Below are 72,089 nucleotides of genomic sequence, written 5' to 3'. Positions count from 1 at the left end.
TGAAAGGATGTTAACGCGATGATAAATCTTGTTAAAAATTATAAAGATCAGAGCAAAATATTGTGAAGGTAAAAAAATGATCTTTAAGCTCATCATCTCTTTGTTTTTTGTATTCAATGAAGTAGTGGACGGAGGTTTGATCCTCAGATCAAAAGACGGATTGGAATCGAAAGAGACATTGTATAAAAAAACAGCTGAAAATGTTTGTGAAGCTAAAAATGGTTTAAACTTTAATGGCGACTTTCTTTACTTATGCGTTAATGGCAACATTATCAAGCTTATTGATACAAGTATGAAAAATGATTTTTTGAAAATCTAGATTTTCCATTATATATGTCTTTATTGTGATACGAAACGACAATATGTCATATTAACTGCATACCAACCCAGTAGGCACAGGACTATAAAAAGATGCCTTTTGAACGTTTAAGACGTTGACGATTTGACGTTGACGATTTGACGATTTGACGTTTGACGAATAAGACGTTGTTTTTAAACGTTTTAATTGTCGGAATCATAATATGCATAATTGGTATGCAATTAATTAATGTATGTACTAAAGCCCCAAGAAGGCTATTCCAGTATGATGTTAGAGTGAACATCTAAACACGCACTCATAGTTATATATATAAATATATATATATATATATATATATATATATATATATATATATATATATATATATATATATATATATATATATATATATAAGAGAGAGGGAGAGAGAGAGAGAGAGAGAGAGAGAGAGAGAGAGAGAGAGAGAGAGAGAGAGAGAGAGAGAGAGAGAGAGAGAGAAAGAGAGAGTCATATCTTACATATTTTGGGGTGAAAAAGTAACCGAATCTTTTTTAACTTACTCTAAGATTTTAGTTTTATAAAATATTTATTATATATATAAATAAATTATATATATTCTATTAAAGTTTTTTATCTTTATACCACTTCCAGATTTTAGATGTTTACCGGTGTCTTCCGATATGTTGCTTGCCTTAAGTATTTTTGTTCTAAAAAAGAATATTTAATGATTCATTGTTATTTTGGTTATGACCATAAATTAAATAATTTTCATTGCTTAAATCTTCATAACTTGGCTTGATTTTTCTAACAACTGATATCGATAAACCAGAACCAGGTCTGTATGTTGAAGCACGGGTTTCTTTGTCACAGTTGGCATGCTGGTCTTCTCTTTAAGCTTTCTTATTACAATGTATCAGGTAATATCTTTAAGATTATTGAGTTTTTCTTTTCCAATCGTAGTATAAAAGTTGTCCTCGAAGAACAACTCGAAGGACAACTCGAAGGACAACTCGAAGGACACTCTTCTTCATTGAGCTAGTGCCTCTTGTGCTATCAACTAAAATTCATTCTTGTGTTCTTCGTCACTCAATAAAGTCTCATCCTTTTTCTGTGATTGTTCCTAAGTGCTCCAAAAACTCCTCAAATATCAGTTGATTAGAATTCGCTTCCTTTTTATTGCTTTCCTGATTCATATAATTTGCATTATTTTAAGTTGTCTGACAATTGCTATCTTTCTCTATAAACTTCATCTTTTCTCTTCCAATAACCTTTAACTCTAATAGTGGTTGCTTGCAGCTTTGTTGGAAGCAAAGATGTTAAAATTTTTTTTTATCAAGATTTCATACTTTTAATTTATGTTTGTTTAGTCGGATTGAAAAGAAATAAATTTTTTATAGGCAATAAGATAATAGTTGCACCAATCAACTTTTCACGATCAGCTAGACCTTTTTCCTATTTTCTTTAGATTACGCAAACGTATTCCAACTTTTTTATACAAAGCATTCATGTTTTTTGCCTTGATTTTTTAATAAATATTATTCACATCATTATAATCTAATTACCATAAAAGTTAGTGTTTTGTAGAATAGATCTTCAAAAACTTTTCAATAGATCGACTCCACAACATGTTGTCTCCATCAGTCTCTATACCACCTGGTATTTCTTGGTAACTAAAGTTGCATTTGTGTTTTTTATTCCATTCTTTTGAATAATGACTAACAAAGCAGCTAACATGAAGACAAAAGCGAAACCTAGAAATTTTTTTTTGTTTTTATTTGAGAAAGAAACAACTCTGATACATTATAGGTAACTAGAAGTAAAAACTATAGAATAAGGTTTTTTAATAAAATGGTCTTTAAGTAGATCAATTTCATTTTGATCAATAAACAGTTTTTACTTATCCGCAGAAAATTGGTATTATCAGTCATTTTATAATTAAAACAGGCGAAATTTATTACTATTCGTAACGCTTATTTGTTTTATTTTTTTTGTTTTTGTTTCTTAGTGAAACACAACACCAAAAATTGTCATTTCGTAAATTGTCATTTTGGAAATATTTTATTGTCATTTTCGTAAATAAAATACTTAAGAATTGTAATTTTCGTAAATACTTTAGATATGGAATAATAAACTTTTTTATATTGGGCTCGGTGATGAAGCTACTTTACGCCTTTTTCTTGCTCAAGGCATTTATTTTCTTATACTTGTACATTGTATATACTTTTAAACGAAAAAATAAACTTAACTAAACCATCGATAAAAAAAACCTATCCCAATTTATAATTATACCTGCAGCACTTGAAACATTTATGTTTATATCTACTAGAGTTAATTCTCTACTTACATTATTTATGTTTATATTCATAACAACATTATTTGCAAACACCTTCACATAAAATAAGAATAGCTTTTTATGCTACTTAATACTTAGTTTTTTGTGATGTTGCATACAGTGAAATTACATACAGTGAAATTACATACAGTGAAATTGCATACAGTGAAATTGCACATAATGAAATTGCATATAGTGAAGTTGCTTATAGTGAAAAACCGTTTTTGTACTGTATAGTGTATGCATTTATTGCTAGAAAATGTTTTAGTTTACAATAAAACACACATGTACATTAGAATTTTGAAAAAAAATTTTTTTTTGGCCTGTCGTAGGAATAAATGAACATTTTAATACCGAATAAGAAAATCACATTTACTTTGTTCAATTCATAAAAAGCATCCGCACCGTTCAAAACATATTTTAGTATTTTGTTTTATTTTCTAAAAGTTTTAAATCAATCTTAATTTATTGCGGCATTAAGAGACTAGCAATACTAGGGCGTTATTTAATTACCCGCCCTAATGACCTGCAAAAACATTATTGCAATTTTTTGGAAAAGTTTAAATTGGATCCTCTTGTTCACAAGGTGGCACTATGGTTTTTTTTATTAAACATTTCTGTCCTCCAATTTTACTGTTTCGAAGCCTCCGTTATCTTCTAAAACACCAAATTAATTGTTTTCTTCCTTTTGAATAATTCTTTTATAATAATAACTTCTAGGATTCCAATTTTTGCCTCTTTAATGAGTTATTTTGTGATTATTAAGCATCATGATGCAAATTTAATGTTTAATTTTTTTACCACACTAAAAAAATATACAGCAACATGTACTAACTTGATCTTGCAATAACAGCAATTCATTCTTGATTTTTTTTTATTACTGCTTTAGTAAAGGTTTCTGAATTTAATGTGGCTATAAATTCTGAGTTTGTTTCAATGTTAACAATCACTACGTTGGAAAACAGCTAATCATCTAAATGTTATCCGCTAGTTTTGCGAGTCAAAATTAATTATGAAAGCTGGCGTAAAAGTGGGGCTAATTTTTATCTGGATTGAACGCCAATTATTATTTGGTGCATTGGTCATTTTAAAAATAATGACTTTAATCAGAAGCTAATTTTAAAAATATTATTATTTGGTGCATTGGTCATGATTATTAAAGATTACGATGAAAAAATGAGAGTATTATGAATGGCCATTTCAACTGTTTTGTGATAAATGGGTTTTTTGTTTTTGTCCTCTTTTAGTAACCATTTTAACAATTAGTTTTGGGTAATTATTTAAATCTAGAAATAACTTTGCATAGTCTCTTGCATCAGAATAAGGACTTTGAATCTTTTGCAAATCTGACTCAAATATAGGTAGAACTCGAGTAATGCCAAATCTATCTTTATCAACTTTCAGAATAGCATCGACTGGTGGAGTAAGTTTATTGTATGGATCAATGATTGCGATTAGATAATGTTATTTCATATGCGAGAGCAAGAGAGCTTGTAAAGTAGCTGTTGGAAGATCAATTAGCACCTTTCCTTTGAAATCTTGGCTCATTAAAGCATCTTTCCTTTGACATATTGGCTCATTAAAGCACCTTTCCTTTGACATATTGGCTCATTAAAGCACCTTTCTTTTGACATATTGGCTCATTAAAGGAACTTCTGAAGTAAAAAAAAATACATTCCTAAAAATTACTTTATTATATACTATTCTCTAGCTTAAACATTCAACTTTTATAAAATGTATATATTTTTCTATAATTATCATGACGTATGCTTCTTAGCTGTTGAATAAAAAACTTTTTTCTTGTTTTTTTAATTTTTTCTTCAATTTTTTTTTCAGTTTAAAAATAATTTTTGTGTTACTGAAAGCATAAAATAGTTGTTATGTTTAGAACCTTTCTTTTTATTGCAAACTTAATAGAATTAAGTATTATCTTTCAAATGAGCATTTGCAACACTATTTTTCACGTACGATGTGTCTAGTTCAACACTATTTTGTCACTATTCAACACTATTTTGTTTGTGTTCAACACTATTTTGTATGATATGTTACTATTCAACACTATTTTGCACGTAAGATACATCAAATAAAATTTCAAACACGACATATTTTAAATTTTATATAGATAATATAAATATTGAAAAAAAACTTTTTTCAATATTTATATTATCTTTATAAATTTGGTCTATAATCTGCATGGTCTCTAATAATAATTTTTAAAAGTTAAAATGATGAATCCGACTTTATGTGGTGAAAACATGTGTATTTTATTCTAATAGGCTATTTAGTAATTGTTTTTTAGTGTGACTAAATTAATGTTACAAACTTGTTTAAATATAAATACATCTTCAAATACCTATTTATAAAATTTTGTAAATGTAAATCATAGTTTTATATAGTAAATACATGAAAAACAGGGCCGCCGAGAGGAGGGAAGGGGGTGGGTGGGTAAGGGGGAGAGCAAAAGGACAGTTTGTCCCGGCGGCAGATATCCAAGGGGCGCCAAATAAAAAGAAGGGATCTGAAACAAAACATAAACAAAAAAAAAGTCGTTTGTCTATAATATAGGAAAATTTTGATAAATACGAGTGCCAATTAGGGTTGCTGTCCCAGGCGGCAATATTTATATTTATTTATGTATAATACATAAAAACTTAAACTAATCCTAACTTTTTACTAATCCTAACTTTTTCTTATCCTAATTTTAAAGTAAACTAATCCTAATTTTTTCGATGCAGTTGTAAATGGCATGTACTTAACTGCAGTTATTAACTTATCTAATTTCATGAAGCATTTTTGACAAGGGGACTTTTGTGAAAAAGCTCTAAATTTCGTTTAAAAGTGTTTTTAAATAAAACGATTTTAAACAACCATTTAAGTTCTTTTTTTTAGATGGTTTATTTGATTTTATGTGGCGAGGACATTCTAAATGGCTATGTAATAATTAGGTCTTAGCGAAACTAGACTAGTGTTACAAACTTTTTAATATTAATACATTTTAAATTTTACAAATTTTAGTATTAATACATCTTAAATTTTTATAAAATTTTATAAATGAAACTTATATTTTTATATAGTTAAAACATGGAAAATATTGATATTTTTTTATGATCCTAACGTATGTGATGCGGTTGTAAATAGCATGAACTTAAATTAACTGCAAATTTAACTTAATTTGCAGTTAAACTTAATTTGAAAATAATTAAACAAATGAACTTAAAGTAACTGCAAATAAAAAATTGTCTAATTTCATAACCCATCTTTTACAAAGGTGGCGTTATATACAAAAGCTCTAAAATGTGTTTCAAAGAGAATAACAAACAATGGCTACAAAAAAAACCGATATCAGTTCAATTTGTAGTTGATAAAAAGATTATTCTGGTAAATGGTTTTATTTATGGGAGTTATCTGATAAAGTAATTATTTTTGTCCAGCTTTTATTTATTATGGTAATAAAATATGTGGTTGCTTAGCAATTTAGATCTTCATAAAAAACCCAAAATTGAAACTAATGTAACTATTAAAACCGTAATCCTAAAATTAGTAAACAGTTCAAAAACGGCCTTTAAACCTTTCTTTCATGATGAATAATTAGTTTAGTAAAAGTAAATTCTGCCGCACTGTGGGGCGTAGTAAGTTTTGATACCAAAATTGACGGCTTTTAAAAAAATTATATTAAATTACATTGTGTTGAATAATTAAAAAAATTTAATAAAGTTCAGAAAGGAAGAGAACATGCATGGTTGATTTGGAACCACATTGTTTATTTAGAAATTAAACTAAGATTTAACCAACTATTGTTTAGAGTATAAACGTTTATTTAAAGTTCCATTAAGATATTTAATATTCAATATTTTTTTCTTGTCTTATGTCATTGGAAAAGCACCATTAAAATATGGGCCACGGTGACAGGGAAGCCGAGGGGATAATGACCCCTTTTGCTCCCACAAGAAATTTGCTAAGTAATGTTGATTTTTTTGTTGATAAAAAAATTGAATCCAATTATATAAATAGAAACACATAGAACAGACAGAACATAGAAATTTATTAGTGTTATAAAGGTAACACCAAACATTTTTAATATATTTTTAATTTATGTATTATATATTTATCTATTAAATTATTTTATATTATAGTATACTATATTATAAGATTATATCTCATATACGCCCGTGATATTATTAAAATAAGTTTTTGTCAAACACTTTCTTACTATTCAACAAATCAAACAACGTGATTAAGATAATTGCATATTTTTTCAAGCGAAAACCATACGTACCATATGCGACTAGTGAAGAAACATTTAATGAACTATTTGAAAAGCCTCCGCAGATAAATGCGTCCAGTGAAGCAACAGTTAGTGAACTACCTCAAAAGCCTCCTCATATAAATGCGTCAAGTGAAGCGACTATTACTAAACTACATGAAAAGTTTTCTTTTTTAAATAAATTTCATCAAGAAGAAACTATCAACAGCATGTTTTCGCTAAAACAAAAACTAGAGTTTGAGATCATTCAGCAAAACTGGTTCAAAGATTTTTTATGGTTGCATTATGGTGAAAGATAAGATACATACATTTTTGATTTGTCTGTCAAGTTAAAAAAGTTCAAATTAAATAAAAACTACTATCTTTAGGGTTTTTTCCCTGATTTTTCTTTAAAATGATCGCATTTTATTTAAAACTGACATTGTCTTCTGCTACTCTTTTGTTATTCAAGAAAGAAAAAGAAACCTGAAGTATCAGAGAAATAAAGAAGATGCTTAAATTACATATTCCCAAAGTTTTCTTTTTATAGAAAAAAAGCTCTAAAATGTTTTCAGACTCACCAAGATTTGGTATATCACAAAAGTACTTTTTCATTATTTTCGATAAAGATACAAACGTAAGCAAGCTATCGTTTTGTCTTCAAAAGATACTGACGTAAGCAAGCTATTGTTTTGTCTTCGAAAGATGCTGACGTAAGCAAACTATTGTTTTGTCTTCAAAAGATACTGACGTAAGCAAGCTATTGTTTTGTCTTCGAAAGATACTGACGTAAGCAAGCTATTGTTTTGTCTTCGAAAGATACTGACGTAAGCAAGCTATCGTTTTGTCTTCGAAAGATACTGACGTAAGCAAGCTATCGTTTTGAATTTGAATGGTTAATAAAGATTTGAATCTTTTTGAAGAATTTATAGGATTTTACGAGTTGAAAAATATTAATAGCAATACTATTTGACTTGTTATCAAAAATATTCTCATTAGAATTAACTTAAGCTTCAATAATTGCCGGGGTCAAACCTATGATGGGACATCTAATATAATTGGGACGAAATATTTGGGTGTCAGCTCAAATTCTTGCTGAACAGCTAAAAGCTGTTGCCATTCACTTTCAAGGGCATTCTCTTAGTTTAGCCGTAAAATTGCTAACTACAAAATGTAAAATTTTGTGAGATACCTTGAGTGTTGTCGGAGAAATATGCGTACTTGTAAAGTTTCACCAAAACAAGAACATTTGCTTGGAAACATTAATAAGATTGAAGACTGGGAGCAACAAAAACCCCAAAGCGTTAGCCCCCCAACCCCATTCCAAATAGGAGGGCGATAAGTCAAATTTTTTTCAATCTTAAAATTAAGATATATTCATTTTCGAATTTTAAATTTGATTTATTAATCTTATGCTGTTCGGCTTTTATGACCTTATAAAGTTTACCTTATAAAGTTTACACCCCCTCAAATTGAGGAGGCCGTAAACTACTTTAATTGAACAAATTAAAAAACACTTTTTGTTCAAAACAATATGTTTGTTTAATTTTTAAGTAAATTGATTTTCTTTTTACTGCATTAAAACGCAATTCATATCATGAAATAACTGATGAGATTTAAAGTCCCTGCATAATTTATTACCATGGTATCGCATGTTTTTAGATTTTTCATTCACTAAACAAATCAATTGCAAATATTTTATGTTTGTATGATTTACTTTATTGTATTTTTATTTAGAAATAAACATTCCTGGCTGGTGTTCGTACGGGTGGTACTCAAAAAGTGAACAAGATGGCAACTTTTATTTTATCTGCAAAGACGGATTACGAAAAGTTTATGAAATGCGGAAAGGCCCTGAAAAATTAAATAATATACTTGCATTCAAGCCAGAGTATTTGCGCTACATAAAATGGTATTAATAAATTTTGCAGCAAATAAAAGTAAATGTAGTAATATTTTACCCATTTATTTTGAATGGCACATTGATGTAATAGTTTATAAGCATTTTTAAAAGTTGGGATAATTGATTCAGTTAAATTTAATATTATAAAAACTTATCAATAACTTATACATAAACTTCATTTTTCAAGTTAAAATGTTTGATAAGATGTTAAACTACCCCACCTCGCTGCCTACGCCATGCTTTAACATTCCTTAAGTAAGATATAATGTAAAAGGTTTTAGTTAATTGTAATTAAAGTCATAAAGAACTGCTATCTAAAACTTAAAATATAGTATACCAGAAGATTGTATTGTTTGAATAATGTTTAACTTGCAATCAATGACTCTGTTTTGAAATTTTTCTGATTTTACTAATTTTGATCTCTTCAGTGTTTTAACTTGATGTCTAGTATATTTTTATTTCGATCGGTAACTACATATAATAAAGAAACTATAATGTGATGAAAACTGCTTTATATAGCCGTCTGTTGACTTACAGTGAATAAGACTTGTCAAAATAAAATGTCTTTTTCAAAAAAATTATTTTTTTATATATATATTTAGTATGTATCCTGTGTTATCCAAACTTGAATTTTTTGTCTCATAACTTAAAATTTTTTTTTACATAACAAAATTAAAAACGAAGTGCCAGCATGCACAGCGACCTGGTTGTAAAAACCAACAGCCGAATTCACATCCCTTCGTTTATTTAACTTTTAACGCAATACTTGCGTAAAAAGTTAAATAAACACAAAAATGAAACGCAAAAGATCTGGAACATAACTAATGAAGTAATTTGAAAATAAATCTTGATCGTAATAGCTTTCCAATCAATTCTAAACCAAATAATAAACTAATTACAAATAAATCTTTAATTGCAGAAAAATTTATTCAGTATTTTGTTAATGAAGGTTCTAATTTAGCATCAAGAATAGAAACCACAAGTAAAATTCGAATCTTTTTTAAATTCTAATAATACCAATGAAATGGACAATGATGAACTTATGGAAAGAGAACTGTTGGATGCAATGTTTTTGTTAAAATCTAAAAAAAGTTCTGAATATGATGATATCAGTAGTCGCGTCATTATAAAATCAATAAAATATGCAACTATTCCACTATTGCACATTTTTAATCTATCATTAAAACAAAGCGTTTTTCCTGAAAAATTTAAAATTGTGCTGTGCGGCCGTGGCGCAGTGGTTAGAGCGCTTGCTTTATAAGCAGGAGATCCAGGATCGAAATGAGCTCTGGACAAATTTTCGCTTCACGGTAAGGAAGTAGGCGTGAACTTCCCGGTTAAATGCACTTCCGCGGTGCTCTGTGACAAACCATTTAGGACTTCTTGAGGCACCTAAAAAAAAAAAAAAAAATAAAAATAAAAATAAAAAAAAGATTGCAAAAGTTATATCAATTTTCATATCTGGTGATGTTTCAAACGTTGTAAACTAAAGACCGAACTCAATTCTTCCTTGTTTCTCAAAAATACTAGAAAGAATTATGTACTTTGTTTATAGATTTTATTCTATTATTAGAATTATGTATTTTATTTATAGACTTTATTCTTTTCTAAATAGTAATAATATTCTTGACAACAAACAATTCGGATTTAAGTCAAGACATTCCACTGACCATGCCATTATTCACCTTATTCCTGACATACTTAAAGCGTTTGATGAAAAAATATACACAGTTCGAGTTTTCATAGATCTCAGCAAAGCGTTTGACACAGTTAATCATATTCTTTTAGCTAAGCTAAAAAATTAATCACATTCTTTTAGCTAAGCTAAAAAATTATGGCATAAAAACTCAAATATTGATTGGTTTAAAAGTTACTTAACAAATAGAAAACAATATATATCGTATAGCGAAGGAAAGTCATGATATATGACAGTCACATGTGGTGTTCCTCAAGGATAAATACTTGGACCACTACTCTTTCTTGTTTATATAAACGACTTACATAGGTTTTCTAATATTTAAATTTCAATTTTATTCGCCGATGACACAAACTTGTTTAACTCTAATAGAAACATCGACTTCTTATTTGAAACAGTCAATAAGGAACTCACAAATTTAACTGAATGGTTCAAGTCGAATAAACTATCCTTAAATATAATTAAAACCAAATACACTCTTTTTCATAGACTCCACGAAAAAAAAGGTTATTCTATTAAAACTTCCCCATCTTTTTATTGATAATTCTATTATAAAAAGAGAGCACTGTTTGGCGTTCATTTGAGTATTTCAATACGAAAATCTTTCACGGCGTGAACATATAAGTATAATAGAAAACAAAATTTCAAAAAACTTATTATATAAAACTTATATAGCTTATATGGCTTATTATATAAAGCTAAAAGGTTTTTAAACCAAAACTGTCTTAAAAACATATACTTGTCTTTTATTCACAGGTACCTTAATTATGGGAACATTGCTTGGTGCAGCACAAACGCAACCATGATAAAAAAACTATTCAGTAGACAAAAACATGCTTAACGAATTATTTCAAACGTAAACAGTTTACCCCCCTTAAAAGATTTATTTAATAAACAAAATAAACTCAATGTTTGTACACGAAATAAATGTGAAAGAACAAGCACGTCATTTTTTTCAGTGGTTGCATTAAAATCTTTTAAATTGTTTTGTATTTTGTTTACAACGAGTAAAAAATATATTAGTTTTTGTATTTAACTTGAAATTAGTTTTAAAGATGACAAAAGAAGAAGACGTTAGAGAAAAAATTATGCACAAATATTTACAAAATCCTAATAGTAGCTACAATTCGATAACAAAATCGTTGCAAATACATTCATACACCGTTACTCGTGTTATTCAACGTTTTTCTCAAACAAAATCGATCAAACGCAAATCTAGTGGTGGAAGAAAGGAAGGTTTTAAAGATATAAAACTAGTTAGAAAACTGTTTATAGTTTTAAGAATAACCCAAGCCTTTCACTAGGGGAACGCCCAAAAATATATGGATTTTCTCATAGTTTTGTTGCAAAAATTAGAAACAAACATGGTTTTCATTCTTTCAAAGCACATAAAGTGCCCAACCGTTCTGAAACTCAAAAAAAAAGTGCAAGAACCCGCGGCAGAAAGTTGTATGACAATTTTATTTCTAAAAATTTCTGTATTATTGAAGACGATGAAACTTACATCAAGTACGATCATCAACAAATTCCTGGTGCTGTTTATTATATTGCCAAATATAGAGGAAAAGCAGATAAGAAATTTAAATACACAAAACATGACAAGTTTGCTAAAAAAAGCTTTAGTTTGGCAAGCTATTTGCAGTTGTGGCAAATAATCTGCACCTTATATTTCTCAGTCCACACTTTCTCGTCAAATATATGTTACAGAATGTTTACAAAAACGCCTTTTACCTCTCTTTAAATTAAACAATAACAGGCCTGTGTTCTGGCCTGATTTATCTTCAATTCATTATTGTAAACTAGCTGGAATGGTATAAAAAGAATAATGTGAAATTTGTGCCTAAAACAGTAAATCCTCCAAACTGCCCAGAATTGAGAGTTATTTAAAAGTATTGGGTTATTTTTAATAGAAAAATGAAATAAATAAAAAAGCTTTGCATAAACATTAAAGATATTAAAATATTTAAAAAAGCATCAAATAGTTTTGATTCTTATTCTGTGCGCAAACTTATGGGAACCGCTAAAGCAAAAGCTCGAAATTTTATTAGATTCCCACAGGAATAATTAATTTTTTCTTAATGTTTGATTTTCTTCTATTATTGAATTAAAATTATTACTTGATTCGAAATAAAAATTGAGGAGTACTTTTTTTTAGTTGTTTTTTCATTCACATTTATTTCGTGTAAACGCATTATCAACTAAACATTTATGAGATACTTGCTTTTATCTACAAAATTGATAATAAAATGACACCTCTAATATTTAATACCTTTTTTAACAAAATAAATCATGTTTACTCTACTAGATAGTCAAATCAAAAATACATTTAACCCAAAACCTATTATACGGCCACCAAATTCTCTATTACAAATAGAGGACCCAAATTATAAAATTCTAAGTTTAATAACCACATCAAAACTACTGCTTCTTTTCACAAGTTTAGAAAACTTAAATAAAAACTTCTTACTATTGACAATGAATTAAGTTATTTCTAAATTTTTTTTCTTTCCTTTTTTCTTTTAACTTTATTTTTATCTTCTTTTTCATTATTTCCTGGTTTTTATTTTTTATTTATCTTTTTAATTTTCCTTAGGGATCGTCCATAAAATAAGTACGCTCGGAGGGAAAGAGGGGGTCTGCAAATATTGTAAATGAGATGGGAGGGCAGTGGGTTTATTGTAAAAGAAAAGAGACACTAAATTAAAAAAGTATCATAAAATGTTAGATAAATAGGTTAAAGGCATAGGTAATTTTAGGGAGGTGGCGGGTACTCAAAAAATGCGTTTTACAATAAAAAAGAGTTTTTTTTTAAACTTTATTTCAAATCAGCTCTTATATTTAATTTTGTTTTGTTTTTTGTACAACTCGAGGTTTTTATTGTCTTTATTTAAATAGTGTCATAATTTGTTTTGTTTTTTTTGTTTTTTGGCTTTTGTTAATTAAATAAATATATATTTCAATTAATTTTTAATGGTATTATAAAATATTTATCTTATAAAACTACTGCTTATAATGTAAAAATACAATGTAAACTACGAGGGTTAGTGAAAAGACTACTTTTGTCTTCTTTTAGCCCCGGCCATGCAAATATTTAATTATACATTTTGGTAATGTAGCATTGTTTAAACGGCGAAATATATACATATAAATATATATATATATATATATATATATATATATATATATATATATATATATACATATAAAAATATATATATATATATATATATATATATATATATATATATATATATATATATATATTGTTGAACCGTAAGCCACCAAATGTTGCGAGGAGTACAACGTTGAGTGTCGATGCCGACTACACAAACACTAAAACACTAATTACGGCTCTAAAAGCCACAATAAGTGTTTCATTTGTAACATAAAATGTAGATTGTAAAGCTACACTCAATGCGACTCTTTTGTTGAAACTTTTGCTGCATATTTGTTGCATTTAATATATATATATATATATATATATATATATATATATATATATATATATATATATATATATATATATATATATATATATAATATATATATATATATATATATATATATATATATATATATATATATATATATATATATATATATATATATATATATATAAACATATATATACATACATTTACGCCTTTTTAGCGTAGCAAAACTGCTGCGACAAATCACAACATTAGTGTTAAGCAAAACGCCATACTATATACTTTATACACTAATCTGTATGTTTCTGGGTGTTACAATAGTTAGATCAAATTAATCTGTTATTTTTTATATTTAATCTGAATGTTTCTAGGTGTTTCGATATTTCTGGTGTTACAATATTTAGAGGCATTTTGATGTTAATAAAGCATACTTATGCGTGATTTATTTCGTCAATTTAAATCTTCACATAGTACATATATAACAAGTTATAGTACAAAGGCGCAGTTAAATAATTCCAATAAACCATGTTGTTTATATTGAATAAATAAATTATATTTTAAAATACACATAAATCTAAAAAGAAGCGTCATATTGGCTTATAAGAAATAACGAATATCGCAATAAAATAAAAACAAAAAAGCTGAAAGATAAATTTCCCCATGGTTTTTTTTAAATACTAACTCACTCTTAACAAATTTGCAAGCAACCATTAATTAATTAGGAGTTACTAGAAAACACAGAATATAAAAACAAAGAAAGGAAATTTTTAACAGAAGACAGTTAGCATTGATGATCGAGGTAAAAAAGTTAGATGAGCAAAAGTTTTGAGCATGAAGAGAAAGGCAAAGTAAAAGGATTCAACTTTGCTCAATGACGATGACGATGACGATGACGATGCAAGCAAAGGAAAAAATACGACATTGCGATGATGAGAGAATGACTCAAGCTTGGCAAATAGAGAAATTCCAAATTCCACTTTTATTACTTCAATTTTAATGTTATTTTGTCTTAAAATAAAAATGGCGCACGCCTTTAACAAATACTGCAAAAAAAAAATACCTACGAAACATTTACTATAAAAAAAAAAGATATAAACCAATTTATATTTTAGTTTACATGTTTGTTTAATTTGTATTTTATTATAATGCGGCACGCTTTCTATATGTAATTAAGACGTCTTTTGAACGTTCCTTGCTAGTCTGAAAAAATTATATTAATTCTAAAAAGACCTAGGACGTTTAGGACGCAAAATGAACATACAATGTACGTTTTCTGTACGTGCCTGGGCCGGCTGGGAAGCGAATAATTACTTTAGGAAATTAGAAAGTTTTTCCCCAATAATGAAATCTACGTCAGGTCAGGTTATACTGTTACCGGTAACATGTAACCCAGAACAAAATGTTTCATGCCCTGCTGTTATTTAGGATACCTTTTTTTTAAAAAAGGGCTAGGAGATGCCAACTCTAACTTAACACACTCTTTAACGTCTTTAAACGTTTTATGTTTTAATTTAACGTCTGCTCAAGATGAGTATTTTTTGTGAAGACACTATCTCTTGCCTTTACTTAACCAAGAGCTCCTGCCTTGGGGCTCTTGGTTTATCTGTTGATCAGCTTCGCAACCCTTTTTCATCCATTAGGTTTACGTAGATGTGTTTATAATACACTGTTTTCAGGTTATGCTGTTGAATGCTGGATCTTCTTGCTTGTGTCTCTAATAAGGGAACAGCTTTAAAACAAAGTTTTATGGCTCTCAGGCTGGCTGGTAGTCAGGTTTCCTAAACAACAGCAGTAAAGTATACACTGTTAGAATACTAACAGTGCCATGTTGCGCAGGAACGGTGTCCCTGTTCATACTTTTAGCGTGAATTGTCGAGGCCACATTTGAAACCCTTTATTACGGCTTAGGGTTTATTAATATTAATGAGGCAGTTCGTATGCAATTAACAGCTTAAACTGTTAGTTAATGTCTTAAGTATCTGTTCCTTTAGTCAAGTTCTCTAAGCAGTTTAAAAAATGATTAAAGTATCAAAAACTATAAAACACAAATAAGATTCTTCATCACCAAGTTCTCTAAATCTATCATTCCTAATATTCGTGGTCTTCGAAGTTAATTTTTAACTGCTAAAGCTTATCTCTTTCAAAGTTCACCAGACCTACTTGTTATTTGTGAAACTAATTTAAGTTCGGCTGTCTCATTTTGTGATCTTAGTGTTGATGGTTATCTTCCGTCAATTTCTAAAGACATCAATACTCACATGCTTGGATTCAAACTACGTTTGAATCCACAGAACTTTCGTTTTGTACCACCTTGATTAATCATTTTTCTCTTTCTTCTATATCGCTCTTCTTCATCTCAAGACTGCACTCTTTTTGATATTATTTCTAATCAAATTGACAAACCCCTTTTTCTTTGTCTTTCAGCCAATATTTAAACAATAACAAATATTGTTGTTGTTGGTGACTTTTATGCTCACTAATTTTAAAGGCCCACAACCTTTTGTTTGTTGTTGTTGTTATGACAACCTTTGCCTTTATTAATCTATAACACAAGTAGTCAACTTTCCAATTCGCTTTCCAGAAAATCCGAATCATTTACCCTTTCTATTTGATTTTTGTCTTGTTTTTGATCCTAGTCAGTACTTAGTTTCTCCACATTCACCCTTCGGTGCAATGTAGAGAAACTTAGTACTGACTAGGATCAAAAACACGGTTAATTGACTAGGATCAAACGTATCACAGTTTGATCTCTCTGAAACTAGTATCTCATTCATCATCAGAACCCACCTATCATCTTAGCTCTTACAACTACATTAAAGCTAACTGGAACTCTTTCCGTGATTTTCTTCGTGATGGCCCTTGGGTAGAGGTTTTTCATTTTCCTGCTGACAAATTTGCTTCTAATGTAACTTTGTGGATTCAGGCTGGCAAGGAGTCTTTTATTTTTTTCGACAATTCTAAGTCAATCCTATGGTTTAAAGCCAACAAACTCTGAACACAAAAAGAAAATATACTTTCTTTTCTAAATTTTCTAAACCTAACACCTTGCGTGGTCATATGATAAACTCATCATACGCGATAGGGGTGTTATGAAAAGTGTAAAATCCTAATATTTAAACATCTTTATTTTCATGATTAATATATTTTACTTTATTTAAAAATAGATGAAACCTTCTAAAGAGATACAATCTTAGCAGATGGTAAAGATCAAAAGTAAGATTTAATCCTAGAAGACGAAGGGTAGATGAATCATTGAGTACGTTACTGTTCATAAATATAAGATGATCAAGATTTTTGTGATAAAGATTGGCTGAAAATTTTTTTCGTAGAATTAAAAAGAAATGTCATTAAAAATAAGTAAATGTAAACAAAGCTTACACATTTCAGCGGTTTATTTATTTTTTCTGCATTAAGTTAAAGTTTTTGAGCTAAAAAGATGAATGTTTTTTTCTATATTTAATTTATAAAAATATTGTAACTTCCATCATGTTTTTTTTTAGTTTTTTTTAACAGTGTATTAAATTATTAATTATCATTATCAAAGTTTCAAGACGATATTATAACAACTTCCTAATATGATATAAAATAAATAACCTTTACAGCAACCTGCAAGTTCCCAAAAGCCTTTTAAAACCTTAAAACTATCTTTAAAAACCATCTATAATGAAATTCTTGAAAATGCTCCGCGTCATGTCCAAATGTCTCTCACTAATTTAAAGGTTGTCCAGGTAAATGAATCTTATAAAAACTTTTTTTAACAAACATCAGAGGTTGCTCGTTATGAAAGTTTTTCTTGTTAAGAAAAACTTATAACAAGAATTAGAGGTTGTTCACTATTATTTTAACCAAACATGTATATATATATTATTTGGTTATATATATATGTATATTATAAAAATTGGTTCTAAATATGTACTTGCATGAATCTTTTTTGTTTGCAAAGCAGAGTAACCAACAACAACTTTGAATAAATAATAAGTGTTAAGATTAAATCTCATGTTTTTTTAGTTCTGTATCTACCCTTCATCTTCTTAACTCTTTTTAACTCTTACTTCAGATTTTTCTTGGAAATCATTTATCAAAATGATTGTAAAATCACTTTGATATATGATTACCCGGTAGGACAACCAGACAGTTTGTTACTTATTAAAGTGTGTTTATTAATGAAACTATATATTGATCTATAAAGGCTTTATTCCTTGCAATTATTTAAAAGAAAATATATTACAGTGTAATAACCTTTTTAAACCGCGTTTACTAAAAAAGTTTTTACTTCTCTTTCTTTATAATTAAGCTGAAATTTTACATGATACTGATTTTAATAGAATTAAAAACTTATCAATGGCAACAATGATCATTAATTCTTTGTAATCTATTTTCTAATTTCTATATATATATATATATATATAAAGATATAAAAATTGTATGTATCTTGTTTTTCTCGCACTATCTCATTCAAGCCAAGTAGAGGACTTAATGACCAAAACAAACCATAAATCTAGCAAAAGGTAATACAAAAACATGCACTCCCATTCGATTTTGTGAGAAATGCCTGTAGTTTTAGTGGGTGTACAATAGTTAAATATCGATGAGATAATAGTTTTAGAGAGATCAAACTGTGATCACCTAAGGGTAAATGCGGAGAAACTGAGCACTGACTAGGATCAGAAACAAGACATAAGTCGAGTATAGAAGGTAAATGATTCGGGTTGTCTGGAAAGCAAGTTGGAGAGTTGGCAATTTGAGTTAGGTATTGAGAAAGGCAAAAACTGTGGGCTTTAATGCCTGCTGAGTCACTGACACAAGAGCCAAACCATTCAGTGTGATGAGCATTAAAGTCATCGACAACAACAAGTAATTGACCGATTTGCAATGAAAAAAATAGTCCGAATTTTATTTTTTATGTTTGAAACTTTTTCTCTCCTTATTTATCATTTAAAATGCAAGTTATTAAAATGATACGCAATCTAGTTTAATAAAATTGCATCATAGTTTATGATTGGGAGGTTAACATTTCGGGTTAAATTTTTATGTGTTTTAATCGATAAGCAAATAAATTGGAAAGCATTAATCTAATAGAAAATAAAAGTATTTTTTTTTAATGTTCTTATTACATAATAAAATTTTTACATAATAAATTTTTTCAATTACATAATAATTTTGTTTTGTTTATATTAAAGGTTAATTTGTTAGATTTGAACCAACTTGAAACTTTTTGCAGATTGATATTCATAGTTGAGTAGAGTTGATAAATATCATTATTAGAGAGATATAGGTTGGTACCATCTGCAAACACTATACTTAAAAGATTTGAGGCTTTGTATAAGTAATTTATGTACACCAGAAACAAAAAAGGCTCTAAGATAGGACCTTGCGGAACACCACAGGAAATATCTAAGAAATTATTTTGACATTTATCATTACAATGGACAAATTGTTTTTGATTTGTTAAAAAGCTTTGAAGCATAGTAAAGTTTTGTTATTTATTCCGTATGGCTTAAATTTGTGGAGCAAAATTCTGTGATCTACAGTATCAAATGCTTTGAATAGATCAATAAAAATGCCCAGTGTAAAATAAGAATTTCAAATGAATTTGAGATTTTGTGTACAAACTCGATAATTACATGTTGAGTTATTTTTTTCAAAGCCGAATTGTTTTTTTATATAAGTTATTTATATTGAAATAACCGTACACTCTATAGTTCATAATTCTTTCTAGAATCTTTAAAAATGCAGATAAGACGGAAATAGGGTGGTAATTACTAATATCAGTTTCGTCACCTTCTTTAAAAATTGGTGAAATTTTAGCAATCTTTAATCAACTGGGAAAAACTTCTTGATCTATTGATGCTTAAAAACTTTAAATAAAAAATGTTTTAACTGCTTCTTGCAATCTGTGATTATGTTACCATTTAATTCATCAGCCCTTCTGCTTTCATTAGCCCCTACTGCTTTTTTTCTTTTAAGAGATTCGCATGCTTTCTCAAACTCTTTAAAGGACTATTCAGAATACAACTCATCAGAGCAAATGCAATTTTCTGTTGGTATGCAGCAAAATCCATGATTCTAGGTTAAGAATTTTTGTTCTTATTTTAAGAACTTGATTCTTATTTAAAGAAATATATTCTAATTTAAAAATATTTCAATAAAAAAAATTATTCCTAATTTTATAATCACTCCCTTCCTTTTTACAGGTGTACCTAAATAAAATTATTAAATTTGGAATGGACCCCTAAATTCAGAGAAATTAAAACCACTAATTTACCCATGTCTAACCCATTTGATCGCTATTAAGACTAAAATACCAACCAAAAGGAGTTGTACGAGAATTCAATAGAATTCGCATTTAATAAGTGCAATTTTTTACTAGCAAATCGGCATAAATTTCAACAGCATAAATGTGAATCTTATGTAAGGGCGAAGTGGTTGTAAAATAATATAAGTGTAAAGTTCGTGCATAAGTGCAAGCATGCATAAGTGCAATTTGGTTTGAAATGCTCCAAAGTTGGGCACTTCTTTATAATAAATGAATAACACAAAAAAAAATATACTGTCTAGCGACGGATCAAGGAGATTTTTCAGGCCAGTGCCGTGGCTAAGGGGTCTGCCTCCACCCCCCTTCCCCAATCTGTCAATAGGACACCAAAATCTTAAAAACTTTTAATTATGCTCGGTCGATTACGAACGTAATGTTTAGTTACGCATGTGCAAGAAGTTTTTGGTATATGCAGAGGTTTAAAATGGCTGCGGTTCATTCTTCAATTTTAAAATTGCTGCGGTTCATTGCACATGCGGTTGCATGTTCAAGAAGTTTTTAGAAATTGCAGAGATTTTAAAATAGCCAAATAATTTTTTTTATATGGCATTTGTTATTATTTAGCTTATTTTAACTTAATAAATAAATGTCTTTTTATTTATTAGCTAGAGTTTTTTTATTATTATATCATTTTTTCATTAGTAAAAAAATAAATAAGCTAAAAAATGTTTTAAAATGTTTTAATTTGTATTTTGGCTAAAAAATTTATTTGAAAATGACACAAACCTCCTTTCTTTTAATAAGTCTATTAAAAAATCAACAAATATGTTAACTACAATCTTAAAAAACTATGCAACTGGCTAAATGCCAAAAAAATTTCCCTTAACTTTACAAAAACTGACTTGATATTATTTAAAAGTTGTTACAAAAAATTAGACCAGCAGCTCAAAATTGAGTTAAATGGAAAAAAATTTTCGTGAAAAAAATTTGTGAACTACTTCGGTATAAAGCTAGACAAAATTATAGCTTGGAATTACCATTATAACGATATCTCTAATAAGTTGAATAGATCCTTTGCCATTCTTTCAAAGCTAAGATGTTTCATATAACAAAAATATTTAAAATCTATTTACTATGCTTTATTTCACTCTCACATATTCCCCTATATCATGGAGTCAAAACATATGTATTGTGAATTATCATGCAATGCAATTGTTTATCATGCAAATAAAAAACAATGAGGATTATTGAATTTCTACCAAATACTTTCCATACACAGAGCCAATGACACGGCGGGGGAGGGGGTAGAGATTTTTTTCTTAAGGACCTTTTTTTTTATGTTAAATATAGAGGATTTTTTTTCAAATATATAGATGAACGTGCGCCTCCACTTTAAAAGCCGTGTCGTCGACCCTGATACATTCACATCTTTTAACGCATTACAATTTTTTAATGTACATCATACAATTAAAATTGAAAATTGTTTATTTATTCACAACTGTCTAAACAAAGCTACCTTCCTTATTTAATAAATGGTTCACTCTACACAGTGCAATTAGCTGTCAACTTACAAGAAATTCTTGTAGAAGTTCACTGAGTGAGCAAACATATAATACAAAATTCTATAGAAGATATCATAGAAGTATGATCAATATCAAGAAATATGAGGATATCATAGAAGTATGATCAATATCAAGAAATATTAGGTATGATATAATTATGAATGTTGACTAAATGCAACCTTCTGTGTGTGTATTATTCATTTTATTTGTTTTATTTTTGTATTGTACATGGTTGCTCTCCTTGATTTAGCCACGCTGTATGAGAGTGAACCATCCAAAATCTAGACTGTACATATGTTTTTTGTAATATATAACATGCTTATGTAAAACATATATATTTCTAGTCATTATGATGCTTTTTGTTGTTGTTTTTGCTGTTGTAATATTAAGTAGTTCATTTATTTTTTTGAAATAAACTTTGAGAATTTTTAACTGTACAACTTAAAATCATTTTTTATTATTATTGTTATCGTTATTATTTTTATTATTATTTTATTTATACTTGACTATATTTTGGTCGTTGCTTGAATTTAATTTTGCTGTAAAAATGTATTTTAACTAATTTGGCTTTATTCTCTTGCATTTTAATTAACTATGTTGTAAAATTAGTTGTATAAAAATATAATAAAACTCAAAAGAATTTTGTTGTAAATTTAGAAAAGTACTGTTTTCTTAAATACAGTTACTTTATATTGCACGTATTTAGAAACATGCAATTGCTAAAATGAATTTCCAATGTTATAATATATATATATATATATATATATATATATATATATATATATATATATATATATATATATATATATATATATATATATATATATATATATATATGTGTATATATATATAAATATATATATGTATATATATATATATATATAAATATATATATATATATATATATATATATATATATATATATATAATTATATATATGTATGTATATATATATATTTATATATATATATATATACACATATATTTATATATATATATATATATATATATATATATATATATATATATATATATATATATATATATATATATATATATATATATATATGTATATATACATATATATATATATATATATTAGGGATATGACTTTTTAATTTTTTTTCAAATAAAATGTTTCCTGTATCATAAATCGATGAACTTTTACCTAAAATCATGAAAAAAGGCCCAAATAGCTTTCTGCAACAAAAAAAGGTCACCCCCAAAATAAAAATTTGATTTACCATTTTTATACATTCATTTTTGACCGATGTTTTAATCTTAAGCTTAATTCTCAGCTTAATTCTATTTATTTCATTATTTTTTTATGAATTTATAAATATAACGCCACACGTTACCATGGCAACGAAACGGCCGTGTGCCGGCAAATACTTGGAATTGTTATGTGATGACGTCATTGTGTTACCACGGTGATATAGACGACTGTAACAGACTGTAGAAGATTATAGAACTTAGTAGAACATTCTGGAAGCTCTAAATAATTATATAAGCGAGCTGCTGTCAGAGCTCAGTGTTGATAATGTGAATAGTTCTATGAAGTACTCTGCGTGTAACTGAGCTAATAAGGAACTACTGTAGCGAACTAAAGACGCTGTAAGTGTACGAAGTATAAGTAGTTGTAGCATTATCGTTAGGATACGGACTGGATTATCGAACTGTTATCAACATTGACTGGATTATCGAACTATAATTGGATTACTATACAGTTAAAGTATTTTATTAATTAAACGACTTTATTAAACGGATATTTACGCTCAGCTATTTGTAAAGTCGTAACAATATTATATGATGTCTCACAAGAAAAGTCATATCACAGTAACAAAGAACAAGAAGACTTGGACTAAAAATTTGGTGAGATTTCAAGAGTCACACAGAAGAAGAGGAAGCGTGGCTGTAGAAGAACATTCACTCGATGAAAAATCCAGAATACCACTTCAATTGCAGATCGTAGGAAGATACCAGTTTCTCGGAGCATATGTTAAAGGAAGAAAAGAACGAATAGACCAAATTTCTCAGGAAATTACAAAATTGTGGGACAATAAACTGAATTTTCCACGTGTGTCTGATCAAGTGATAAGAGCAAAGCTTATGAAGGTGCTGAAGGTCTATGATGAATGTGTCAAGCGTGGAAAATATGATGTTCTCAATGCATTATTTGACATCACGAAAGTGAATGGCCAGTGGTTATCTTCGGAAGATAAACGTCTATACCACCTACAAAAAGAAAGTAAAGGACAGGTGGGGTACTCAACAGGACAAGTGGCAAGTAAAGAAACCATTCACCCTTCCAAGAGAAGGAAAGTCCAGTCTGGAACAGCAATACCTTCCACATCACAAGTCCTGTCTACCACAGACAGTGGTACTGAATCTGAAAACTGCAAAAGTAAGAGTGAAGATGATGAAGACGACGACGGTGATAAAGACGATGATGAGGACACTCAGAAAAAAACTAGAAAGCACTACAAAAGTAAATTTGCTGTAAGTATGGTTACATCAAGTGGAGTTTCCACAAAGAAAGCTGCTAAAATATGCAATGTATTATCACAACAAGGTATTGATATTCCAACTCCAAGTCAATCAGCAATATACAAGTCCATATTCAAAGAGGCAGGTAAATTAAAAAAAGAAATGATACAACAACTTAAAATGGAACAGTGGTCCTTACACTTTGACGGCAAACGAATAGATGATAAGGAATATCAGGTAGTTGTACTTCAGAATGAAAGAACTGACGTGAAACTTGATGCACTGCGTTTAAAAGATGGCAAAGCTGAAACTGTTGCTGAAAAAATTGCCAAACTTATTGATGAATACAATTTGTGGAATTCAATTAAGATGATCATTACTGATACAACAAACGTCAATACTGGGAAGAGAAATGGAGTTGTTGTGAAGTTGCAACGTATGTTTAAATTAAAGGGTGTCACAATACCACAATTTATCGGTTTTCAGCATCACGTACTAGACAGGATTCTCCGTCTGGTGATGGACGAAGAGCTTGGGGGTGATACCAAATCTCCAAACATTGAATACCCATTTGTGTCTGAACTGTTGAATAAGTATGATGAACTGAAGGATAAGTTTGTGAATGGAACTGTAGAAATTCTTGATAAATCAGGGTGGAGAGACGATATGAAGTTTTTGTACCATTTAACAAGAGTGTTTAGGTTCTATGAAGAACAAAGAAACTTCCCTCTGATTCACTTTCAGAACATTCCTAATATGAGCAATGCCAGATGGAACTCAAGAGCCATTCTCGCCATTCTGGCGTTCATTCTTATGCCTGAAGCGAGAAAGAATTTGGAGAAGATTTGCAGGTTCATTTCATATGAGTGGGCAGAACATTGGTTTAGTAGTCAAAAGTACAATGACAATGACTTCAAGAATTTATCTGATGTATTGAAGCCTTACAAAAAGGCATTGCAGTCATTCAAAAATCACTGGAAGAAAGAGCCATCCGTCATCGACATACCACGAAGTAATCAGATAGCTGAACGTGCAATCAAGGTGATGCAAGACCTGTATGCTTCCTGCAGAAAGGAAGACAAACTGCAACTTCGATTCATTCTAAGTAATAAGCGCTAGACTCTTTATGAGACGTGAGCATCATGTGACCCATGTACTAAACACAGTAGGCCTATAGACACAGACAGTTATGTATATTGTTGTACTAGACGCTTTGATACTGTTAATTTTGTAATACTTGTATAATTATATATCACATAATGTTTTTTGTTATATCACAGTACATGTTGCATAAATAAATAAAATAACAACAGGAGTATGACTCTTACAACATCTTCAGCCTTTAATATTCATTTACTGTACAAAAGTGTACCTATTGAAAATTCGATTTTTTGGTTTTGGGGTGACCTTTTTTCAAAATATGTCAAAATGAAACATCTATTCGTTCTTTTTACATAAAAGTTCATTGAATTACGATACAGGCCTAGTAGGTTGCAAAAAAGTCATATCCCTAATATATATACATATTTGATAAGTAAATTTATTATTTACTACCATAATACATGGGAGAGCAAAGTTTTAACTGCAAAAGCACTAGCAGGAAACTGGAACACCACTTAGACATATGCAAATCCGGAACGAGAACAGATTATTTGATAGTGACTTACACCAAGATCATAAGATTCAAATGACGAACTTCTATTTAATGTTTTTTATCCTATTTTTTTCATTTTTGCATCCTCATTATTTCAAGAATTCGTCTCATACTGAAATGGAACTTGCTAAAACTAAATTTGTAAAATAATGCCCTAATGATGCAAAAAGTGATCTTTGACAAGAAGTTTGCTTATACCAGCAAGAATTTTATGAGGACTTGGGCAAAACGTTCGTGATATTTTACAACTTCTAATAAAAGCAAAAAGAAAAACAATTAGTTTCACTAAAAGAGAAACTTGTTTAAATGTTAGAATTAGCAACTGCATGTTTCTTTAAGACACTTCCGGTGACTTTTCGTATCTCTTTGAGACACCTCCGGTGACGGTTGCATTGTGCAAACGCTCCTTAATAAAACTTAAAATCATCAAACCCTTTTCAAAACTTAAGATCATCAAAATCAGTTTTACTAGCAATAGAAAATAAGTAAGATAATTAAGTAAGATTCACATTTGGACAAAGAAAAAGTCATTAAAGGTTTTGCTAGTAAAAAATCACACTTGCTGTATGAAAAGTTTATTATATTTTGAAGCAAAAATTTTAAAACAAAACTTTGCTTAATTTATTGAGTTTTATGTGAGATTTTAAAAATAATTTGGGTCATAAATGCTTTTTTCCAGGGGCCCCCAAGACTATTGTTTGCCACTACATATAGCGTTTAATATTATTGTTAACGGGCTCTATAAAATGGTTGTGTTGAGACTAGTCATCCGTATTTTATTTTAGTCTCCTTTTGTTTTTAAATACACTCTTTTTACAGCGTATAAAAAAACAAAAAAAGTTACAAAGAAACTTCTTTGCAATTTATACTATTTTTTTATTACATGAACAGCGAAATATATATTCAAAAAAAAAAAAAAAATCAGATCACAAAAATTGATCAGACTTTCTAAACTTTTCTTTAACCGCCACAACCTAATGACAATTTTATCAAAAAAATTTTATTCAAATTTGAGGTCAATATATTATATTATTCCAAAACTATTTTACTTATACTAATTTATTAATATTTAAGAAAATAAATTTTGCAACCACATTTTACACCACTTTTTAAAAAAATAACCCGTTATGACGTAGATCTCTTTTCAAGAAGTTATTTTCCTCAACATGAATGCCAAGTACCGAATGTCGCCAAGTACCGATTACCGTAAAACATTCTCATTTGACACCATCAGAAACATACTAAAAGATTCTTTTTCCAAATGTTCTCATAATACCTATATGATGCTTTTATAAAAGGATTATTTTATTTTTTTTAATGATTGCAATTCGATCTACATTTTATTCTGATTAAACGATAACTTGTAGGGGATTTCTGCACCTACAAGTTATCAACCAAAAAAGTTCTGTATTTCTCGCACACAATCTACCGGAACAAATATCATCTTGCGGCTTTTCTCTGAACTTAAAAACGAACAATGAAATATTGCCTAAATCAAGGGGATTATATTTATTGCTGTTCGAAAAACAAAATGCAGTTTAAGCCAAATTAATAGTTTCCACAATTGCCATAAAATTTGTTCGTTTAGTGTATGCTTTTAACTTTTTTAGTTAATTCATTTTCATTCAATTTTCTAAAAAGTGCTGTAGTATTCCCGTTATTAAAAAATGTGTCGTTAAGATATTAACCCATAAACCATTAAAACAGTTTACAGACGGACATCACTAAAAAGCAATACTATTCAAATTAAATAAAAATTTGAAAGGCCACTTTTCGTCTGTAAAATTTCCTACAATTGATAACAAGTTTAAACACGTTGTGACGCCTAGTTTGGTTTATTTGGTTACTCTTGTCGTGAATTTTCTTATGTCAAAATTCAAATTATTTCTATTTTAGTGGTTTACGGGTTATCTCAACAACTTTTACTAAAACCGACAGTATTAGCTAATTTAAAGGTAATTTATGATAACTTATTTAACAAGCCAAACAAATCAAATTTTTATTCGAATTTTTACATGGTAAATTCTTTTACGTTATCCCAAGCAAAATTTTTCTTGTAAGAGGTTTTTGGTAAAAGACTTCTTACTAGAAAAAAACTAGAAAGAAGATGTCATTTAAAATAAATCTGATTGCAAATGCATATTAATTATCCTTTTTTTTTTTTTTTTTGCCATGGCAATAATATTTTTGCAATTATACTTTTAACATCGTTTTACAATAATCTACTTTTAAATAGATATGTACTTAAGAATTATGTTTTCATAAAAACCTGTTGCAAAATTAAAGTTAAAAAGTTTTATCAACAAAAAATTAATTTAATTTTGCAGTACTCAATCGTGTGACTTTCACGGTTATACTCGATAGTCTATAATTAAAAACTTAAATGAATATTAACCACGTGATAAAACTTAAAAGGATATTACCCGCATGATAAAACTTGTTAAAAAGTATATAAATCAGCGTAAATTTAAGTAAAGCCAAAAAAAAAAAAAATGATCTGTAAACTTGTTATCTCTTTGTTTTTTGTATTCAATGAAGTAGTAAAAGGAGGTTTTATTCCAAGATCATTGTATGAATTGAAACCAAAAGAAACATTGTATAAAAGGGCAGCAGAAAATTTTTGTGTAGATAAAAACATGATGAATTTCAATGGTGACTATCTTCAGTTGTGCGTTAACGGTTACATTATCACACTTATTGATACAAGTATGAAATATTTTTATTATAAATTCTATATTATCTTTTTTAAAAGAGTTTTTTTTACAAAGATCAAATTCTAAATCTAAACTTTGATCTTAAACTCCATAAATTTGGTCTTCGGGGATTTCCATAAGTTTTGGTCTTCTACGGGCATTTACATAAATTTGTTTTTCTACGGGCATTTACATAAATTTGGTCTTCTAGAGCATTTCCAAAAAGTCACGCACGGAAACTCAAATATGTATTACCTATTGTGTTCATAATAATAAAACTGGCAATTTCCAACGTACTCTAATTTTATTCTAATCTATATAGTTATTTTGTAAACAAAGATAACATTAGTAATGTTGTCAAAGTAATAAATTAAGTTTGAAGCGAAATCACGCACGTAACAGAAAAACGCAGATTTTAGTTACTAAATAAGTTGCTATAATAATAATAAAATAAAACTTTAATTCCTCAGAAAATACAAGTTTCAGCAGTATTATAATTTTTTTTAAACTATTCTTTATTAAAGATTTATTATTAAAGATTTCCTGAAAGTTACAGGATTGCAATATCTATCATAGAGTCACAACAATTGTTTAAATTCAGTTCGTTTATGGTCGCGCACAGAAGTTGCGAGTTTGTCGATTTTATGTAGTTAATTTTATGAAAATAAATTGCTTGTAATGATTAAATAGGAACTTCTACTATGGTAACTATGGTAACTTTTGACTTTTAAATTGATTTTTATTAGAATATTTCAAGGAAGTATTGGTACATTCATTTAACAAGGGTATCTATACTTCCCTAAAATATTGTACTAAAAATCTAATTAAAAATCAAAAGTTACATCCATAGCAGAAGTTTTTATTAAATTATATAAATTAATTTCTTTAAAGATGTCTTTTAAAATTAGCATTAATTAATAACTTTTAAAAATTAAATTGCTAATGAGTATTTCAAGTGAAATATTATATCTCTACAACTCATATTTAATGAAATTTTTTTGATATTTCTAGTTAGAGTATAGCGTTTAGAAAATCATTGTATAATTTTTAAACTAGTGCGACGTTAACACACACACGCACACACACACATACACAAAGAACATAAAAATTATACACATAGAAAAATATTTAATCACCGTTTTTTAGCTATCTTTTTTGTAACGATAAATAATAATTCGAAAGTTAAGCAGTGAGAAAAAACTCTTAATTTATAATTATCAAAAAAATAATTAGGTTTCAACTTTTTGATTTTCTTAGTTATTTTTTTCATATAACGTTGATATATTGAATATAATATTATACTTTATTAATACATTGAATATAATATTATTCTAAACTAAATATTTTATTGATATATTGAATGTAATATTGACTAAATTCTATTTAACGTTCATTTATGTAATATTACTTTTTGATATGCTATAATATTCATAATATTACTGACAAACATTGAAAACAAAGTTGGTAACAGCTGCATTTTAACGAAACATAACAACCTACTTTGAAATACCAATAATTATTGTAAAAAAAACAAACAACAACAACAAATATTTAATAAATATAACAGTTGCAATATATACAACCATAATAAATATAAAAAAAACAAAACAAACAACAACAACAAATATTTAATAAATATAATAGTTGCAATATACACAACCATAATAAATATAAAAAAACAACAACCAATAATTGAATAAAAAATAAACAAAATACTAATAGTTTTACAAATTACTTAACAGAAAAACTTTAAATAAACATTTGCATACAAGAATAACGAAAATAAAAAAAATAAAATAAAAGAATGACGTGTTTAAAGTTAATTTGCAATATTGAAAAAATGAAATAAAATACAAAGAAGTTGAATCATAGAAGGGAAAGTTGAAATAAAAACATTATGGAAAAAAAGATAAGAAATAAATAACAAAGAAAAGAACAAATGACAATTATTACTTATAAAATTTTTACTTTTGTTGAGTAGCTAATAAAGCTTAAGGAGTTTAACGTTTTAAGAAACCAACAAGGGATAATTGCAACGTTACTATTGTTTAACACACCTGGTGCTAACGTTAAACTGACAATAAGTCAGTCATATTCTAATCATAACACTACGTTGGACCTATATAAGGCCTACAATTTAATAATAATAATATCCCAATTTATAGTAAAAAATACCCAATTTTAATGATGGCCCTAATAGCAGTTATCTATTTTCAAATGCATCAACGCAAGCCCACCTATAATAGTTAGTTATCCCAACATTAATAAATCCAAAATATAACTAAATTAGGCTGCTCGGAAACCTTCACAATGTTAAAATAATTTTTCTTACCTTTTTTGCCATATAATTTTAATTTCATACATTTTTTGTGATTTTTTTTTGTACAAGTGTCTTTTTACTCTTAAACTTTAGCTTTATTTTGCCTTGAAAAAAAATCACATTTGTCATTTATCACAACTTAAATTGTAAAAAAAAAAAATTTGTAAAAAATACATCTTTAATTGTCTTAATTTACTCATTAATTATAATTTATTAAGCAATTGAATTAATCCAAGAAGACCCCGAATAAGCTGAAGAAAATTTTCTAAAATGTGAAGATAATAAAATGCAGTATTTTTGTTGAGTAAATAAATAATTTTTAAGCAATAGAAGTCAGATCGGAAAATGATACGCTTGGTTGTTTCGGAAACGTTTGGTATTGATTATAAACGTTTTATTAAAATACTCGACATTAAATATATATTTGTTGTTATAAACTTTCTTAGAACCCATTTATTAAAAAAAAATTTTGTTTTCATGATTTATCATAGTTTATATTCTTACTTATTGTTGTTTGTAGTTATTTCGTTAATTTTGTTTTTGTTGTACCATTTTTTTATTTAGAATCGCTGCTAAATTTAAAAACTCTTTATTTACTTACTACTCGTTAATTGTATTTCAAGTTTTTTTCCAACTCAAACAAACAATTTTTTTATGAACTTTTAGGACTTTGACTTTAATCCATCTGATTTGAATCAAAGTTTTTTTGGTTTTCGTTTGCAGTTCCATTTAAAAAATTTATTTTTCATATAAGATAACAAAATTATAAAGAAACATTTAGAAAAACTTCATATTTTTTTAAAAATTTAACAAAATATTTTACAAAGTTTAGACCCACAGTAGCTGTTCTACATACTTGTTATTTATACTTGGCAAGTATATATATTTATACTTGGCAATTTATAAAGAATTTTATTAGTCATTCTTAGAGAACATTTTTTGCACACAGTGTTTATAAATTTATCATTCAAGTTTTTTGGAACCAAGTTGTTTTTGTATTTATAACATAAAAAGTTAATGTTGATAAATAATAATTTAATACATTCTTAGTATTTATATGTCTCTTATTAATGTGTGGACGAAGAAATAATGAAGAAGGCGTGCATTTCCCGCTCTTCTGCGATGGTAAGACGGTATTTCTTCTTAGAAGCTCGGGGAGCACCTTAACAACTACAAAAAAAAAAAGAAAAAAGTCTTGAACTACACAAGCGATTATTTTGTTAGAAACTTATTTTGTTTTTTAAAAGTTATGTTGATGAAGTACTAACTATGAAATTTAGAAAGAGTCATTAAAAAAATGTATTAAATTAAAATAAATAAGTTCCAGACAATATTGTATATAGACATACTTGCTATATTAAACACAATTAATTAAATAAAAGCATAAGAACCTAGCTTATGTTTAATGAAGAACATAATTTATTTGGGAAGAAGAACATAATTTATGCGGAAAGAAGAACTCAGTTTATGTGGAAGGAAGAACATAATTTACGTGGAAAGAAGAAAAAAAATTTATGTTGAAAAAAGAAAATAACTTATGTAATAAGTAGAAAATAATGTGGAAAGAAGAAAATTTCATCTATTTCATTATAATATTAGCCATTTTTTTGCCCGGTTTAAAATTTAAAAAAATTTTCACAATAGCAATAGCATTAAAGATAACATTTTCATCACAAAAATATGAAAACGAATGTTAAAGGTACCATTTTGCGTTAAAATTATCCGTATTAAACATCAAAAACATTTTGCCAAACTCCAAACTTTATCAAAATCATTCGAATGTAAACACATTATGTAATAGATCTTTTAAATTAACGGAAGAAAAGTGAATCACAATCAAGTTTGAGACTAAAGATGAAAAAAATTTCACGTAATAAGAAATATACCGTATTGTATAAATGCATCTTAGCTTTGAAGTAAAACTTCAATGTTTCAAGGTAGACGTGTTTTAGAAAATTAAAAAACAAATATACGACACGCAATTAAGGTGACTGCGTGTGTTGTACCATGATCATAACATTTAAAATTTGTTATGTAGAACCTTACTTGTAATACTTAACACTTGTGTAAACAATCGTATGTAGTCATAACATGCGGAGAATTATCAAAGATGCCTCTGGGTAATTATCAAAAATGCCTCTGGGTAATTTTTGTAAAGGTGTCTCTGGGTATCAAAATCAGTACTCTTGCTTAACTCCTAATTGTTTTGTTTCCATCGAATGAATTGGTATTTGTAAACAAATTGTTTAAAAATACCAACTCTTCTATATAAATTACACAGCCGCGTCATTGGCATTATTTTAGTATAAGCATTATCCGTACCTTAGCGGTATGGAAAACCTGGTTTACAGCACACGCAAAGTCATTGCTTCATGATAAATGCTACTATTTCTCTTGAGATTTAGAAGACATCACAACAAGCAGAACATGCTCAAAAATCATAATAGTCACATAAAAATGGTCAAAGAGTCACAAGGTGATAATCATATCATGATCATCATGGTCAAAGAGTCACAAGGTGGTAGTCACATCATGATCATTACAACTCTAAGCCGTTTCATTTCAAAACTAAAAGAAATAATCAAAATATTGTAAGCATAGAGGACTTCTTCAAGAGCTATTTTATTAAAGGTCATTAAAGTAGTGTTAGGTCCAACATTGTTTTACTATATATCAACGATTTAAAGGCTACTGTTAACAAACTTGATTGCTCTTAAAAGCTTCATACCAATTATATCAAGTTATATAGTTCATTTTGCTCTTGATAACGTTATACTTTGGTCAAAAACATGGCAACCACCTATTTCTAACAGCATATGTTAAATTAATAGGATTGTACATGTTTTATTGAAAAAATATATTAACTTTAACTATAAGTTAGAAGATCATACTTTAGCTTGGTCTTCTAATCTAAAAGATGTTGGTGAAACTCTGTTTTCTCAATTTAACTATAAAAAAATATTTAAAACTTTATCCATGCAGCTAATACCAGAGCATACCTTATTTTAAAATGTATTGTTAACTCATAAAGGGAGTTAAGAATGTTTGATAAAAAAAATCCTGCACCAAGGCAATTTAACCTACTATAGTTTTAGTCGCTTGATTTGGAGTTGCTTGAAGTATTGCGATCAAAACATGATTTATCAACTGGCTTCAAAATTCTGCATAACTTGGTCTTAATTGATAAACCTATGATCTTTTTTATTGACAACAAATAAAGGACATGTCGACTAGATATTTGTAAATATTATGTATGTATGTATGTATATGTAGGTTTCTCTTACCGAAGCTATATGGCGTTGACTGCATCCCAATAGGTACAGCGACGTGACAAAAACGTGAATTTCACGTATTTTTGGCACGTGACATTTAGGTAACTTTTTGGTCCCCATGAAATGACCAATTCACGCGATTTATGGACGTATTTTTCACGTTACTTTTGGCACAATATATAAGTGATTTTATGGTCCCGACGAACTGTCCAAAAGGCGTGCTTTTTACGTTAATTTTGGCAAGTAATATCTAAGCAATAATTTTGCTTTATAATTACAAAGCGTTTGGATTCGTGTAAAGAAAAAAAACTCATCGTCTAGGAAATATTTAATACGTATTTTAATACGTATTAAATATTTCCTAATTTATTACATGGTTTCATTAGTCAGTATATTATTTCTTGACGTAAACATTTTGAATTTGTAATAAAAGCTAAAATATCCTCCTTATGTCCAATAAGTAATAAGTACAAAGCCATAGATCCGCAACTTACGAGGAGCGTGCTTCAATCCACAAAGAGTACACTCCAAACTTAATCTAACGAATCAGTCGATTTATTCTCCCATAAAAGCACACTTCAAACATAATCTAACGAATCAGTCGATATTTTCTCCTATAAGAGCACTCATCAAACTTTATCTAATGAATCAGATTTAGCTAAAAAGAAACAAATAAAATCTTAAACAATAATATGATTATTTAATAACTATCTTAACTCACAAACTTTTAAAACAAATCTTACTTGGTGAGTCGCCAACTATTTTGGCAACAAGACTTTCTAGTGTTGCTATTTGTTTTCTTTTATCTAAATCATTAAATAAGTTTAAGAAAACAATACTACATACAATGTAAAAAAATAAAAGTCATTTGCGTTCTAATTTTATATTCTGATTGCTAAAAAATAAATGAGGATTTAATAAAAAAAGATATAACAAAAAAGTTGAGAGACAATAAAAAAAAAAAGTACAAAATAAAAAACGCAAGTTTAAAAATGTTTTGTTTATTTATATATATCTATATCTAATATCTATCTATAGATATATCTATATCTCTCTCTATATAAAGTTAATAAATGATGCGCGTGATTAGAAAAAGACCCTGTACTCACCTTATTTGATAACATCAGATTAAATAATTTGTTTTCTTTGTTTTCCATCTTCTTATATGTGCATCTGTTTCTGCATTACCTTGTTCATACATAAACTCACTAGATGCAAAGTTGACAGCCCACAAAGTTATTTTAAATGAGCTATCTACAAAGTTTTGAACAACATTAAATGTCATTTTAGAATGCACACAGTAAAATTGAAACAATTTATAAAAATGTAATAGTTACCACATAACCACACAACATTGTAGTAGGGATTTTATATCATGTTTTTCCTTACCCATCGTGAGATTTTCACCTTGAGGCTCCTTTTGCTGCGGAAACATTCACCACGGCTTAGGAGCCTCATATACCCCCCAGCAAACATGACAACGTTGAATCAACATTGAAAACCGGTCGCAAAAGATGTTGCGGAAACGTTGACAATGTAATCGATTTTGCAAAGATATGTAACGTTGTTTAATAGACGTTGATTAAACGTTATTGCGTAACGTTGAAAAAACGTTACTAAATGAAGTTACAAAAGCATCGCAACTAAACGTTGAAAAAGCGTTAAATAAAAAGCGTTAAATAAACGTCGCAACTTAGCGTTGAAAAAACGTTACCTAAATAGCGTTGCATATACGCTGTTAAAGTAGTCTATTTTGCAAGAATTTGCAACGTTGTTAGTAAAACTTCGATTTAACGTGACTCAAAGACGTCAAGTAAAGGTTGAAATATAACGTTGAATCGACGCTTAAATGCGCTGTATGAAATATCGCAAAATAATATTAAACGTGACTATAATATATATTGAATTGGCAAATAAAACTAAATTGTAAGTTGAACTCTGCCCTTGCAATATTTCCAAAATCAATTTTTAATACAAACAGTAATATACAATGATAAATATGAAAAAGATTAACATATACAATTTATAGATATATATATATATATATAAATATAAATATTTTCTTTAAAATTTATGTGTGTGAGTGTTTGCATATATATTTATGCAATATATAAAAATTTAATTAACAGGTTATCGTATCGATAGGCCAGGATATCATTGAGATACAGAATCTAAATCAAAAAACAAAACTTGTACCATTAGTAGTCTGAAAGCAAATGTAAAAAAATTTTTTTATTAAATTAGAATAATTATTATTAGATTTAAAAAGTAAATATATATACAAATATATATATACATATATATATATATATATATACATATATATATATATATATATACATATATATATATATATATATATATATATATATAACTTATTTACATATATAACTTATAATTATAGGTTCAGGTATCACTCCATTGACTAGTTTTTAACTATATGAGTGACACCTAACCTTATTTATGTGAGTTTATAAATATTATTGTAAATATTCATATTTTATAGTTAAATAAATGGATTATTATTATTATATATAAAATATATAGATAAATAAATTACACAAGTATATATATATATAAATTATATATATATATATATATATATATATATATATATATATATATATATATATAGAAATTATATATATATATATATAAAATATATATATATATATATATATATATATATATATATATATTTATATATATATATATACATATTTATTTAATTATTATGCAGTAAACTCCCGGTTATTCAAAATGGCACTTATTAAAATTGTCTGCTTATTCAAAGCAATTTTTATTTCCTGTGAATTTTCTTTAACAAACTCATGCAAATGCTGTTATGCAGAAATGCAGTTATTCGAACCTGCAGTTGTTCAAAATTTCGGTTATTCGAAACAATTTTTGCTCCCCTTGAAGATAAAAAAACACATTTAAGGAACAAAAAATAAATAATAAATGGACTATATTTTCAATGAACTGTAAAATATTTATTATTTTACAAGGATAATACTGAAGTAGCACCAAATTCCAAGGGTCTTTTTCTTTTTTACTTTCTACTTTTATTAAAATTTTAAAGAAACTTAAAGTAGGTCATTTTAAAGAGCATATTCAGTTATTCGAGTTTCAGGTTATTCAAAATAAATTCTTATACCCCTTGGAGGTTCGAATAACCGGGAGTTTACTGCGTATATATATATATATATATGTATATATATATATATATATATATATATATATATATTTATATATATGTATATATATATATATATTTTTATACAAAAATTTATTTATATATATATATATATATATACAAAATTATATAATTTTGTATAAGTATATATATATATATATATATATATATATATATATATATATATATATATATATATATATATGTATATATATATATATATATATATAATATATATATATATATATATATATATATATATGTATGTATATATATATATATATTTATATACAAAAATAATTTTGTATATATATGTATATATATATATATAAAATTATATAATTTTGTGTATATATATATATATATATATATATATATATATATATATATATATATTTATATATATATATTTATATACAAAATTATATAATTTTGTATATACATATATATATACAAAATTATATAATTTTGTATATATATATATATGTATATATATATATATATATATATATATATATATATATATATATATATATATATATATATATATATATATATATATATATATATATATATATATATATATATATACAAAAATATTTACGTCAGAATCTATATAACTGCAAAAGTTTTAATTTTTTTTCTAAATTTGATTCCAGAGAGAACTCTATTAAATGAACTTTGCTAACTTACAGTTTTTCTGTCTAAAATAAATTTGACAAAAGTAAGAAACATCTACATTTTTATTATGAAATATAATGCTTTGTCAATAACTATTTACTTAAAAGTATTAACATCAAAAATATTTTGTTAAAGTTATTAACAATAAGCATTTTAAACTATATCTTTTCGAATTTATTTTTAGAAAAAGTTAAAATAATAATAATGGTTTATCATCAAAGTTATTCATTGGACATCAGATCTCGGTCACTTTTGATCGAAAAAAGCGCCTAACCTACAAGCAATGTGATAAAAAATATCAAATATCAGTAAGTTGTGTTAGGAAGATGTGTATAAAGTATGAAACAACTGGTTCTGCTGAAAATCAGAAAAGACTTTAACAATAACCAATATCCTAATTGCACTGACAAAAAAAAAATTCAACAATAACCTAAAAGCAGATTGTTGAAAATCTTTGGGAAGATTTTCAACAATCTGCCTTCAATCTATTTAAAGATTTTTTTATTAATTATGTAAATGACAGGGAAGTTGTATAATGATTGGCTTTCAAAAAATTTATGTCAATCCGTTTAAAAATTGATCGCAAATTTTTTTTTCACCATGACAACGACCCTAAATACACATGCAAAGCGACACAACAGTTCCTCAAAAAAAAGTAAAGCTAACATCCTTAAATGGCCGCCACAAAGTCCAGACCTTAACCCTGTTAAAAACATATATGGGCAATTTTGAAATCTAAAATAATTGTAAAATAGCTCATTTCATTTAAAAGAGTTACTTTCACAATGATTTAAAAAAAATTATAAATATTTTTTTTCTTGATTACAATCAAATTTAAAAAAAACATACAATTTTTGAAGTTATGTAGATTCCAACGTAAATAATTTTGTTTTTATTATTAGAGTTCTGAATTTATTAAAAATATTAATGCTATACATGTATATATATATATATATATATATACATATATATATATATATATATATATATATATATATATATATATATATATATATATATATATATATATATATATATATATATATATATATATATATATATATATATATGTATATATATATATATATATACATATATATATATATACATATATATATATATACATATATATATATATATATATATATTTATATATATGTATATACATATATATATATATATTTATATATACATTTATATAAGTATAGACATATATATTTTATGGAAGTCAAATTTTACTATTAAAAATAGTCACAATTCCATACATAAATTAACTAAATTAAACTTACTTGAATAGTTGTAACTATAAACCATCAATTTAAATCATATAATGTACTTTGTTCATAAGATGGAAACCAGTTAAAATCATATCATTCCTCTATCTTTGATCCACCAGAACTTTACTAAATAAACTTACACCTAAAATCAAATTATCACATGTCAAAAAAATTTAAACAGTATTATTAAAATCAGATATGACTAATAATTAATATTAAGTTTTATTTATTCTTCACCATATAAAAAGTTAAATGCAAAGAGAAACACAATCATTCACTAACATAATTACTTTCATTCTTTTTGGAGTCCTCTGTAGTTGTAAAATTAAATCCTTCGCCTACTCTTTATCTAATAATAGATACTTATAAGTAATTATTTAGTAAAACAAATATAAACAAAAATGTAAAAATTAAAATGTAGACCCAGTGCAAACAGATTACGATATATATCTTAGCAATCATAATACAATAAACAGATTCAAAATTTTACTTATCCCAAAATAAAAATAAGACTTATTAGATGTTTATTTGATATAGTACTTCACCATTAATATAAAACTATAACAGTTTTTTTATTCATATAAAACAATTAAAATAGCAATGAGTACTGTAAAATTTAATGACCTCCAGTAACTTTAAATTTTTTAACTCTAAGCTTGTTCCATGAATAATCAATTGGAAAACTATTATAGGCAGCTTTCATTGCATGAACACCAGTTGATAAAAATAACCAACCATCTTCTACCCAACAACATAGAGCAACTGCCTCTGCTTCGATCTGTTTTTAAAATAAACAACTTAAGCCAAAGATTGTGAAGTCATTGAAATAGATCATCTAAAAAAAGGCATCATTTGTTTTATTTACATATATATATAAATATATATAATTTTATATATATATATATATATATATATATATATATATATATATATATATATATTATATATATATATATATATATATATATATATATATATATATACTTATTTTTTTTTATATATATATATATATATATAAAATATATATATATATATATATATATATATATATATATATACATTTATAAACAAAAATATATGTTTATATGTATATATATATATATATATATATATATATATATATATATATATATATATATACATATACACACATATATAAACTTATATATATATATATAATGTATGTATATATATGTATATATACATATATATATATTCAAATATATATATATATACATTTATAAACAAATATATACATTTATATGTATATATATATATATATATATATATATATATATATATATATATAATGTATGTATATATATGTATATATTTACATATATATATATAAATATATATATATATATATATATATATATATATATATATATATATATGTATATATATATGTATATATAAAATATATATATTTCTGATATATATATATATATATATATATATATATATATATATATATATATATATATATATATATATGTATTCATAATTACATGCATTAATACATTATATTAAAATAAATAAAAATACATATCAAAGGTATGTGATAAATAATAAATATTAGAAATATATATACAACATTAACTCTAAAATTAGGACTAGAAATATAAACATAATATATACATATATAATATGTATATATTTCTTTTATATATATTCATAAATTTACCCATATATATATGCATAAATACATATTATTAAAATAAATAAAAATATATGATAAAGAATAAATGTTAGAAATAAATATAAAACACCAACTCTATAATTAGGACTTAATCCTTTTCCTATTAAAATTAAAAGTTTTTCAAAAAAATGGAAATAAAGTTTCTTATCCAAACTTGTTTTTATATAAAAAAAACTTAATAATGCATACTTTTATTATTGGTCGAAGATTTTATACTGACTATTTGCTTAATAATTAGGGTAAGGTGTTTAAAGTTTTTCAAATAAATAAAAAAATTAGTCTGTGAACAGACTAAATTTTGTCTGACTTATTATATTTTATTAATTTTGATATTACTTAAAACATCTGAATCTTATTAAAATTAAGTGCTATTTGTAACTTAGAAATAACATATTTATTACAACTTTGCAATTCATTAAAATGGTCATTTTAAAATAAATAAATCATCAACAAAAATAACCTGAATAAACCAAATATACTCTGAGATTAATGTATATTATATACAATTTGATGCAAAATCTAAAAGTTTTAAATTAGCCGCAATAAAAAGAAGTTATAAAACATAACTTTATCAAAATATTTTTTTTATACCATCTGCATGCATTCTATCAAGTTTTCATTGCCTTTTCTTTACGGCAAATTATTTTTGTAATGGCTAGTTAATGAGACAATATTTCTCAATGTGTCACTTCCTCAACGTTGTCAAAACAACGTTTAATTAACGTTGGCAAAATAACACTTTTTCAACGTTTTTTAACTACCACATTTTCAACGTTGGTATATGTAACGTTGAATAAGCGTTGTTTTATAAATAGCTTAAGGGGTCGTCCATAAAGTACGTACGCCAAAAATTTTGAAATTTGACCCCCCCCCTCCCCCTGTTGCCATGCGTACTTTTATGTCCCCACCCCCCCTTAAAAGTACGTACGTTTCACAAATACCCCCCCCACCACAAATATCCCCCCCCACCCCTTTTTTTTTTTTTTTCCTAATTAAAAAGTTTAATTAAAAAAAAAAAAGACGGAGGGTACCTTAGATACTTTATACTACCCCAAAGCTTTTTGCTTACGCATTTTAAATACGTCTTTAAGTATAAATGCAAATAATAATTTAAATAAATTTAAAATTTTCAATTGAAAGTGGGTATTTGGGCGAAAGGTTTATGCGGCGGCAACAGTCCGCGGAGATCCAGGTTCGATTTTCGGTGAAATCTAGGAAAACTTTTATTGTTTTTTTAACGAATCAAATGTAAATAAACGATACTTAAGGTGGACGTTTTTTTCAGGCACCCCTCTTTAGTAAGTAAAAAACGAGTCTAAGGTGAGATCAGTAATATTGAAAACAAAGGGTAAAACTCAGTGGGAGGGAGCAACAGCAAATTTTGTGCCCTTTTGCTATTTTAAGAAGCTTTTTATTTTAGCAAAACCTAGCGGTTTTTGAGACGACATTGACACGTTTTTTTTGGGGTGTCTCCGTCCCATCAACCACGGCCCTCAGGTCTTACTCAGGGCCAGTATATAAGGGCGGGCATGTGTGCATGGGCCCCCTCAGGATTTTTTGATGTTTTGATTTTTGATGATAGAACACTTTCACACAACGTGCAAACTTAAGTTTGTTAATATGCCAAATGAGGTGGCCTTGCAAAAAATTTGGATGGCGGAGGCCATCCAAATTTTTTTCCAAATCTAAAAGTTATAACCATGCAAAATTTACACCCCTCTCATTTTGGGGGTCGGGAGGGTAAGCGTTTTAAGGCTTTTTGTTCACAGGCCTCCGCCATCCCGATATTTTGCAAGGCCTCCTCATTTGGCATAGGTATAAACAAACTTAAGTTATGAGTTTGCACGATGTGTGAAAGTGTCCTATCTGGAACATCAAAAAATTCTGAGGGCGCCCATACATGTGTGTGCATAGAGGAAAACTATACCCTCTACTTCATATACCATACATCTTTTTATGTTGGCAAACTAGAATCTTTAGTCAGAATGTAACTTTTCTATTGATTAGCTGGTTAATTGTGATAAATTAGAAAATCGAAGTACGTACTTTTAAATTGAACCCCCCCCCCCCCCCCTCCCATACGCTTTCGTACGCTTTTTGAAGACCCCCCCCTCCCCCTATGAGCGTACGTACTTTATGGACGACCCCTAAATACGTTGAAAAAGCAGCTAATGTCTAACGTTGATAAACGTTCAACTTTGCGACGTTTTTACAGTGATTATTTGCGTACTTTTATTCAACGTCGAATAAACGCGGTTTTTTGAGAAGATAATATAAAATGATATTTATACGCTTATTCAACGTTGAAAATGTGACGTTTAAAAAGCGGTTTATTTTTAACGTTGATGAAGCATAGATTTTGAATCGTCTTTAAAATGGCTTTTTGCGTAAGTTGATTCCACGTTGAATAAACGTCTTTTTTTGAGAAGCTAAATTACGTTGCAATTTCAACGCTTATTCAACGTTTAAATTTACCGCGATTTAGTATACAATAACAAACATTGATTCAACGTTGAAAGCGCGTTGCTTTTGTGACTGTAACGCTTTTTCTACGCTGCGACCGGTTTTCAACGTTGATTCAACGCTGACATGTTTGCTGGGCCACTAATTATATATAATATATTAAGTATAAAACTAAAAATATGTATAATAAAGTATTGACAAATTAGGTCACCAATAAATACCGAGTGCTGAAAATTCAACTCAGAATCAAGTTGCATTTTCCGACAAGATATGAACTAAATTAAATTAAGAGAGGGAAAAGTGAATTTTCTCAAACTTTAAAAGTTAAAAGGTTATTGGGTCTTACTACAGAATGATATTCCTAGACAATAACATAACAATACCATTGGGTCTTCCTAGTCAATAATATTCTATGCAGAACTTATCATTTTTCATGTAGCTTAATAAATTTAATATTAAATAAGTTATAATAACTTATTTATTATTTAATTGTTTACATTCACAAATTTGACAGTCTAAAATAATATATAATAGGGTAGAAAAAAAGAGTATACCTTGTACTAGGGTTTATCTTTTGCATGTTTCAATATGAGAATTATCTATCATAACGTTACACGATTTTGAACTAAGTTTTGTACTATATTTATTAAAACTAAAATGATAAAACTTAGATATAAGATAATTTATGTTTAGATAAAATATTATATATGTGACATTTTATTTTTGTCAAAAATGCATTGTGACGATATAAGATATCTTATACCCTGATGAACCACAATGCAAAATAATTATATTACTATAAAAGTAAAATAAAAAGTAATTACATTAATGAATATATAAACTACATATTTCATATAATCATTATATTTAAAAAATCCGGAAAATTGTTTGCGGAAAATATCCTGAAAAAATTCAGAATATTTTTCCCTTCATTTTTCTCTTAATTTTGCATTCAGCCAAGTTGTTTCTCAATTTTTTAAAAACTTTTCTTAATTTTTGTAAGAATGATGACTAAAACGACAAAAAAACAAATAGATGACAATAATGTATACTTTAACTTGTATATATGGAAAACTTTTCGGATATTTAGAAAAAAATAAATTTCAGAAAAATTTTCGGTATTCTGGGAAAATCCTAAATAAGATAATCCCTGAAACTAAATTATAAAAAAATAGAAAACAAAAAAAAGAATATCTTTCCAAGTTTCTAATCATAGGTTTTCATTGTGAATAAAAAAAGTTTCAAATTATACGATGTTTTGGCAACGTAACTTTCATGTTAGGTTCAAACTTAAATAATAATATGATTGTTAAATAATTATCTTAAATCCCAAATTTTTAACACAAATCTTACATGGTGAGTTGCCAACTGTTTTGGCAACAAGATTTTATGGTATTGCTTTTTCTTATATTTAAATCATGAAACAATTTTTAAAATAGCAATGCTATATAGAATACGAACAAATAAACAAATAAAATATTGCAATTAGCCAAACTTGAGAGAAACTTCCTTTACATATTGGAAAGTCGTTAACATTGAAAGATAAGTATAATGCAGTTTTAAATACAATAGCATCATAATCATCTTTTTGTGGGGAAAACATTGAACAAATCCGTGTTAATAACTTGTTTTATATTGTACATAATAACAATAGTAATAAAAGTCATGTAACATATATATATATATATATATATATATATATATATATATATATATATATATATATATATATAATAATAACTTCATAAATATAATTCAAATATATATATAAATCATATAATATTTAAATAATATAAAAAAATGAAATAAATATGTATTAAACTTTTTTAACAAGTAAAGTAAGAGATCAAGATTTCATATACAAAAAGATAATGTATTTAATAATAATATATACATATATCAATAATAAATAACATAACACATTTATTGATTGATATTATTTGGATAAATTCTTTAACCTTGTTGATAAAAGCTAAATAAAGGAAGAAAATCTATTTTTGGTTTTTTTCTAAACGACTCTTGAGCAATAATAACATTTTTGCTCACAAATTTAATATCAATAAATAATGATATTATTGCTGACAAATTTAATATCATAATAAGTAAGCTACATGGACAAAATATAAGTTCTAGCAGAACTTATTCTTGATTCTTGAGCAATAATAATGTCTGTAGAACTTCTGCATACATTATTAATGTATGCAGAAGTTCTACAGACATTATTATTGCTCAATTTTTTAAATTTAAAATAAAAAGTATTTTAAAAAATTTCAAAATCATATAAAAAATATTTTTTAATTATATTATATATGTGTATTTCTTTTCTATATGTGAATACATATTATTTACGGAATGTTAGTAGCTCGGTGAACTATTTATCGTATATATAAGAAAAAGACAATTATATTTATTAATAATTATTATTATATGTCTTTTTCTTGTATATATAATAAATAGTTTTTTTTATAAATATACAAATAATTACCGAGTCACAGCATGGAATTATACTTTCAAAGCACAAGATTTGTGAGCTTGTAAAGTTTAAATATTTTTTTGAATTTATAGATTTTAATTTTAGTTGTCTTGTTTTATTGATGCATATCGACAGCCTAAAGCAAAAGTGACCTGAGCCTACACCCTGAGATAATCGCAAATTTCTACACTTTGAGATAATCAAAAATTTCTACACTTTGAGATAACTACAAATTTTTACACTTAGAGATAATAACGAATTTATCTTATAAAATACTATTGAAGTTTAAATCATTCACTAACATTTTGCTGATAAAATAGTGGTAGTGACAAATACTATCAATTGGGAAAAATAACCGGGCTGCAGCAACAGAGGTATTTTCCTGCGTTTGTCACTATGACTTAATTTCATTTATCTCCATTCATCTTAATTTATGGCAATATTAGATCAATATCTACGTGAACTCAATGTATGCTAACTTTTAGAATATTTTGATACAATTTATGTTGCTTATAAGGTTGCTTAATAATGTGAGATTGCTTTATAAATAACTGCCGAAAATATTAAAAAATGATAGCTTAACTGCTTATTTAGCTGTTTAGGATTGTTAGGATTTAGCTGTCTAATAAAAGATAAAGAAAAGATAAGTTTAAACTGAAATTTAATAATGTTAAAAATTTCATTTAAGATCTATTAAGTACATTAAAAATTTTTTAATTAAGTTTATTATAAAAAAACAATACTGTGAAAATAATTTCAGATCTTTTTTGTTTGTCCAGATATATTTTTTTTGAAACTGTATTTAACATTTTCCGGTGTCTTATCCAAGTCGTCGGTATAAAAAGCGTCATTGCCTGGCTGATCAGCATGGCTCAATGTAAAGTACGATTCATAATCGAATAAAAGTCACAATTTCCATAATGCTGTAAAACTTGACTGCATCTGGATCCAGCTAGCTTTTTTTGTTGTTTTATGGTTTTTTAATTAGTTAATTGATGTTAGTACGCATTTTTAACAATTTTTTAACATACAGTTAAGAGCATCTAAAGTTTCTAGTGGCTGCTCTTTGAAAACGTCCTGATTTATGATTGAACATATTTTTTAGTTTTCTAATTTTACTTTTTGTTACAATTTTTCAGGACGACCAGTGGCAATTTTTCTTTTTAATGTACCAGTTTCTTAAACTTGCATGATCCAACGATATATACTCCATTTTGAGGCTAAAGGTCCAATGAAACCTTTGTAACTTCATTTAATTCTATATCAGGATTCTGAACAATGAATTTGTACAATTTGTTTTTTACAGTCTTGTACTTTTCCATTTCCTGTAATTTGGAAAAATAGAAAAGTAGTAAAATATTTTATTAAACTTATAAAATACAAAGAGCTTTATTTTAAATAATTTACAATAAATATAGAGTGTGCAATAATAAAACTATATGCACTTTTGTATTTGTGCATAAAATTAGTTATCACACGTTATTTTATCATTTAATAAATATGATAGCGATGCTTAGTTACCTTAAGGTAACTAAGCATCGCTATCATATTTATTAATTAACAATGCAATTGCATTGTTTATATTGAACTCGTTTGTGGCTTGATAGCTCATTTGGTTAGAGTGCTAAACAAACTGTTAAAACCCGGCAGTTATGCAATGTCAGTTCAAATCCAGTGACCATCAACTCAGCGCTTGAGTAGTAATTCAGAACGCAAATATGTTGTTTATAAGAGAGCTAATTTAAATTAGTCTTTATGACTATTTGTGGCTACTCCAATCCTACGCCAACAATATCTCCGGATGTAAGAGAATTGTATAACAAAATATAACATATTTTGTATTACAAAATATAACATCATATTCAATAATATAAGATAAAGCTACTTATTATTAACATTTGTTATAATGGATAAACGCAGATTTAATTAGCTCATATATTCTTAAATTTATATTTGTATTTAAGGAGAAGCTCACCAAAAAATCTTATGAATCTTAAATAAAATTTATATATTTATATATATATATATATATATATATATATATATATATATATATATATATATATATATATATATATATATATATATATATATATAAATATATAAATTCAACATTCACCAGTAACGGGTGATGCGGAAGTTATCAGATAAAATAAAAACGTCTATAACTTATTTATAAATAAAAAAACAAACTACTATTATATTTTTTTTAAATAAAGCATTTATCTTTTAATAAAAATATATTATTTTTTATATGAAAAAACACCACCATCTGCAATTGATCTCAATTTCGCTCTGACTCCTTTCATATGCGACTGTAAAAAGTTTAAATCAATTTCTTGTAGTTTTAGTTTAATGCGATCATTCAAAACTTGCTCTGTTGAAGCTTGCCAATCTCCCTCGTAAACCTTCTGTTACGTAATGTCCCCAAAAATTTTCAATTGGTCGAGCTTGAGGCACATTTGGGGGATTGGATTCTTTATCATCGTAATAGACATATTGGTCCATCCAATTTAGAGAATCTTTAGAATAATGAAAACTTGCTAAGTCTGGTTAAAATAAACAGTTTAAGTCTCCATGATACTTGTGAATAAATGGAAGAAGTCTTTTTTCTAAACATTCATTAATATAGATTGATTAATTGATCGCTACACCCTTGGAAGTGCGAAACAATGGCTCGGACATACCACGGTCAGATATGGCTATCCACATTAACAATTTTTTTGAAAATTTCCTTTTCCTATAAAACGAACACTTTCTGGGCATGTCTTTTTGTTGTTTGTGTAGTATCCAGAATTTCCAGGCATGTTGTCCCCTGGAAAACAAAAGTATTTTTCGTCATCGATGACTAGAAGCGATTTTGTGTTATAGAGTTGGCTAACTAGTTTCCTGCTTCTTTTATTTGCCTTTATTTGTTGTTCTATAGTGTATTTTGAAGTCTTTTCACGTTTTCTATATTTAATATTCCTTTTTTTTAACTGACGACCAATTGTCGATTGATTTACACCGAATTTAATACCTGTTTTTCTCTGACTGACCCCTTTTCGATTGTTGACAAGTCTCGTTAATTCGGCTTTCTATTCTCTTGTCCAGAATGTCGGACGACCAGGGTGCTTTCTATCAGAAAACGATTGAACAGTTTCAAGTCTTTATAGGTTATCATATATTGTACTTCGAGCAAATACTTCTTTTTCAAAATGATTTATGATTTTTTTTTTTTATATTAGGTTTATTTACAAAAACCATTTTTAGTCGCTTTCGAAAAGATTCTCGTTCAGTTGCATTTAACCTCATTTTAAATAATTGTGCTTCAAACAATAAAGTTTATATTATATTGAACGTTTATGCCTACGCATAAAACCACAAAAACTAATTATTATGCTCAAATAATGAAATTAGGATTTGTCCGATAACTTCCGCATCACCCGTTATTCTCACACCATTTGAAGCAAAGCATCCCTAAACCATGATTAAGCCACCTCCTTGCTTGACAGTTTTTTTAAGATTTCTCTCTAAGAGTGCATCAAAAGGTCCGCGCCAAACTCTTTGTCGTTTTTTAAAGCCAATTTTTGAAATTTACTCTCATCGGACCATGACACTGAGTTCCAAAATGCCTCACCCTTGTTGATATGCAGTTTTGCAAACGCTAAACGTTTTTTTTATTTATAACACTAATGAGGGGTCTACTTTTCTGAAGACGTTTTATTAAACCACTTGAATTAAGTCTTCTCTGTACAGTTCGACTTGAAACATTTAATTTACGATTTTCAACAATCTGTCTTGTGATTATTTTTGAAATTTTTTTTGCTATCCGTGCAATTAGCTTATCAGTTCTTGTTGAAGTCATAGCTGGGCAACCACATCTTTTCTGATTTTCAACAGGACCAGTTGTTTCATACTTTATACACATCTTTCTAACACCACTTATTGATATTTGATATTTTTCAGCACATTGCTTGTAGGTTAGGCCTTTTTTTCGATCAGAAATGGCTCGAGATCTGATGTCGAAAGAATAATTGTGACAAACCATTATTATTAGTTTTACTTTTTCCAAAATGAAATTCCGAAAATTATAGTTTAAAATGCTTATTTTTAATAACTTTAACAAAATATTTTTAATAATAATCATTTTTAATAAATAGTTATTGACAAAACATTATATTTCATAATAAAAACTCAGATGTTTCTTACTTTTGTCACATTTATTTTGGGCAAAAAAATTTTAAGATTGCTAATTTCATTTAATAGAGTTACTTTTGCAATGAGTTAAAAAGAGTTATAAATATATTTGTTTTTCTTTGAAATTAAATTAAAAAAAAACAACATAAAATTATTTCAGTTATGTAGATCCTGACGTAAATAATTTTGTTTTTATTGTTTGATTGTCGATTATATCAACAATGTAACTTAATTTTGTCCGCGATATATATATATATATATATATATATATATATATATATATATATATATAGACAGGGCTAGCGCGACTTGGTGTCACGTGTAAGGAAGGGGGTGGAAGGGATGCCATATGACTTTTGCCGACTAAAAACCTTCTTCATAAAGCTTACTCCATCTGTAGTAAACCTCAATTGAATAACGAAATAAATTTTATAACTGATATAAAAACTGGGTACTATAAAAAATTGAGGAACATTAGACACCAATTTCATCAAAAAATAAAAAATAAAAACAATTCCATCAGAATGCAATAATTTTCCTGTAGTGTTTCTACCATGGGCACCATGCCTTTCACCAAAACTTCAAAAAATATTCCGATGGGCAGGATACAGAGCTATCTTTAAATCAAACCAAAGTTTAAGATCTTTATTAACATTAAAAAACAAAATTAAAACTACTTAGTAACAGTCAGCCTGTAACCTATATAATAAAGTGCAACTGTTCCAAAGTTTAAGTAGCTAAAACAAAAGTGCAGGTAAATACACGAATGTATCAACATCAGAGGTGCATTGACGAAAAGAAACCTTATCAATCTGCATTAGCATTTCATAAAACCTTTGAAGAGAAGATATTATTTGGGAAAAAAACAAGATTATTAAGGGTGGAAAATAAAAAGTTTAAAAGAAAAATAAGCTTATGATGCATATATAGTCATCTTCATAGTATTTATTTACAGAACTTTTTCGTATTAAGATATGACCTGAGAAGGTATAAGACCAAAGTTTTATCATCTACCCCGTTAATGACATTTACATATATAAAAAAATCAATCAAAAATAATAAAAATTGTAGCCTCAGATAAGTATTTACAAATACTTATATTAAAAAATATTTTGAATTTAAAAATTAAAATTAAAAAAAAAAACTAAACTTATCCTTTGTTATCATGTTATCATTGGTAAATAGGTTTCTTATGCACTAAATAAATTAAAAATTTTAATGTTTGTATTATTTAGTTTATTATATTGTTGTTTAGAAATAAACGTTCCTGGCTGGTGTTCATCTGGATGGTATTCAAAATGCGAACAAAACGGCAACTTTTATTTTGTCTGCAAAGATGGACAAAGGAAAGTTTATGAAACAACGTCTCAAGGCCTTATTAGATTAAATAACATATATGCGTTCAACCCAGAATTTCTGTCTTATATAAAGTGGTATTAATAAACATATTGTAGTTACATGTTTTATGGTAAAATATATATTAAATGGTAAAATTTGTTCTACCAATATATGTTAAACTTTTGCAAAACGATGTAACAATTTTTAATAAGCCTATTTTTAGTGGTTGGGTTAATTAACTTAGTTAAATATCGTATTATAATTAACTTATATATAAACCTTACTTTCAACGTGTAAAGGTGTCGATAAAACCCCGTGAGCATCCTAAAATTTGGAAAATTTAAACTTTTAATTTAAAATTGTAAACTTGTAAACTTATAACAAATGTCCAATGCCGACTGAGACGTTAAACCACCCCACCACGCTGCCAACGTCATGCTATATTTTTTCAGGCAAAATATATACCATGTGTATAAGTTAAGTTAAGGCAAATAATACCATGTGTTTAAGTTATAGAAAAATGCACTTTCGACTGTTTTACACTTGAATGTTAGAAACGCATAACTCAATAAACAACAAAAATAAAGTGGGTCGTTGTTGTAATCAAAAAGAGCAACAGTGATAAAATAGAAAAAAGTGAGTGAGATAAGTGATTTAACAGTAAAATTAAACAATGAATCAAAAAAGTGAAAATTAACAGTGAAAAAAGATATAAACTAACGTAAAATAAGGCGCCAACTTACTCCAATTATTTATGTCTGTTCGGCTTTCTCTCTTGATTCTATTTAAAATCTGGAGACTAATTAATTCAAAAAAAAATGATAAGGATACCATACCAAGAAAATGAGGTAAACATAAAAACCACTAAAGAAAATAATGCTGCCTTCTGCTCCAAGTAAACATTTCAGCAAACATTGAAACATAACATAGTGAAAATTAATTAACGTTGTAGTTTGCAGACTGCTACGTAAAGTAACTTGTCTTATTTTAAATTTGGTAGCTCCGAACACTTAATGAAATAATAGATTTCAAATAAAGTTAATCATAAATTTCTAAATGCTATTTTTATATAACTATAGTTCATTATATTTAAAGGTATTAAACAAATATTAAAGCACACACTTTAATAAAATTCTTGCTTTGCTATATCTTTCAAGACCCAACTTTAAAATATATACCAAACATAAAAATCAGTGCAAATTTCGGTATAAGTGAGCTTAAAGTAGCATTATCTTAAGGTAGCATTATCACGGTTTCTTTCTGGAGCCCATATAGGTTTGCCCGCAAGTATCCCATACGGGTCCCAACTATATCCAGTGCAAAAAAACCGTATGGAACCAATATAGGTTTTCTACTGGGAACCATATGGGAAGCCATCCAGAATCCCACCGCGTTTTGGCCGCGATTTTCATCCGGGAAGCATAAATTCTAACCCGCTAGGTAACCCGTGTGAGTTCCTGAGTTCCAGCAACGTTGTTGTAACAACAACATTGTAGGAACTTAAATGAGACACTGCAACAGTGTTGCAGTAACTCATTTAAGAAACTCTTGGAGTTTCTAAAAATACTTTTTAATTACACATAAAATCCAAATCGTATGATATCATTATTTTATTTCAAATACAAAAACCATTAAAACTGTTTAGTAAAATAAAAATGAGTAACTTTTCAAACTTTACTCATGTATCGTTATTATCGCAATCATCTTTAGGGTTTCTAACTAATCAAAAGTTTTTTCCATTCTCGTTAAAACTTTTTCTTTGAGCATCTCTTGGCGTGATACAACATCTTGTTTCAATCTGAGCAGCAAAAAAAAAAAGAAAAAAAAAAAATACTGAGCTGTAAAATAAAATTTCTGAAAAAAACATTAACTTAGCTCAATAAAACTGTTAGCTCAATAAAACTTGAACTTTATAGCAGGGATTGTGGCTGATTAATTTTTAGTGGTCAGTTTCAGCTCGAAACTTAAGCTGATTCAGCTTAATTAGTCTATGACAGACAATTTTGACAGTGGAAATTAAAAAATATTTTTCTAATTAAAAAATCTCTCAATATATATAATTAGTTTAAATAAAGTATTACAAGTCATACCTTATTATATATGCAACCAGTGGCGTTGCAAAGGGGTACCCAACGAGGCTTTGACCTCGGGTGCTAGTGGTTTGAAGAGCGTTAAAAAGAAATACAAGAAAAAAAAAGAAGACATTCTTTAATATGAAAGATGTAATTGTTATAAAAATTTTAAAAAGGGCCTTTTAGTCCTTGCTGCGTCACTGCATGCAGCACCATATTCTATATGTATTATTAATAAATATAAAACAAAAACGAATATAAAACAAGTGCTTAAAATTATAACCTAGTTTAAATACTTACTTACATATTTTTGGTCATGCTTTATGTAAAAAATTTAAATCTTCAGCTCTTTTAGGTTATAATCTTGTATGATCATTTGCAATAATAATACCGGGTGTGGAAAAAAAGCGTTTAACTGAAGCTGATGTTGCTTAAATACATAATATATTCTTTGTTGAGAAAATGCATTTCTTCAGCAAAATTTGCTAAAACAAATGCATTTTCGCTTTCTTTAATCAAATTTTGTTTGATAGATAATATTACTACGATATTGAGCTAACATACTTTTCACCTTCCAATTAGATATTTTTCACCTTCCAAAAACTTTTGTGCTAGCTTCAAGTATATTTTTAGTAAGCTTCAATATTTCCCACTCTTTTTCGGTTAGATTGGTTTTTATCCTTTCATGACAATTTTGAATTGTTGCAATACACATTCTTAATTTAAGAAGTTGTTCGACCATAGAATAAGTCAAACATACATTAGATATAATTATATAAAAATGATCGATTAATAATAAATTGGCAATTTATACCTATAAAAATATTTGCTTGTTATTCGTTATCAACTGCAGCATGACAGTGAATACATATCACTGTATGTGAATCTTTGGACCTGATCTTAAAATTTTTCTATTCTAAAGATCTTACTTAAGATGGATCAATTAGCATTCCTCTATTTTTTACTTTCTTTTCTATTACTTCCATACTCCACTTTATCATCATCCTCCACATCTTTAGTAATACTCATCAACATATATTACAGAAAAAATTCACCTTTTATTTAATAATTATCACTAGTTGTCATTAAGATTATTTTTTATAATGATATTTTTTACCCTTGATACTAAAAAGTTATTAGTTGATTATAGTTTATAAAATTAGGCTTCGTATTAATTAAATGTTAAATTAGTTGTAACTCAATTACCTAAAAGCTAGTCAATGGAGTGAGACCTTAACAAAATAAAAAATAAAACAAACAGCCTTATTTTTATAACTATAAGGGTGTAATATATATATATATATATATATATATATATATATATATATATATATATATATATATATATATATATATATATATATATATATATATATATATATAAATATATATATATATATATATATATATATATATATATATATATATATTTATATATACATATATATACTATATATATGTATAGTATTATTAATTATATATATGTATATAATAATACTATACATATATACAGAACAGTTACTAAAACATTTAACACTATTAGTTTAGCGCTTCAGCTATTAATTACATTCATTTGAGAATTCCTCCGTGCAGAATTAATCCCCAAGGTAACCAATAGTTTTGCAACCATTAATGATTATGTAAATAGAACTTTAGAAAAAATTTTCCAATAGTTAATAATTATTTTTAAGATTTGGAATTGTTGTCTTTACAATCTTTACAAACATGAAAGTATTTTTAAACAAATCTCTAAAAACCCTAGTTAAAGAAAATTGAAATCCATTTCGGGTCCCTCAAAATTGTGAGTCCTAGCCGCGGCCTATTATTATAATATTGTAACCTAGCAGCAACATATTTGAAGAACTACAACTACTGGAAAACTAATTTTAAAATTTTTACATATGTATTTAATTGTGTCACTAGGTAATTCATCCACGACCACTACCGCCCTCTCTTCTTATCAGCTATCAAACTGATTGTATTGACTCAATCAGCTTAAGATTTAATCGCCCAGTGGGCATGCATCGTTAAGGAAACGCCCGTCAGACTTTCTCTAGACGAATAGTTATACTGATAGTAAATAATAGTTATACAATGTTTGGTAAAGTTTGGTTATAAGGCAACTAAGAAAAAGTATTTGATGATGATTTTATAACTTTGCTCTTGAAATTATTTACTGTTGATGCTCTAATGGTTGGTTTTCATAGACTATTCCATGCTTTTACTGTTCAACTTGTGAAGAAACGTTCTATAATATGGCATTTAATTTGTTGAATGCATCAATTTTGGCATTAATTCTGTTAAAGGAGTCAACTTTAACATACTTCATGTATCTTTAAATTGAGTCCCTCCTGTATTAGCGGCTGGTGGAGACAATTATAGTTATAGTAAAAACTTGAGGAGGATTGTGCAATAAGATGTCTTCAATATTTTATTTTATTTAGGTGCCCCCAAGAAGTCCTTACCTTCTTATCACAGAGCACCGCGGATGAGCATTACATTGGAAGTTCACGCCTCCTTCTTAATCAATGTTGCAAAGCTTGCTCAGAGGTGGGGTTTCATCCAAGGATCCTTTGTTTCTGAAGCAAGTGCGCTACTACTGCGCCACGGTTCCTCAAACCACTGCGCCACGGCTGCTGTGGTTTGAGCAGCGGTGGAAATATGATTGAAAAAATTATAAAATTGAGTTAAATCATCCAATTGTCGTTTTTTTTTTGTTCCCAGGCTCCAATAAAAACATCCTTATTTTACATAAGTATAGGCATATAAATGTTTGGATTTCTAGCTCTGAAAGCTTGCTATCTCAAAGACCAAAAATTGCAATTTCCGCCCGTGTCTTAAACCAACTTTTTATAGTTTATTTTTATAAATTAAAAAAAATATTTAATACTTTCTTAAGAATTGTTTTATATTTTCTTAAAATTGTTTTATATTTTCTTAAGAATTGTTTTATATTTTCTTAAGAATTGTTTTATATTTTCTTAAGAATTGTTTTATATTTTCTTAAGAATTGTTTTATATTTTCTTATGAATTCTTTTATATTTTCTTAAGAATTCTTTTATGTTTCCTATATATTTGTTTTCTGTATTTTTTAAAAAAAATGTTTTATATTTCGCATAAAACCAATAAATTCTATCCAAATTAATTATTCAAAGAAACTTATCAGCATTTAAGATACAATGCTCTTCAATTTATCACTATATACCAATCGTGTTATATAGTACCAATTATGTCATATAGTACTAATTATGTCGTATAGTACTCATCATGTCATATAGTAAAAGAAGATAAAATAAAAACAGGAAGTTAAAGTACAACATATGGTACAATGAAGGAAGTTAAAGTACCACATATAGTAAATTTAACAATGACAGATGGAAAATTCAAACTATTATTTGCACAGCAACCAACCCTTACCAAGTTATTCAGTGTGTGGTCACACCTTAAATAAAAGGGAACAAACTATCTTTAGTAGTTCAAACAAAAACATTACAAGGCAATATCAGACATTGAGTTTCGACTTGGATAAGGTGTTAAGAATGTATGCTCTATATATTTTACAAGATGTCAATTATAAAGTGGCAGGCTAAGAATAAAAACGAAAAAAGTTGTTTTAAGCTGAGAAAGGTTAAAGACTGAGCTGAACTATAAAAATGATGGGTCTTGTTATTGACCAACCAAGAATAAGTGGAGCAGGTACCTCAAACGATCGTAACACAGCTAGAAAATTGTTTCAGTAGTATAATGTGTAAGCTAATATATTATACTTGGATGTAGATCTTATAAACAGACTTCATCTTATTCTGGACACAATGTCATGTAGTTATGACAATTAACTAATCAAAATAAGGAACATTCTGTCGGGAAACTACTTCGTAGTTTTTCAACAGAATGTCCTAAATTTTAAAAAAACTCTATGTAGACTTATACCCTTGGTATCCTATTGTCCAAGCACTTTATAAAATTTTGGTTCATGGCTATGAAATTTATGAATTATTTACTATTTCATTAGGTATGTTTTCTAAAGAGGCTCAAGCGGCTACCAATAAGGTTCTTAAGATCTTTCGTTAAATTTTACAAGAATCAGAAAAAACCAACGTAAACCATTTTCATCGTCTTTTATGTTCACATGATCATTTAACTTGCACATTAAGAAAAAGGATACATAACAAAAAAAAACCTACCGTCTAGTGTCATTGAATTATTGCAAGAGCCAACAACAGAATACTCTACGGAAAATACAAACTTAAACAAAATCCATGCTGTTAATTTAATTGGGTGATAAAAGAATTTTTTATAAACGGAAAAATTTTTTTTTAATAATGTCTGATAAAGTATTCAAGTTTGAAGTTTTTTTAAAACAAGTTTTATTTTTCCCGCAGATTGTGTTTTTTAATATAATAAACTGTTTCTAATAAAGAAAAATTTATTCAATTTTTTGCTTTGAGGGTATTGGCTAGAAAACGTCACTTTTGGCCCACTGAGGTTTGACAGCTGTGGTTTGGCCACTAAGGTTTGGTCACTGAGGTTTGGCCACTGAGGTTTGACCACTAAGGTTTCGCCACTGAGGTTTGACCACTGAGATTTGGTAGAAAAGCAAAAGTTTCTCAAATGCTCAGAAAATTTTTGTTCAAGTTGTGTTCACACTTAAATTTTTGTTCATGTTCCGTATTCCACGGAATGTTCCATCAAATATCCCCTAGTGTGAAGCAAGTATTACGATAACAGGCTGAAAATATACAGTTTTAATGATACAGGCCATGCACAAGAATGTTATATGTGGGGTTCTACTTCAAAAATAATGAAAATGATGAATATTGAATTAAAAGACATGGTTGATAGAAAACTTACTACTTTTGCTTCTCGACGTTGCTTATATGTCAGCAACCGTTTGATCATAAACTTGCTTATATTTGCATGTTTGGATCTTGCTTATATGTCAGCAACCGTTTGATCATAAACTTGCTTATATTTGCATGTTTGGATCTTGCTTATTTGTCAGCAACCGTTTGATCATAAACTTGCTTATATTTGCATGTTTGGATCTTGCTTATATGTCAGCAACCGTTTGATCATAAACTTGCTTATATTTGCATGTTTGGATCTTGCTTATTTGTCAGCAACCGTTTGATCATAAACTTGCTTATATTTGCATGTTTGGATCTTGCTTATATGTCAGCAACCGTTTGATCATAATAAATGTCTAGCTAAAAGTAGTATAGATGTAGAAAATGAAATTCTTAACAAGCAAGTTAAACTAACGATTTATGGATAATGAAATTTTTGGTTATTTTTATTGGTTCAGTAAAAGATTTAAAAATTAAATGAAACCTCATTCCACAAAAACTAAAACCTGATTATGGTAATAAAAATGCTGGCAACACAGCTTGTATGCTTTTTCTAAATTCAGAAACGAACAAAGAAACTGTAGAGGAAGAATATTTAGTTAAAAAACTTAATACTTTATTCACAACGCTATTTTCTGGCTCGGGAATATTTGTGTTAAACTTGAAAAGCTTTGTTTTGCATTTGATATATTAAGTTAAATTTGAAAAAGTTTAGTGCCATCAATCTCATGGAAAAAACTTTCTAAAAATTTATATTTGGGGTACTTGCCTGTTACCATAGTAACATACCTGTTACCGTGAACAAATTTTAATGGACAGCTTTCAAAAGAATCATAAAAAGCTCCAAATAATGATTGTAAAGGATTCTGAGAGGATCATGCTAAAAACACATATCTATATTAATAAAAAGAGTTTTAAAAAGATTTGCTAAAAATGCATTTTATAACATCTGATGTGAGTTGCAGCTAGAAGGCAAGATAAACGTTTAAATTGGGGTCATTTTTATTGGCCTTTCTCAAATTTGTCAAAATATTTTGACTAACCCTTTTATACCCGGCGAATTCCAACATTTACGCATGACTCATCATTTTTATATCATTTTTCTTAGCAGAAATAATGAAATAGGTACAGTATCAATTCAAACATAAATTAAAATGTAAAGGCAATTGTGTATCTTTGCAGATGCAATAAAAATATTCTCAACCTTGATAAAAATCCTAAACAAATTTCTCATAAAGAAAGCAATTGTTTTGCTAAATTCAACGAGTAATCAAGTATATATTATATATTTACCGCATATATACATCAACTGTCATTTCTGCAGATATAAAAAGACAGTCTTCAATTTATTATTAATATCGATCATTATTATTAATATCGATCATTATCAATTTATTATTAATATCGATCAAAGACAGATCGAATAAAATAGTCGTATTTACTAACACAAAAAGTCTGTAAAAAATCTGTTTTGATTGCAATATATATTTTTAAAATGACAGTGAAAAGACATAAGTAATAGTAGTAGTAGTAGTAGTAGTAGTAGTAGTAGTAGTAGTAGTAGTAGTAGTAGTAGTAGTAGTAGTAGTAGTAGTAACAAGCTGTGACTGGTTTTAAAAAACCAGCGAGTGGAATTGAACCAACCAAGACAGCATTGTTGAATAGGAAATGCTAAGGTTGATATTTAGTTGTTTCACGGTCATATTTACAATTATTTCCTCTATTAGATTGGAATGCTTCAGACTCAAATCTGTTTATTAGTTTTTCATCTAAACCATTTTTAATTTTGGTTTAAGTTACCGCTCAATCTTCGCATAGAAAGATGTGTAATATTTAGACGTAACAACATTTTGTCATATGTCAAATTCCTCAAAGGAACAATTCTAGTAAATCAACTTTATTACTCTTTCTAAAGCTTAAATTTCATCTTTGAAGTTAGGAGACCAGACGAGCACTGCAAATTCAATAAGTGGCCGAACAATTGTTATATATAATAGTAATGTTGTTACGACTATTAAATAATTCGATTTTCAACTAAATCGAGTTATATGTTTTTTAAAATTGACTAAAATTCTCATTTTTGAAATCGACTAAATCGACAAAAAGTCAATTTAATCGAAGTATAAGAATAATTTACTTTTTTAAATAAATAGTAATAAAAATAAAAATGTAATTTACCTTTCCTTTCCAAGTTTTAATATCATATTATTTAAATGATAGGGGAGACCGGGGCTAGTTGGCTGCAGGGGTAAGTTGACTAACTGCGTTTATCTTCAGAGCCTTTCATCAAAAAATTAAAAAAATTACACAGAACTTTCCTAATAGACCATTTCATCATAGTATTGTCATTATAGTAATGTCAGGATTTGTGCATGCGCATGGGAGATATTAGGATTTATGTGTTTTTTGGGCAGAAACTCAACTTTTGGAACATCGCTTCCTTTTTACTTTTCAAAGAAAATAGTTAGTCGTATGAAAAAAAAATTATTGTAAAAGTTATAAGATAAGCAGTTCACTTACAACTTAGAAACAGCAACAATAAAGTTGTTGAAAAATTAATAGTAAAAATTTTCTCTTAATTTTGCACTTAATAGTACATTAATAATCATTTTTATAGTTTGCGATCAATAGAGTATTCATACTTATTACATTTTTTTACCTAAATGCGAAACTACACATTTATCAGCATTAAATTTAACAAGCCACACCTTTGAAAGTTCAACAGCTTTATTTAAATCTAGTTGTATTAACTCAGCATCAAATCTATCTTTGACCTGACTAATTAACTTTGTTAATTAGTGAGGTCAAAGACTTAAGTTAATTAACTAAACTAATTAACATGTGCATAAAGTTTGGAGTCACAGTCTCGAAATGTTCAGTTTGGTCGTTAATGAATATTACAAACAAAACTGGCCCTTGTGGCGAATCTTTTACTGAACCAAAAACGATCCTTGTGGCGAACCGCTTGCAATATCTCTCCACTTAGAGACTACTTCATCTTTTACGACTGTCATTTAAAAAGTTTGTCATTTAAAATATCTATTATTTCTTTTATGTCATTTGTTATAGAGCCATTAATTTTCATTAGGGCTTTAATAAAACTCTTTACAATTTGCTGATTGTTTATGTAATAAATTAACACTTTTGAATTTTGCATAGGCTTCTTGACAAGTTGATTTTCATATTTATTTCTAGCTATTTAAATGCTGTATTTCACGGTTTTATACATTTTCTTATACTGCTTGTTTAAAGAAGTTTTTTTATATCTAGCAGAACTATTCAAATAATGAAGTTTTTTTTTAAATCTTATTAAACCCTTAAGGCTACGATCAATCAAGGATTTTTCTACACAATATATATTTATCTTGGGTACGAATCTTTCACACGCTTCATTAGGATAGAAAATTAACATATTATACATTTGTTGAATCGATTTATTTTCAAAATACTTTATTCAATTTATAGTGCACAAAAAACTAGTAATTTCACAATTTAATTGGCTTTCCAATATGCTAACTTAAATTTTACCTCATTTTTACAAATAAATTTGTTTAACAAAAATTTTAATTTTAACGGTAGATGGCCTTGGATGCTTACTCCAAGAACAGGTTCTGATTCTAGCAGATAAATTCGATTTTCATCAGTAAAAAATTTATCATTAGTAAAAATAAAATCAAGAGTGTTATCCGCGTTTGTATTGTTCGGATAAGTTGGGATCCATTTAAGTTTAATAAGATATTCGATGATGACAATTTCATGAAATTTATTTTCAGTTGAATTTTCATTTCCAAATACCAATTGTACATTACCATTTGACCAAGTTATATTTGGAAAATTAAAATCACTCGTCACTAGTATATCCTAAAAGCCATTATCATCAATAAATGACTTTGTTGTGTTTAAAGTTCTGATAAACGCATCGTACATAAGCATAAGTTGTCATTCGGTCTTTATATATAATAATAGTATAAAATTATATAAATAGTATAAAGTAGTATAAATTATGTATGTATAATTGTGTTCTGTCTGAATCTCTGATGCGGTGTTTACTCACTCGAAAGTTACCAGTGAGTAAATATTGGCTCTTGGGGCTCTTTGTTGAGTAAAGGCTAGAGATGGAGTCTCGATATAAACACCCATTTTGGGCAGATGTTAATTGCATTTAGATACTGTCTTGCAAAAGGCCTTCTAGGCAAAGACTTTAGTGGTAAGCAGAATAATTCTGTTGACCAGCCTCAAACCCCTTCTCCATCTATTAAGCGGGCGTAGATGTAAACATAGGCTATATTGTTTCCTGCCTATGATAATAAATGGATCTTCTCTAATCTTCTTATAGGTTTTTACTTGTGCCTCCTTGATAGTGGCTATGCTACTCTTCCTGTTATTCCCCAATGAGGGTACAGCTGTAAAACTCAGTTTAATGGTTCAGAGGCCAGCTGGTAGAAAGGTTTCCCAAACTCTGTGATAGCTCTCAGAGAGGCTGATTCCGTCAACAGCTGCAAAGTATCAGAGTTTTAACAGTGCCATGGTGCAAATGGTGTACGATGTCCCTGTCAATGCTTTTGATGCGCATTGTCCAGACCACATAAGAAGCCATATGCTACGACTTATGGTTAGTTAACAGGAGTGAGAAAATTGCTAAGCCTATTGCTTAGGAGACCATGCTCTATCTTTGAATGAGTCAAGTTCTCTTTAAACTTAATACATGCCTTTATACAAACTTAACCCACAGTATTAAATATAAAAAAACATATCCACAGCGTAATTATTTTAATACATCTTTTACTAATTTTGTGGCTGTAAAGCAACCTTCAGAAGATCAGAAGAAGGAATAGTAGAGTTTGAATTAGTGAGACTAAATCAAATTCTACTATTCCTTCTTCTAATCTCAGTGTTGATGAGTACTTTTCCTTTGATTCACCGAGACTCCAATTGTCGCATGTTTGGCTTGGGGGTAAAAATACGCATCAGATTCGAATCCTTTAACCATTCTTTTATGTGCTTCTGCTTAGCACTTTTTAGCCCATTAATCTTTCTCTTTGTTCTATATCGTTCTCTTTCTTCCCAAGACTGCACTCTTTTAGATGTAATTTCTGATCAAATTGACCGTACCCTTTCTCTTTACCCCTCAGTCAATATTGTTGTTATTGGTCACTATAAAGCTCATCGCACTGAATGGCTTGGCTCTAATGCCACTGACTCTGCTGGCACTAACTTCTGCATTCCTGAACCTCTTACATAGATAGTTAACTTCGTCATTTTACACATTTTCCAATCTTATCTATAAATTTAAACAAGTATATATAATTACAAGCAGACTGGGGCAAGTAGTCAAAATGTCTTATTATCAAGCCCCTTCGTGAAATACAGAAAAATACAATAAACTTTTACATCTTCCAATATTATATAAAAGTGTGAAATTAATAAGTTTGAAAAAAAAAAAAAATTAAAAGTTAAAAAAGAATTAGAAGTTAAAAAAGTAATTAAAAAAAATAAAATAAAAAAAGAAAAAATAAAAATTAAAAAAATTGTAAAAAATTAAAAATAACAAATAAAAAATACAAATTGGTACATATACGTATATGTATACGTATATGTATACATATTCAATACAATATTATTATTCATTTTATTTTATTTTGTCATTAAAAAAAGAATACAATGCGGTTTTATATAAATAAAATTTTCATGACCGGGACTAAAAGAAGACAATATTTGCCTTACCACAAAGCCCCGAAAAAAAAAAAGATACATTAATAATAAAAAATACAAAATTATTTCAATTTTTTAAAAAAATGAGAGAATGTAGTTAATGTTTAAGTTTTTTTTTTTTTTTTTTTTTCTAGCATTATATTTTAATAGTAATAGTTAATGCTGATGAGATAAAGCGCCACGCAATATCTATGACAGCCGGTATATATTAATTACTGTTCAGTTTTAAATAAAAAAGCGTTAATAATAAGCTTTCTTGATTTTCGTCTTGTTTGCTATTGCTATTAAATCAACCGGTTGCAAAACTGATTTAAAGCTGTTAAGTGTAATTGATTGAACGACTTCTGCTGGTAGACTATTTCATCCATAAACGACTCAAGTTTCAATCTATTTTTTACTCCTCTCATTTTAGATGCTGGACCTGATGAGGAAACAGAGTTCATTTCTTGATTTTGTTTAATATCAATCTTTTCAATACCTTGAAATATCTTGAATTGCTGGATCAAATCACCTCTTAGCCGCCGAGTCTTTAAAGTTGTCATATGTAAAATTTCTAATCTTTTTTTGTACTCAAGATGTCTTAGTTTCGTTATCATTTTGGTTGCTCTTCGTTGAACTTTTTCTAGTTCATTACCATCTTTTGTATAATACGGACTCCATGCTTGAATCGAAAACTCTAAATTTGGTTAAACATACGTACAACACAGTGTTTTTATTAGATCTTTATCCTTGAACTTGAATGTATTATTTAGTAGTGAGAACATACTATCTGCTTTACTGGCTGCATATTTTACTTGTTTGGCCCATTTCAAATCACAAGATATATAAACACCAATGTCTTTTCAATTTTTGACTTTTCGATTTATATTAATGTATTGTTATTAGTCATAAAATAAGAATATTCTTTATTATTTGAACCAAAGTGCATAGTTTTACATTTTTCAAAATTTAATCCTAATTTCCATTTTGTAGACCATTCTTCAAGTTTATTTATGTCATTTTGATTCAGTCAAATCAGGATTTATAAATACATTTTCGCAGGCTTTATCTTTCTTTAATTCTTTGGCTTTTTTTAAAACAGAATTTCGTTGCGATTTATAAGTTAAAATAACAATATAAGGAGCTTTAAATCCATTTTTTGACTTAAATTTGATAACATTTTTTATTTTGACATTGACCTTCAATTTTGCTGTTTAATAAATTTTCCATAACTAACATAAATTACAGTTTCCATAAATTTACAATTAAGTTAATGGCCGGAGCAAGAAGAAGGTATTGATTTGCCTTATCGCCGAATATCATAAATAGAATGGGTAAAAGTGAATATATAATAACTTTATATATATATATATATATATATATTTATATATATATATATATATATATATATATATATATATATATATATATATATATATATATACATACATACACAAAATAAAAAGCGAGAAAATGTGATTTTTGATAATGGTTATTGTCAAATTTAACCTTTTATTGTCAAGTTTAACCTTTTTTTAATGATTACAAGAAATAACTACCTTGTTTTTCAGTTTTTAAATTATATATCTGATATATTTTTAAAAGAAAGACTTATAATAATATAAATCAAAATCTGTGTTTAATAAAAACTGTTTTGAATCAGTTTTGAACTGATGTAGAGATTTTTTTTTCCAGAAACAATATTTGGGAATCTTCTCTACAAAAGTGGTCCGCGATTCTGAATTGAATAAGAATTTTGTTTAGAATAAGGTTTTGGTAGAACAAAGTTGTTTGCGGAAAATCTTGTATCATATTTATGGTGTATTTCTTTAAAATAAGTTTCAAATATTGTGGGGGACAGTCCATATTTTGTTTTATACATGAACTGTAAAACAAGATGGATTTTAAGCTTTAAAATATTCAGGGCACTAATTATACGTAAAAGAGGTTCAAAAGGAATCGTTCTACCAGCTCCAAATATGATTCTAACAGCATGTTTTTGCTTGCTATAAAATTTTTTTCAGCTTAGTGTGATTAGTACTCGCCCACATGATGTTGCCGTAAATTAAGTAACTATGTATAAAGGAAAAATATAAACTTTTTAAGGGCTTAAAATTTAAAAGTGGCTTAACTCTATAGATCATGCCAATGTTTTTAAGATTTTTTTTTTATAGAACTTATATGAGCTTTCCAAAATAGACTTTCATCAAAGTTCACACCTAAAAAATATGTTTTTTAGATATTTGCCTTTTGGTGTTAGTTTTATTCATCAAAAGATAGGGAAGAATAAGTGGTATTTCTTTTGTTTTGCTTGGTTTGTGGAAAAGAGAAAATTTAATATTTTGAACATTCAAAGGCAACTTGTTGCATAAAAGCCATTCATTTATTTTATTTAATTCTTTATTTACTACTGTAAAAGTGTTTCAATATTTTTGTGAGAATAAAAAAGATTTGAGTCATCTGCGAATAAAATAAAATTTAGTAGGTTTGATGTTAACGACAAATCATTTATGTAAAGTAAAAAAAGTAAAGGTCCAAGAATAGAACCCTGTGGGACTCCGCAATTTACAGTTTTTTTGTTCGTTTCTAAATTTTCAAATTGTACATATTATTTTCTGTTTGAAAGGTAATTTTCAAAACAGAGTAAGTTTGTCTCCTTTATAGCGTAATATTCCAGTTTTTTTATTAGAATGGAATGATTCACCGTATCAAAAGCTTTCGACAGATCAATGAAAACTCCTAACGTAAAACAGTCTTTTGTAAAAGTATTAGATAAGTGATTAACTAACTCTACAACTGCGTGATCTGTTGAATATTGTTTTTTAAAACCAAATTGCTTGAAGCAACATGAAGAAAACGTGTTAAACATATTAAGCGCAAACACAAAAATTATATACGATAGATTAGATGAAGTAGATCTAAAGGATAATCATCATGTAAGACAAATAAAGATAATAGAAAAAGACGTAGAAGAAATCAAAAGAAGCTTAACTTTTTCACGAACATTTTGAAGAAAAAATTAAGACAGCTAATACTTCTTTGGAAAAAAAACAAACATCTCACATCGAAAAGCCAAATCATAATTCCGACAATCTTAAAATATAAAGTAAACTAAGAGAGATGGAGGATAGATCTCGCAGAAACAATTTAAGGGTTGACGGGTTAAAAGAAAACGAAGGTGAAACGTGGATTGAAAGCGAATTAAAAGTCAGTGAAGTTTTTGGAGAGCATTTAGGGTTAACAAATATTGGGATTGAAAGAGCTCATAGAACTGGTCAGAGAGATTTAAACAAACCAAGAACAATTCTATTAAAACTGTTAGATTATAAAGATAAAAATTGAAATTCTAAAAAAAACGTCTCAATTAAAAAGGTAAAAATATTTATATCAATGAAGATTTTTGTGCCGAAACTGTCACAATTAGGAAAGCTCTACGTTATCAGATGAAAGTTGAATGAGCAGCTGGAAAATATGCATTCATCTCTTACGATAAGTTGATCATTCGGGATTGGGCTGCGAACTAAAGTAAAATATTATTTTCGTAGCATATTTAAATTTACTAAAATTTTATTTTACTTTCTATATAATACTTTGTTTAATTAACTATTTTAAATTTTACTTATAAAAATGGAGGTCAAATTTTCATTTCTATATTAAAAGTAAACATTCGAAGTATTAACAAAAATTTCGAAAATCTTAAACTCTTATTGCATCAAGTAAACCACGAAATTCAAATAATTTGTATCACGGAAACTTGGCTTAAAACCAACGGAAACAATTCAAGTTTTGAATAAAATCATTACGCATCAGTTCACCAACCGCGTTTTAACTACGCTGGTGGTGGTGTTAGTATTTTTGTCCACAAATCAATTAATTTTATCTTACGTAGTGATCTTAATGTTAATGAAACAGATTATGAGTCGTTGTGCATAGAAATTATAAACAAACCGCCAAAAATATTGTATTTAATTCTATTTATCGACAACCATTTGGTAGTTTAAGAAAATTTAAAACTTATTTAAGCAATTTTTTAACCAAAACTAGTATAACACGGAAACATGTTTACTTAGCTGGTGATTTTAGCTTAAATTTGCTTAATTATGCTTCAAACAAAAATGTCCAATACTTTTTCGATACTCTAACCCAATATAACCTTATACCAACAATAAGTCAACGAGAATAACTAAGATTACATCATCATTACTTGATAATATAGTTTCTGAAAATTTTCAAAACTCTCGTTTAGGAACGGACATAATCAAAACTGATTTAATAGAATATTGGAATATAGAATATTCCAATATTCTTAATTACTGATAACACTCACGTGTTCTAGCTTTGACTCATTCATTTTTTTATTAGAATTTGTTAGATAAGAATCAAATGTTGAAGAAGTTAAAGAAATACCTTGTGCTAAGTCAGAGCTAAGAGTAATTTAGTCAATGTTTTTTTATGCAGTAGCGTGCAAAAGTTTAGAAACACCTACTTTTTTTTAGTTTTTATCGCATAACTTTTCATAAACTTTCTCAAATAACCTGAATTTTTTACCGAATGTGCTCTATATTATAACAATTCAAAATCCATTTCACATAAATTTTTATAACTCACCAGTCAACTAATTTTCATTGTTTTTTTGAAAAGGCTTCCGTGAAAAAGTTTAGAAACAGTATCAAAGTTTCTAGAGAAGGGCAATAATTATAACTATAACATCTTATATTTAAATATTATGTAATATATAACAAGAATTTGCTAAATGGAAAAGCTCTGCTTTAGGTTTACCTGAATCTTTATAATTTTTCAATTTTGTTTGAGGAAAACGGTTAATTTGTTTGATAGAATTACGTTTAAGATATTTTGGTAGAATTGAAAACTGTTAACTATTTTTATGAATGTCTAGTTTATCATCAGAGAGTTTGAAAGAAGCTATTGGTTACGATATCTGAACATGACAAGAGGGACAAAAAATCTCATATCTATAAGCATTTCCATGCTAATGAAAATTTTTTCATGCAATTAAGTAATAAGAGTTATTATGTTTTAGATTCGGTATAAGTAAACAGGTTAACGAAGTCTAAATGACATTTTCTGTTTAGCAACTACATTCTATGCAAACTGCATATCTTTTTAACCTATTCTTTGTTATTTCCAATGTCTTTAGTATGACATGATAAACTTTTTAATTGATTTTATTGTACTTTTGTAATTGTATTTATTATTAGTATTTTTTATTATCATTTATTTTTAGTATTTTATAATTAGTTTTGTAATTGTAATTATTATTAGTTTATTATTTTGTATTTTGTTTTTTTTAATACCTTTATAAGTATTTAAAAAAATTTCTAATATTTAATTTCAACTGAAGATGACTTGTGTTAGTCGAAACATGTATTGTTTTTTAAACCCAGTGGATACGCGTTGTCCGGGGTTTAATTAAAACCCAGTGGATACGCGTTGTCCGGGGGACGTGCCTCAGACGTCTCGAGGACGTCCATACGTCCGTAAGACGTCCAACGTACTTCCCCCGGACAACGCATGCCCACTGGAAATGGTTTTACTAATCAAAATTTCTTGGTCATTAATTTTGTATTTAAAATGTACAGCAAGAAGTAAAACTTTCAAGAACGGATAGCATAACCTGGCAAATTTTTTGATAGGCAGCTCTGGTTTATGTTCATGCCTTGTTTTTTATTAATAAAGATTATTAGAGTTACATTAATGGAGTTGAATACCTCAATAATTAAATAAAATTCAAAATCTAAACTGATGTTATCTTTTTTTGATAATTCCATGAAATTTTTGCTTGAGAAACCTTCCTGTTGTAGCTACTATGGATATAAAACCACTTCTTTTTTGTTGTTGCAGCATAGTACCATAATCCAGGAGTTTTTAACACGTATTATATTTTGGATATGTCAATAAAACCTCAATAGATTAATCGTATTTCATTTGTTTGTGTCCGCGGGGAAATAACGAACAATCTTAGTGGGGTAATTTTGAACGTCTAATCTCGAATTTGATAACACACGGACGTTAGGCGACCAGAACTTTAATGTTTCTTTTTTTTGTCACATTCAATTTTAACAGATAATTTGTTAGATACGTATTTTCATTTAATGGAGTAAAAACCAGAGAATGTTTAAGAAAGAAACATTTCACTATTGTTACTAGTTCGCCAATGAGAAACATTTTAGAGCAAAAGAAAGTAAGAAGAAAGAAGTAAAAAATACTACTGGTAAAATTAAAAAGAGATAGATGAACTTCAATTTATTAGAGTCATGTAAAGAAAAAAAGAGAGCCAGAGGTGATACAGAACTTTTTTGTTTAATTTGCGAAGAAAAGTAAAGAAACCACCCACAGAAGACTGGAATAATGGTTTCATAAATACCAGTCCTGGTTGCACAAAAGTGCGCAGTTGGTGAAAGCACGTCCCGCGGGTTTTGTTTGCAATTTTTATTTGAAATTATTTTGTAAAATTTTAATAATTGAAAAATTGAATAATAATTTTAAAAGAGTGTTTTTGTATTAAGTTGCGATGAAAAGTTTCATGATCTGCCCATGGAAACTGGACTATCTGTTACAACTGTAAAGCTTGATGGAGGTAAGGCCTAATGGAGATAAGCTTATCCTGAAGTTTGTGATTTCTGCACTTGGTTGTTACAGTTAGCATTTTGTTCGTTATTAAACAACAGTGTTTGTGATTACCCCAAGGTGTGTTCGGAATTACCCCACGTACGTAAGGTGGTTCCGAACACCAATGGTTTTGTTTTTGCTCTATATTTTTATTTTATAATAAGATATATAAAAATTGCTTTTGGGAGTTTGAGACTGAATAGTTAGACTAAATGATAAGCAATAAATATGATCAATTGTGTATAACTGGTGTCTTTAATTCACATTCGCACTTCGGTGTTCGCCAACACCCCACTTTCCCCTATAATCAATCATTTAAAATATTTGTGTATTTAGATATTGTTAATTTTATTTAAAAAAAGCACTTTTTTATGAATAAAATTAGCGTTTATTCCCGGTAAAAATGTAGGTTGGACGCCTCTTTGCAATACGCGCGACGGCTAGAACTTTAGATAAATTTGTAGGCTACTATAAATTTGTATTTGCCTCCCTCCCCTATATGTACCTTGTACTTGCCCCCCTCCTCCCCAATACGCCCGACTGCTTGAACTTTATACAAATTTGTAGGCTACTAATGCACTTATATATTTTGATACCAAGATATAAGCATTTAGATAATATAAAGTTCATTATAAAGTTGTAGTAATTTTAGTCGATAAAAACTTTTTTTTGACCACAGTTGACAACAAATCCATAGATACGAAAATGGATACCTAAAAAATTATTACTTTTAGTGGGATTGTTCGATTTTGACAATTTTTTTTATTTCTAAAATATTAATTTGAAGTTATTTCCAATGATATATAACAATCTATAAATTAACCAAGTTAAAAGTTTAGCGTAGCATTCCTATTATTATTACTTATGAAATGGAAACGGGGTAATTTGCGAACTTTACATGCGATAAACAAAACGTTAATAGGTGCTTAACAAAACTTTTTTAGATAATAAACAAAACATTATTAGGTGATAAACAAAACAGCTTTCTATTCAAAATGTACTTTCGAATCTAATTAACAATGCAATAAAAAAATAAAAATAAAGTATTTTATAATGCAAAAAAAATTTAATTTTTCAAATATATTAAAGCAAAATTAATATACTTAAACTGTGATATAAATTAGTAAGAAATAAAGTTTTTCTAGTTTTCTTCATCTAGTTTTAATAATAATTTAATTATTTCTTATAAAAATTTATAAATATTTGGTTGATTTTTACGTTATAATTATAATTAGTAATTTTAATATATAGTTAATGATTTTATGAGTACTAATAATTTATCGTTTGTAACTTTAACATTATGGCATTATTATTTATGCTTTTTAAGAACATCCATTTGCATATAAAGAGAAAAAAAATTTTTATACTGTTTCAGAAGAACTCTGCCTTGTT

The 72,089-nt window shown here is 27.5% G+C and overlaps 3 long non-coding RNA genes across 3 annotated transcripts in view; 2 read left to right on the top strand and 1 right to left on the bottom strand.

Moving 5' to 3' along the window:
- LOC136086477 (uncharacterized) overlaps nucleotides 1-8,959 on the top strand; it is an 8,972-nt gene extending 13 nt beyond the window's left edge. The window contains exons 1-2 of the long non-coding RNA XR_010641358.1: nucleotides 1-290; nucleotides 8,611-8,959. The exon at nucleotides 1-290 is cut by the window's left edge and continues 13 nt beyond it. This is a non-coding gene — a long non-coding RNA (uncharacterized LOC136086477). The remainder of the gene's footprint in view (nucleotides 291-8,610) is intronic.
- A 19,407-nt stretch (nucleotides 8,960-28,366) lies between these two features.
- On the top strand, nucleotides 28,367-51,614 carry LOC100207080 (uncharacterized). The gene is made up of 2 exons (XR_010641357.1): nucleotides 28,367-28,568; nucleotides 51,374-51,614. It is a non-coding gene; the product is annotated as an uncharacterized LOC100207080 (long non-coding RNA).
- LOC136086476 (uncharacterized) lies at nucleotides 36,094-41,808 on the bottom strand. Its single transcript, XR_010641356.1, has 5 exons — nucleotides 41,595-41,808; nucleotides 39,926-40,136; nucleotides 39,584-39,650; nucleotides 39,314-39,443; nucleotides 36,094-36,318 (listed from the first exon to the last, which is right to left on the bottom strand). It is a non-coding gene; the product is annotated as an uncharacterized LOC136086476 (long non-coding RNA).
- Nucleotides 51,615-72,089: the final 20,475 nt, after the last annotated feature.

Source organism: Hydra vulgaris, chromosome 10 (genome assembly GCF_038396675.1).
Source record: "Hydra vulgaris chromosome 10, alternate assembly HydraT2T_AEP".
Taxonomy (NCBI): Eukaryota; Metazoa; Cnidaria; class Hydrozoa; order Anthoathecata; family Hydridae; genus Hydra; species Hydra vulgaris.
Note: the sequence above shows the minus strand (reverse complement) of the source record. Positions and strands in the feature narration are given on the sequence as shown.